Source organism: Sebastes umbrosus, chromosome 1 (genome assembly GCF_015220745.1).
Source record: "Sebastes umbrosus isolate fSebUmb1 chromosome 1, fSebUmb1.pri, whole genome shotgun sequence".
NCBI lineage: Eukaryota > Metazoa > Chordata > Actinopteri > Perciformes > Sebastidae > Sebastes > Sebastes umbrosus.
In genome coordinates this window covers 22,688,795-22,748,574 of record NC_051269.1, presented here as the reverse complement: position 1 = coordinate 22,748,574, position 59,780 = coordinate 22,688,795, and the positions used below count along the sequence as shown (strand labels likewise).

The 59,780-nt window shown below is 38.3% G+C and overlaps 7 protein-coding genes across 9 annotated transcripts in view; 1 reads left to right on the top strand and 6 right to left on the bottom strand.

Annotated features, from left to right (window-relative positions):
- Positions 1-4,576: 4,576 nt before the first annotated feature.
- On the bottom strand, positions 4,577-33,833 carry LOC119491326 (nuclear factor 7, brain-like). 2 transcript variants are annotated; one of them, XM_037775230.1, is made up of 2 exons: positions 33,760-33,833; positions 4,577-8,514 (listed from the first exon to the last, which is right to left on the bottom strand). In XM_037775230.1, the coding sequence occupies exon 2, from the start codon at positions 8,495-8,497 to the stop codon at positions 7,109-7,111; it is 1,389 nt and encodes a 462-aa protein (XP_037631158.1). In that variant the 5' UTR covers positions 8,498-8,514; positions 33,760-33,833; the 3' UTR covers positions 4,577-7,108. The 2 variants fall into 2 exon arrangements, with proteins under 2 accessions (XP_037631158.1, XP_037631149.1); XM_037775221.1 differs by lacking the exon at positions 33,760-33,833 and adding an exon at positions 8,624-8,800.
- LOC119491346 (nuclear factor 7, ovary-like) lies at positions 15,212-17,036 on the bottom strand. The gene is made up of 2 exons (XM_037775257.1): positions 16,838-17,036; positions 15,212-16,728 (listed from the first exon to the last, which is right to left on the bottom strand). The coding sequence occupies exon 2, from the start codon at positions 16,709-16,711 to the stop codon at positions 15,323-15,325; it is 1,389 nt and encodes a 462-aa protein (XP_037631185.1). The 5' UTR covers positions 16,712-16,728; positions 16,838-17,036; the 3' UTR covers positions 15,212-15,322.
- Positions 23,868-25,903, bottom strand: LOC119491351 (nuclear factor 7, brain-like). Its single transcript, XM_037775270.1, has 2 exons — positions 25,653-25,903; positions 23,868-25,543 (listed from the first exon to the last, which is right to left on the bottom strand). Exon 2 carries the CDS (start codon positions 25,524-25,526, stop codon positions 24,138-24,140), a length of 1,389 nt encoding a protein of 462 aa, XP_037631198.1. The 5' UTR covers positions 25,527-25,543; positions 25,653-25,903; the 3' UTR covers positions 23,868-24,137.
- Positions 29,712-33,894, bottom strand: LOC119491339 (zinc-binding protein A33-like). Its single transcript, XM_037775244.1, has 2 exons — positions 33,760-33,894; positions 29,712-33,650 (listed from the first exon to the last, which is right to left on the bottom strand). Exon 2 carries the CDS (start codon positions 33,631-33,633, stop codon positions 32,245-32,247), a length of 1,389 nt encoding a protein of 462 aa, XP_037631172.1. The 5' UTR covers positions 33,634-33,650; positions 33,760-33,894; the 3' UTR covers positions 29,712-32,244.
- Positions 33,895-38,372: 4,478 nt separating this feature from the next.
- LOC119497754 (nuclear factor 7, brain-like) lies at positions 38,373-42,259 on the bottom strand. 2 transcript variants are annotated; one of them, XR_005208979.1, is made up of 3 exons: positions 41,950-42,259; positions 40,046-41,840; positions 38,373-39,934 (listed from the first exon to the last, which is right to left on the bottom strand). XR_005208979.1 is itself a non-coding variant. In XM_037786130.1 (2 exons), the coding sequence occupies exon 2, from the start codon at positions 41,821-41,823 to the stop codon at positions 40,435-40,437; it is 1,389 nt and encodes a 462-aa protein (XP_037642058.1). In that variant the 5' UTR covers positions 41,824-41,840; positions 41,950-42,259; the 3' UTR covers positions 38,373-40,434. The 2 variants fall into 2 exon arrangements, 1 of the variants encoding a protein (XP_037642058.1); XM_037786130.1 differs by having other exon boundaries at positions 38,373-41,840.
- A 3,806-nt stretch (positions 42,260-46,065) lies between these two features.
- Positions 46,066-50,266, bottom strand: LOC119497758 (nuclear factor 7, brain-like). Its single transcript, XM_037786149.1, has 2 exons — positions 50,125-50,266; positions 46,066-50,015 (listed from the first exon to the last, which is right to left on the bottom strand). Exon 2 carries the CDS (start codon positions 49,996-49,998, stop codon positions 48,613-48,615), a length of 1,386 nt encoding a protein of 461 aa, XP_037642077.1. The 5' UTR covers positions 49,999-50,015; positions 50,125-50,266; the 3' UTR covers positions 46,066-48,612.
- Positions 50,267-54,189: 3,923 nt separating this feature from the next.
- Positions 54,190-59,780, top strand: part of si:dkey-49n23.1 (semaphorin-3D) — a 103,336-nt gene continuing 97,745 nt past the window's right edge. The window contains exon 1 of the mRNA XM_037780462.1: positions 54,190-54,365. The gene's annotated coding sequence lies outside the window, so the exon portion shown is untranslated. The remainder of the gene's footprint in view (positions 54,366-59,780) is intronic.

Genomic DNA, 59,780 nt, shown 5'->3' with positions numbered 1-59,780 from the left:
CTCTGTTATAATTTTATATGACATATTGAAACCTGTTAAATGTATTCAGTAAACATGTAACAAAATAAAGTTCATAATAAAGTTGTGTCATATTATCGTCCTGTAGTGTCTGAGTCTCTGCACTAAGAACATTTGAAAAGATTTCTTGTTAAAAAGCGTGGAAACATTCTGGAAACAAATCAAGAGTTGAGAAGCTTTAACGAATCATTTTACAGTCAAGCATGTTGATACGACTCCTGACGGGTACCTCAGTTATGGACATCCTTTTTCAGGATTATTGTTGTTGTTCTTTGTCAATCCTTCCCTCCTTAAATCAATGCTTGGTGACATTCATCAGTTTGGATGCAGGAGTATAAATTATGAGAGACGTTCAAGGACTAAATAGCCTTAGAGCCGTAATCAAGCTTCTGAGGGAGCAACTTTAACTTCCTCATGTTGATACTTGTGTCTTAAAAAAAACATAAGATATCTTTGCTTTGTTTAATCTCATTCCACATTGACAGAAACTGCACAGGATGTTCTACAAACAGGACAAGTTTATATGCGTTTGAGGAAATGTTTTCCTGTTTTTCAAAGTAGCTGCGTGCATGGTAAACATTTTTAGAAAGGTTTCATTTAAATAACTGTTTGAGGCCCAAAGAGGTCAAATTATCTGATGTTTTTTTTTTCTTCTAATTTTCCTCTCCCATACTGTGGAAGACGGAACCTGCCAAATCACAAATAAATGAATAAATAAATAAATTACTCAGTGAATCAATAAATGTCATTAAATGCAGCAAAAATAATGTTAAAAATAAACAGCCATTAATTAATTGATCAAATGTAATATAAATTGATATTTATGTTTCAATATGCTTATTTATTTATTTATTTATCTTTTTATTAATTTCCTTTATTAATTCCATAAATACATGCATAAATAAATAAACTCATACATTTAAAATAAATATAAAACAAATACAAATAAATACATAAATAAATTAAAGGTAAAATTATACAGAAGAGTAAATAAAAATAAGGAATTAATACAAAGACAAATAAATAAAGAAGCAAATTAAATCATATATAAACTGGAAAAAACAAAGTTCGGAAACTTGTGTTTGGTCAATTATTTCTCTGTTATTACAATGCTAATGGTCATTGTATTTTACATCGTTGGAAAGCCTGTTTATTTACCTTCGCAATGATGTCTAACTTGTAAGGATCATGCATTTGTGGGATGAGCAGCACAGCTGATTATGTGGGTAGCGCCCAAGAAAAATGTTCCAAAATGCTCCGTCAATGGTAAACAGTGTATTCTCCTGTTGGTGTTGACTCTTGTTTTGAGTTGTTTGGTGGATTGGATGATTGAACTCTCTATCAGTAACAAGGAACAAACAAGACATATTGGCTATTTAACACTTTATTCATTTAATACACCGTCAGGAGCCTCAGTAGCGGTTGAAGATCCATACGCAGCCACAACAGCCTGGCACCTCCTCCTCATGCTGGTCACCAACCTGGTCACACGTTGCTGTGGGATGGCGTTCCATTCCTCAACAGGATTCGTTGCAGGTCAGCCAGCGTGGTTGTGTTGGTCACTCTAACACAGCACGCCCAAGCTGATCCCACAAGTGTTGAATTGGGTTGAGGTCTGGACTCTTGGCAGGCCGTTCCATTCTCTCTACCCCCACATTGTGGAGGTAGTCTGTGATAACCCTGGCTCTGTGGGGGCGAGCGTTGTCATCTTGGAGGATGAAGTTAGGTCCCAGATTGTGGAGATATGGGATCGCCACTGGCTGCAGAATCTCATCCCGATATCTCACTGCATTGAGATGGCCTTCAATGATGACAAGCCTTGTTTTGCCAGGGAGGGAGATGCCCCCCCCCCCACACCATGACACTGCCCCCACCAAAAGCTGTTACTCCATCGATTCAACAATCAGCATAGCGTTCTCCGCGTCGTCTCCATACTTTGACCCTGCCATCCAACTTTGGCAGACAGAACCTGGACTCATCACTGAACATGACATTCCCCCACATGTTCAGGTTCCATTGTCTGTGTTGTCGACACCAGCGCAAACGGGCCTGATAGTGAAGGGCAGTCATTGCAGGCTTCCTGGTAGCCTTATGAGAATACACTGTTTACCATTGGCAGAGCATTTTGGCAAATTTTTCTTGGGCGCCACCCACATAATCAGCTGTGCTGCTCATCCCACAAATGCTTGATCCTTACAAGTTGGACATCATTGCGAAGGTAAATAAACAGGCTTTCCAACGATGTAAAATACAATGACCATTAGCATTGAAACAACAGAGAAATAATCCACCAAACACAAGTTTCCGAACTTTGTTTTTCCAGTATATATACATTTATGTCATATTTGATCAATTGATTAATGGCTACATTTCTTTTAATGTTATTTTTGTTACATTTAATGAGTATTTATTTATTCATTTATTTTTTTATTTTGGCAGGTTCCATCCTCCATACTCATTTATCATACCACGGCCATCAGATTTATGTCATGACATTTGGAGCGACAACCCTAATAATCTAATAATATACTGGGAAAAAAAAGTTCTTTAAAACAGGGAAAAGCTCTGTGAACAGATTATTGAAAAGCTCACATCAGAGGAGAAAATGTCGATGAACTTCATTGGGAGTTAAATCCATCATTAATTAACATAATATTCAAACTAAACTCATTGTTATTTCATCATTCCAAGTTTTATTGGAGCTCATTTTATTTTTATTACAGAATTATTTATTTTAATAATCTTTTTCAAAAGTCTGTTTTTGTTTCATGAAGGTATTTTTCTCCTTTATTGTTATTGTCTGAGGATGGAGGGGGGCGCTGACTAGTGACAACGCAGCTGTTGTTAAAAGAGACATTATGAATAAAAGAGTCATTCGGAAAAAATATGAAATAAAAACAGATTTATGAAAAAGGGATGTTTTCAGAAGAATCTTTAATGAACTACAAATCCGCTTTAATCTGATATGCATGTTAAATAATATTAATACTAAGTAAAGACAATAAACAATATTGATCCCAGGAGGGAAATTTAGCTTTACAGCAGCACGAGAATATCAAAGGAAGACAAGAACAGTTATGAGTAGAAAAATATAGACCCATATGCAGATAATAAAACATCACATTTAGAAAGCTATTAAACCAGTGTGCATAAATGTAATGTAATGCAAAACCAATAGTGCTGTTTTCTGATTATCCAAATCACAGTTTCATAGTAGTTACAGTATATTTGGAATATGTTTAAAAATAAAACCTTATTAATAATATTAATATTGAGAATAATAATATGATTGAAGTCAAACAATTGTGGTGAAATGTTCATCAAATTATATAAATATGAATTGAACATGTAACAATTATTATACAGATATTTTAATCCTGTTCAGTTGAACACACTTTGATCAGCAGATGGCGATAAAACATCATCAAAAGAAGTCCTGCTGCAGGTTCTTCTCCTCATTACACAACATTTAAAAAGACCTCCAGACTGCAGTTTACCTGCTGAAATTAAAGATGTTAAACTAAAGTCGGTAACACGTCATTTTACAGGTCTGCAAATTTCATGGTAATTAGGTGATAATTAGCAAGTAACCTATTTGAAATTTCTTTGGGATTACTGCCAAATTACCCCAAAATGTACCTCAAAATCTATCGAAAATGACTTTATTATAAACATTATTTAATAATTATATGCTACAATAGCATATAATGGTTAAAATAGGATCCTCAGGCTTGAGAAGCGGCTGTGTGCTGCTCTTCATCGGAGGTTGAAAACCAAAACTAATAGAAGACACTTCTGATCAGAAACAAATCTCACCATCGTGTGACTTATTGATTACACAAATGTAACCTGGTAGCTAATGTCATGATTCAGGGATTTTTTAAAGACATTTCAAAGACATTATTTGCTAATTATCATATATTTACCAGCAGACATGGAAATAAAGCACATCAATCAACTTTGTATTCTTTTCCTGGAAATATATTAAATAAATTACCAGCTATTGGGAAATAGCGGAATATAATTATTAAATAATGTTTATAATAAAGACATTTTCGATGAATTTTGAGGTAAATATTGGGGTAATTTGGCAGTTATTCCAAAGGTTATTTGCTAATTATCAACTAATTACCATGAAATTTGGAGATCTGTAAAATGAAGTGTTACCCTAAAGTCATGCCATCGCTTCTCATCATTTGTGGATTATACATTATGAAGTAAAGACAATATGTTCCAATTCAGTTCCAGTCAGTCGTTTGATATGACTCATTCAGGGAAATAAAGGAATATTAATAAAGGAGATGCTTTCATCTGATAGTCTTCAGCCTCCCTGTCTCAGCCTGTGTCTCGAGCTATTGCGTCACTTTTACACTGTGGTGTCAGTTATCTTTTAGTTCCATTTTGTAGCTTTGTAAGATTTTGGTTGTGTCTAGAAGGTAACCCCCAAGTTGCAAAACTCTTACGAGATAGTTAATGTTAGGCCAAGGCTTATTTAAAGAGGCTGGGACACGGTCTTGAGCTATGTGGTATGACACATGTGCAGTGTATGAATGAATGAATGAATGAATGAATGAATAATTTATTTTCATGTCTGGTCATTTACATAACCCATCCCTCATGGGATTATTCAGACACATTAACAAACAACAAAACAAACAAACATCCCAGCATGTTAGACCACCATCATCTAACAGCACAATACACCAGCATCATCCAAACAGAAACTTAAACATCATCCAGACATAATCGCACACGTGAACCTCCCACAAATAATGCTCCAGGATACATCCCACAATGAAAACACAACAAATGAACAGTCACAGATATACAATCACAGCCCCCTAAGCACAAGACACATACACACATCCAATCATGACAAAAAAAGGCATCAGAGTCTGATGAATTTATCTATTGCATGTTGCTTTTCTTCTCCTGTCCCATGCTTTAGAAATAAATTCAGCAAATGCAAAAAACATTATCAAAAAGATATTCAATTAAGGCTCCAGTCTCCATACCTACCAAATCTAAACCAGGAACATGAACTTTTTTAAATAATATTTGTCGTAAATCATGATACAAAGGACAAAATATGATAAAATGAATTTGAACCTCATTTAGTTCACAATATTGGCAAAGTCAGGACAGACAGGACAAACACATGTTTGATACAGTTTGGAATATGTAGAATAACCCATATCGCTCTTCATTTTAGTTTTACCTAAACCCCCCAATGCTCTACTTGCTGAGTCTGCTAGAACTGATGCACCATGTAAACAAGACATACTATCATCTAAAGAAAGCCAAGATATTTCTATTTATCTGTAAACTCAAGTTGTTTCTCACCAACGCAAAACTGAAAACTACTCCTTTCTCTACCTGGTTTTCCAAAATGCATAATTTGTGTTTTTCTTTTATTGATATAAAGTCTCTACTTTTTACACCATCCATCAACACATGTCAGCATTGCTTTTAAATCTTCCTCATTCTCTTAACAGTAAAATAATATCATGAGCATAAAGAAGAATGTTTACAAGTATACGGCCACATAAAACCCCTTTCCCCAGCTGCTTTATCTCTCTCGCCAGATCATTAATAAAAACAGCAAATAATGTTGGTGATAAAATATCACCTTGCTTAACACCAGAGGGCGTCGGAAACCATTCTGTATGATATTCATTCACTTTCACACAAGCAACAGGTGCCCTATATAAAGAGTTAACGGCTTGATAGAATTTTCCATTAACCCCTATTTGGTAAAGCTTAAATTTTAGGAGATCATGATCAACAAAATCAAACAGTGTAACTGGAGCTGTAGTAATTCGTTGCTATTGGCTCAATTTTGGCGAGTGCAGACCAGATTTTACTGCATGTGTTGAACCCCAATGATATGACAAGATGACGACGCGTGACATCTCCTTTTTTCACCCTCCTTGGGTTAAGCATTGTCCTTGAACGGTTAAAGTCAGGAAAGGTCATCTGGCAGCGAGTCTCGTGAGAGTTTTCGTGACTCGGGGGCTTCTAGACACGACCGTCTTGTAAAAGCTGTTCTCTTAACTTTGTTAACATTTCACCACTAAAGCAGCCTTCACAGTTCATTATGATTGATCAGTTCTGTCGGTCCACCACTTTGGTCCAGACTAAAATATCTCAACAACTATTAAATGGATGGACATGAAATGTTCTAGAAACATTCATGTTCCCCTCAGGATGAATTATAATAACTATAATAACTGACTTTTCATCTAGCTCCATCATCAGGTCAACATTTCAATTTGTCCCAAGACGTTGGTTTAAATACCTGCAGAACTAATTACATTCCCATCAGCCGTTGTAAATGGAGATGTTACTTTCACTTACTGGTGATTTGGAACCTTTTAAATTGTTTTTATTTTATTTTTGTTGGGATTTATTTGTGATAAATTAGTTTTTGTTTTCATTGTAAGTTTATTTTCTATCTCTTCGTATGTAGTCATTTCACTTATTCTCTGATCTTTATATTTGTTTTCCCGTTCTTAAATCACCAACATTACATAGAGTCTGAAGCTAAACTGATAAATCCACCTTAAAACTGACGTGTCCACCTTAAATAGAACGACTAATACTCTGACTAAACTGTGTTTTCATTCAGTCATCTTGTCTTCATGACATCAAATAGAAACTTGTTAATATATTTTGTATAATTTCATATGTCTATATTGTACATATTGTAAACATTTCATGTAATTAAACATTGATTTTAATGTACTGCAAGCAGCATATCTGGGGGCCAAGCAACGGGCACACGCTCCGAACAGGCACTGCAGCAGGAATCAAGATGAACAATCTAAAATGAAACAGTATCGATAAAAAAGAAAATGCTAAACAAACCAAACATGAAGATCAGAAACTAAATGAAATAATTTTACATATGAAAAGGTCGACAATCGAAACAAAACAACTAAACAACAACAAAAAAAAAACATTAAGTGAAACAAAAATGAACATCTCTTTGGAATAATGAGTCAGCAGGAGGACAGGTGCAGGTTAAGAGGTTAAATTCAGTGACTTTCCCATTAAGAAACAAACAACATGATGAATATAATCATCCTCTTTAACTGCTCTGTTCCACTGTCACACAGACCTTCAGTGGTAATATATTCAGTTTACCACCAGTGTCAATGATTGGAAACAGCTTCTCAGTGAAAGTGTGTGTGAAGGTGTGTATGTGTGTGTTAGTATCAGGATCAGAGAACGACAGCTTTCCTCTGTTCCAGTCCAGATTCACTCTGATCCTCTGGAGCTTCTTCTGGACTCTGAGATCAGTGGCTGGATCTGGTAGTGACCGTGCTGAGTATTTACCTTTATAGAACCCTATTACCCATAATCCATACCGTTTGAATCCCTTCCTCTGGACAGACTCTGCTAACACACCCAGTAACCAGATTGTACTGTCTCCAACCTCGACATCCCAGCTGTGAGTCCCAGAGTTAAAGCCCTCAGAGCCCAGGACAGACCAGCGTTCATCAAACCTCTCTGGATTATCAGGAAGCTGCTGTTCCTCTCCTTCTCTCACACTGGTCAGATCTTCAGACAGGATGAGTAATGGATGAGCAGTGTTTGGATCCAGAATCAGAGGAGTGTAGGAGACCATCTCCTTCATCTTGTTCCAGATGTTGAAGGTCAGGTTGCCCAGGTGTTTGGCCTCGTCTATCAGAGCTCCTGAGAGCAGCTGTGGATCCTCCAGCAGGGGGCGCTGCTGGACTCTTTCCACTGCAGCCTTGTAGTTGTGCAGGAATGAGACGTCTTCAGCTCTCAGCTCCTCCTCTGTGGCTCTGATTGTGTCTGAAAGAGCTGCTATCTCTCTGCTCAGAGCCTCCATCTTCTCCTTCATCATCTGGCTCTTCTGCTCCTCTTCCTCCCTCAGTGCAGATATCCTGGCCTCCTCTTCCTCTTCTAGAAACTGGTGAAGCTTCTTAAACTGCTCCTTAATCTTCCTCTCTGTGCGTCGGGCCTGGACCTTCATGTGTTCTGCTGTTTGATCAGACTTCACTTTAACTTGTTCAAAAACCTTTAACTTCTCCTTTAAGGTCTCCAGAGTTTCCTGAAGTTTCTTCTTGTGTTGTCGTGCAGCTTCATCGATGGGTCTGAATCTGTGGTTGGTGTGTTTTTCTGAAACACTGCAGACGACACACACTGGCTGCTGATGGTCCAGACAGAAGAGTTTGAGTTTCTCAGCGTGCAGACTGCAGAGAGCCTCTGAAGCTCTCTGATCTCTCTCCTGTAAGAAGGCCTCACACAGGTTCTTTAAGGCCAGGTTACGAGGTGGTTCTGACTTTGAAGATCTTCTCTTACAAATTGGACATTCGTGTGTTAGTTTCTCTCTCCACCAGTTCTTCAGACAGTCTTTACAGAAGCTGTGGCTACATGACAGAACAACAGGATCTCTAAAGACGTCATGACAGACCGGACAGCAGAGATCCTCCTCTGATCTGGAAGCCATTTTGTCTCTGAGTGAAGCTGAAAACACAGCAGACAGAAAGTACAGTCAGTCATGGCTCCCCTCCCTCCTCTACTAGCTTCACTGACATTTACTTTCACTTTGAGTCGTGTTTTTAGTCAAACTCACCTTCAGTGTGTGGAGCGTCAGCAGGTTGAAGCAGCAGTGTTGTAGTTTTCCACTTTTCTCTCCTGTAGATGAACTCACTCAGATGAAGTTGTTAGTTTGTTCTGAAGGTGAATCTGATCGTCTGGTTTTCAGTCTGTGTGACTCTCTTTAATGAGGATGAATAACAAACTGTTTCCTGGTTTGTCTGGTTTATCAAGTGAGTCTGGTGAGGGTGGAGCTTTAGTCACACCTCCTCTGCTAACTATTGTTGCTTCACATGTAATACAGGAGTGTGTTTCATTCCAAAGTTCAGATTTATTGCTGGATGTGTAAACTGATAGTGAGCAGCAGGCTGATGCAACATGTTAATGTTCAATAGATGTTTGAATGTAGTGGAGGAGATAAAATATAATTTAGTAAAATCCTGTAAATATTCTGGGAATGGGGGACCATGGAACATCGAGGGAAAGGGGCAGCATGTATAGCAAAGAATAATGTATGTAAGGGATAACATGGAAAATTACTTGGTTTTGATGGATCAGAAAGTGATGTGATGGATATAAATGATTGTGATTAATAATGAGAACCTGATTCACCTTAACCATTACAAGTCAGCTGCATGAGACACACACAGACAGTCGATACAACGACCCACCTTCAAATATCAAAACTCCAGAGACTCAAAGGAACCCTTCACCAAGGTCTCGAGCACCAATGGCAGTTCCCACTGCGGGGAGGAGGCACGCATCACCAGGCGTTGTCTCCTGACCCCCTGCAGAAACCACTCCATGAGAGGGTGGCCAAAGACCGGTCTATCGCCAAAACCCTCGTAGAAGGAAGAAATGGTTGCTGCGATGGTATGACAGGGATGACCGAAGGCAGCGGCAGAATGTAGGCGGCTGGAGCAAGGACTTCAACGGCGTTGAATCTTGGGCAGCGCTCAGAAGGCTGGTGGCTGCTGAACTCTGCTCTCTGCATGGTCTGCGCTGAGGCACTAGAAGCAGACGTTGTAAACATCCGTCCCGGCGATCAGGCCGGGACATGACGGGCACTGACGAGGTTCTTGAAGCGGCGACTCTATCCGTGGAGATGAGCAGTCAGTGGGCAAATCACCATTCGCTGAAAAGAAAAAGGAAAGTAGACATGTGTGCTACCTTTATATACTGTGGGTTCATAACGTATTCGGGTTGGTATGTTCTGATTGGCTGGCTACGCTTATGCAAATTTTCAGTGGGTAAATTCATGCTGGTGATTGGAGGATTACCCATAGAGTCCAGTAGAGGCCGGCCTGTGTGAGTTAGAACCATGGTTTTATATCAGCATCTTTAGGAAGTGGCAACCTAAGCCTATGGAGAAAAATAACACTCCCAACGTTTTATTAGGCCGAAACATCTTCTTGTTTTTAACTCTGTTTATGAGCTGCTTGGTTTTTATATAGAACACTTTACAATCAAATGAACACGTCTATCATTTTCTAGACTGGACGAGTATATTTGATATTGACTATATTGTAGAATAAAGTAATTCAAATGAGCTTCACCTTTACCAGCTGCACCAATAACTTTAATCCAGTGCTATAATATGTATTATTCTGAAATGGGTCATTCTGCATAATGAGTACTTTTGGTACTTTAAGTATATTTTGATGCTAATACTTTTGTACTTTTACTTAAGTCAAATTTTGAATGAAGGCTTTTACTTGTAACAGAGTATTTCTACAGTGTGGTATTACTACTTTTACTTAAGTAAAAGATCAGAGTACTTCTTCCACCTCTGTGAAACATAAATCCTGAATCATCACTGGTGCAGCCGAGTGGTTTTAGAAATCACATCATTAGTTAAATGGAGATCACCTGTGGTTGGTGAAGGGTGATTGTGGTATAAATGCACCTGTAACTTTATCGGGACAAAACCTCCAACATGAAGACAAAGAAACTTTCTGATCAGCTCTGTGAAAAGATCATTGAAAAGTCAAGTCAAGTAAATTTTATTTGTAAAACTCAATATCACAAATAAAGAGGCTTTACAATCTGTACAGGATATGACACCCTCTGTCCTTTACAGTACGACCCTCTCATCGGATGAGGAAAAACTTAACCAAAAAAACATTTTAACAGGGAAAAGTTCTGTGAACAGATTATTGAACAGCTCACATCAGAGGAGAAAATGTCACTGAACTTCCTTTGGAGTTAAATTCATCATTAATGAACATAATATTCAAACTAAACTCATTGTTATTTCATCATTCCAAGTTTTATTGGAGCTCATTTTATTTTAATAACAGAATTCTTTATTTTAATAATCTTTTTCAAAAGTCTGTTTTTGTTTCATGAAGGTATTTTTCTCCTTTATTGTTATTGTCTGAGGATGGAGGGGGGCGCTGACTAGTGACAACGCAGCTGTTGTGAAAAGAGACATTATGAATAAAAGAGTCATTCAGAAAAAATATGAAATAAAAACAGACTCATGAAAAAGGGATGTTTTCAGAAGAATCTTTAATGAACTAAAAAGCTGCTGTAATTTGATACGCATGTTAAATAATATTAATACTAAGTAAAGACAATAAACTATATTGATCCCAGGAGGGAAATTTAGCTTTACAGCAGCATGAGAATATCAAAGGAAGACAAGAACAGTTATGAGTAGAAAAATATAGGCCCATATGCAAATAATAAAACATCACATTTAGAAAGCTATTAAACCAGTGTGCATAAATATAATGTAATGCAAAACCAATAGTGCTGTTTTCTGATTATCCGAATCAAAGTTTCATAGTAGTTACAGTATATTTGGAATGTGTGTTTATATATGGATTCGTATATATGAAAATAAATTAAATTAAGCACAAGATGAAAAAATAAAACCTTATTAATAATATTAATATTGAGAATAATAATATGATTAAAGTTAAACACTTGTGGTGAAATGTTCATCAAATTATATGAATATGAATTTAACATGTAACAATTATTATACAGATATTTTAATCCTGTTCAGTTGAACACACTTTGATCAGCAGATGGTGATAAAACATCATCAAAAGAAGTCCTGCTGCAGGTTCTTCTCCTCATTACACAACATTTAAAAAGACCTCCAGACTGCAGTTTACCTGCTGAAATTAAAGATGTTAAACTAAAGTCGGTAACACGTCATTTTACAGGTCTGCAAATTTCATGGTAATTAGGTGATAATTAGCAAATAACCTATTTGAAATTTCTTTGGAATTACTGCCAAATTACCCCAAAATGTACCTCAAAATCTATCAAAAATTATTTTATCATAAACATTATTTAATAATTATATGCTAAAATAGCATATAATGGTTAAAATAGGGCCCTTAGGCTTGAGAAGCGGCTGTGTGCTGCTCTTCATCGGAGGTGTGAAACCAAAACTAATAGAAGACATTTCTGATCAGACACTAATCTCACCATTGTGTGACTTATTGATTACACAAATGTAACCTGGTAGCTAATGTAATGATTCAGGGAGTTTTTAAAGACATTTTAAAGAAGTTATGTGCTAATTATCATCTATTTACCAGCAGACATGGAAATAAAGCACATCAATTAACTTTGTATTCTTTTCCTGGAAATATATTAAATAAATTACCAGCTATTGGGAAATAGTGGAATATAATTATTAAATAATGTTTATAATAAAGTAATTTTTGATGAATTTTGAGGTAAATATTGGGATAATTTGGCAGTAATTCCAAAGGTTATTTGCTAATTATCACCTAATTACCATGAAATGTGCGGACCTGTAGAATAAAGTGTTACCCTAAAGTCATGCCATCGCTTCTCATCATTTGTGGATTATACAGTATGAAGTAAAGACAATATGTTCCAATTCAGTTCCAGTCAGTCGTTTGATATGATTCATTCAGGGAAATTAAGGAATATTAATAAAGGAGATGCTTTCATCTGATAGTCTTCAGCCTCCCTGTCTCAGCCTGTGTCTCGAGCTAATGTTTCACTTTTATACTGTGGTGTCAGTTATCTTTTAGTTCCAGTTTGTAGCTTTGTAAAATTTTGGTTGTGTCTAGAAGGTAACCCCCAAGTTGAGAAACTCTTGCGAGATAGTTAAGGTTAGGCCAAGGCTTATTTAAAGAGGCTGGGACACGGTCTTGAGCTATGGGGTATGACACATGTGTAGAATGAATGAATGAATGAATGAATGAATGAATCATTTATTTTCATTTCTGGTCATTTACATTACCCATCCCTCATGGGATTATTCAGACACATTAACAAACAACAAAACAAACCAACATCCCAGCATGTTAGACCACCATCATCAAACAGCACAATACACCAGCATCATCCAAACAGAAAATTAAACATCATCCAGACATAATCGCACACGTGAACCTCCCACAAATAATGCTCCAGGATATATCCCACAATGAAAACACAACACATAAACAGTCACAGATATACAATCACAGCCCCCTAAGCACAAGACACATACACACATCCAATCATGACAAAAAAAGGCATCAGAGTCGGAGGAATTTATCTATTGTATGTTGCTTTTTTTCTCCTATTCCATGCTTTAGAAAGACATTCAGTAAATACAAAAACATTATCAAAAAGATATTCAATTGAGGCTCCAGTCTCCATACCTATCAAATCTGAACCAGGAACATGAACTTTTTTAAATAATATTTGTCATAAAAAATGATACAAAGGACAAAATATAATAAAATTAATTTCGTTCTCAACCTCATTTAGTTCACAATATTGGCAAAGTCAGGACAGACAGGACAAACACATGTTTGATACAGTTTTGAATATGTAGAATAACCCATATCGCCCATCATTTTAGTTTTACCTATAAACCCCCCAATGCTCTACTTGCTGAGTCTGCTAGAACTGATGCATCATGTAAACAAGACATACTATCATCTAAAGAAAGCCAAGATACTTCTATTTATCTGTAAACTCAAATTGTTTCTCACCAATGCAAAACTGAAAACTACTCCTTTCTCTACCTGGTTTTCCAAAATGCATAATTTGTGTTTTTCTTTTATTGATATAAAGTCTCTACTTTTTACACCATCCATAAACACATGTCAGCATTGCTTGTAAATCTTCCTCATTCTCTGACAGTAAAATAATATCATCAGCATAAAGAAGAATGTTTACAAGAACACGGCCACATAAAACCCCTTTCCCCAGCTGCTTTATCTCTCTCGCCAGATCATTAATAAAAACAACAAATAATGTTGGTGATAAAATATCACCTTGCTTAACACCAGAGGGCGTCGGAAACCATTCTGTATGATATTCATTCACTTTCACACAAGCAACAGGTGCCCTATATAAAGAGTTAACGGCTTGATATCATTTTCCATTAACCCCTATTTGGTAAAGCTTAAATTTTAGGAGGTCATGATCAACAAAATGAAACAGTGTAACTGGAGCTGTAGTAATTCGTTGCTATTGGCTCAATTTCGGCGAGTGCAGACCAGATTTTACTGCATGTGTTGTACCCCAATGATATGACGCGATGACGACGCGTGACATCTCCTTTTTTCTCCCTCCTTGGGTTAGGCATTGTCCTTGAACGGTTAAGGTCAGGAAATGTCATCTGGCAGTGAGTCTCGTGAGAGTTTTCGCGACTCGGGGGCTTCTAGACACGACCGTCTTGTAAAAGCTGTTCTCTTAACTTTGTTAACATTTCACCACTAAAGCAGCCTTCACAGTTCATTATGATTGATCAGTTCTGTCGGTCCACCACTTTGGTCCAGACTAAAATATCTCAACAACTATTAAATGGATGGACATGAAATGTTCTAGAAACATTCGTGTTCCCCTCAGGATGAATTATAATAACTATAATAACTGACTTTTCATCTAGCTCCATCATCAGGTCAACATTTCAATTTGTCCCAAGACATTGGTTTAAATACCTGCAGAACTAATTACATTCCCATCAGCCGTTGTAAATGGAGATGTTACTTTCACTTACTGGTGATTTGGAACCTTTTAAATTGTTTTTATTTTATTTTTGTTGGGATTTATTTGCGACAAATTAGTTTTTGTTTTCAGTGTAAGTTTCTATTCTCTATCTTTTTACATGTAGTCATTTCACTTATTCTCTGATCTTTATATTTGTTTTCCCGTTCTTAAATCACCAACATTACATAGAGTCTGAACCTAAACTGATAAGTCCACCTTAAAACTGACATGTCCACCTTAAATAGAACGACTACTCCTCTGACTAAACTGTGTTTTCATTCAGTCATCTTGTCTTCATGACATCAAATAGAAACTTGTTAATATATTTTGGATAATTTTATATGTCTATATTGTACATATTGTAAACATTTCATGTAATTAAACATTGATTTTAATGTACTGCAAGCAGCACATCTGGGGGCCAAGCAACGGGCACGCGCTCCGAACAGGCACTGCAGCAGGAATCAAGATGAACAATCTAAAATGAAACAGTATCGATAAAAAAGAAAATGCTAAACAAACCAAACATGAAGATCAGAAACTAAATGAAATAATTTTAGATATGAAAACGTTGACAATCGAAACATAACAACTAAACAACAACAAAAAGAAAACTATGAAGAAAATATTAAGTGAAACGAAAATGAACATCTCTTTGGAATAATGAGTCAGCAGGAGGACAGGTGCAGGTTAAGAGGTTAAATTCAGTGACTTTCCCATTAAGAAACAAACAACATGATGAATATAATCATCCTCTTTAACTGCTCTGTTCCACTGTCACACAGACCTTCAGTGGTAATATATTCAGTTTACCAGCAGTGCAAATGAATGGAAACAGTCTCTCAGTGAAAGTGTGTGTGAAGGTGTGTATGTGTGTGTTAGTGTCAGGATCAGAGAACGACAGCTTTCCTCCGTTCCAGTCCAGATTCACTCTGATCCTCTGGAGCTTCTTCTGGACTCTGAGACCAGTGGCTGGAGCTGGTGGTGACCGTGCTGAGTATTTACCTTTATAGAACCATATTCCCCATAATCCAGACTGTATGGGTCCCTTCCTCTGGACAGACTCTGCTGACACACCCAGAAACCAGACTGTACTGTCTCCAACCTCGACATCCCAGCTGTGAGTCCCAGAGTTAAAGCTCTCAGAGCCCAGGACAGACCAGTCTTTATCAAACCTCTCTGGATTATCAGGAAGCTGCTGTTCCTCTCCTCCTCTCACACTGGTCAGATCTTCAGACAGGATGAGTAATGGATAAGCAGTGTTTGGATCCAGAATCAGAGGAGTGTAGGAGACCATCCCCTTCATCTTGTTCCAGATGTTGAAGGTCAGGTTGCCCAGGTGTTTGGCCTCGTCTATCAGAGCTCCTGAGAGCAGCTGTGGATCCTCCAGCAGGGGGCGCTGCTGGACTCTTTCCACTGCAGCCTTGTAGTTGTGCAGGAATGAGACGTCTTCAGCTCTCAGCTCCTCCTCTGTGGCTCTGAATGTGTCTGAAAGAGCTGCTATCTCTCTGCTCAGAGCCTCCATCTTCTCCTTCATCATCTGACTCTTCTGCTCCTCTTCCTCCCTCAGAGCAGAGATCCTGGCCTCCTCTTCCTCTTCTAGAAACTGGTGAAGCTTCTTAAACTGCTCCTTAATCTTCCTCTCTGTGCGTCGGGCCTGGACCTTCATGTGTTCTGCTGTTTGATTAGACTTCACTTTAACTTGTTCAAAAACCTTTAACTTCTCCTTTAAGGGCTCCAGAGTTTCCTGAAGTTCCTTCTTGTGTTGTCGTGCAGCTTCATCGATGGGTCTGAATCTGTGGTTGGTGTGTTTTTCTGAATTTCTGCAGACGACACACACTGGCTGCTGATGGTCCAGACAGAAGAGTCTGAGTTTCTCAGAGTGCAGACTGCAGAGAGTCTCTGAAGCTCTCTGATCTCTATCCTGTAAGAAGACCTCACACAGGTTCTTTAAGGCCCGGTTACAAGGTGGTTCTGGCTTTGAAGATCTCCTCTTACAAATTGGACACTCGTGTGTTGGTTTCTCTCTCCACCAGTTCTTCAGACAGTCTTTACAGAAGCTGTAGCTACATGACAGGAGAACAGGATCTCTAAAGACGTCATGACAGACCGGACAGCAGAGATCCTCCTCTGATCTGGAAGCCATTTCGTCTCTGAGTGAAGCTGAAAATACAGCAGACAGAAAGTACAGTCAGTCATGGCTCCCCTCCCTCCTCTACTAGCTTCACTGATATTTACTTTCACTTTGAGTCGTGTTTTTAGTCAAACTCACCTTCAGTGTGTGGAGCGTCAGCAGGTTGAAGCAGCAGTGTTGTAGTTTTCCACTTTTCTCTCCTGTAGATGAACTCACTCAGATGAAGTTGTTAGTTTGTTCTGAAGGTGAATCTGATCGTCTGGTTTTCAGTCTGTGTGACTCTCTTTAGTGAGGAAGAATAACAAACTGTTTCCTGGTTTTGTTCAGGGTGAGTCTGGTGAGTCTGGTGAGTCTGGTGAGGGGTGGAGCTTTAGTCACATCTCCTCTGCTGAATGTTGTTGCTTCTAACAATAGGCTCGTTCGAGATGAGCCAGGAAATTGTAATATTTAACGCTAGATTGTATTAGTCTCATGTTGTGCAATGAAGGTTTCATCAACAAACATATCTTGTGTGGTTGATAATAAGAATTGTTATAATAATGAAGGTTATCTATATATAACACTTATCAAAATGAGTACTCACTACAAAGTGCTTTACAAGTTGGACATTAAAATAATAAAAGATAGAATCCAATGCCAGACACACAAACATTTCCACATATATTTACAAAGAAATATAAATAAATCCCAACGTGGTCTGAAAAATACAAGTAGCCTACAGATCTGATCTAACAGGAAGTCACTTTTTCTGTGACTTCCTGTAAATTCCGTGCTGGCTGCTCGAATCAGCTGGAAACTGTCCAACTTGACCGCACCTTTTAGTCACCACCCCCTGCTGCTGCCGCCTGATCTCGTCTACTTTCCAGGCGAGGCGCAGTTCATCTCCAACGAGCCTGTTATCATCCCCCTGCAGAGCCGCAGAGCAACTCGCAGACACACAGTTGTAGACGTACGCATGCGAGACTTCAACAACCACAAATTTAGATGTATGCCGTCCCTAAACTCTTATCAAGGCTTCTGACATTAAAATAATAATCCACGTTTCTACGCTTTTATAACATTAAAGTTGTGAATATTGTAATAAATTAAAGATTTTTAAATCAATATAAACATGAATCTAAAACACCTGTATGCCTACATACCATAGACTTATATATATATGTATATATATATACATATATATATACTGTATGAGATCAGTGTTTGGTGTTTGTGTGTGTGTATATATACTGGAAAAACAAAGTTCGGAAACTTGTGTTTGGTGGATTATTTCTCTGTTGTTACAATGCTAATGGTCATTGTATTTTACATCGTTGGAAAGCCTGTTTATTTACCTTCGCAATGATGTCCAACTTGTAAGGATCATGCATTTGTGGGATGAGCAGCACAGCTGATTATGTGGGTAGCGCCCAAGACAAATTTGCCAAAATGCTCTGCCAATGGTAAACAGTGTATTCTCATAAGGCTACCAGGAAGCCTGCAATGACTGCCCTTCACCGTCAGGCCCGTTTGCGCTGGTGTCGACAACACAGACAATGGAACCTGAACATGTGGGGGAATGTCATGTTCAGTGATGAGTCCAGGTTCTGTCTGCCAAAGTCGGATGGCAGGGTCAAAGTATGGAGACGACGCGGAGAACGCTATGCTGATTGTTGAATCGATGGAGTAACAGCTTTTGGTGGGGGCAGTGTCATGGTGTGGGGCAGCATCTCCCTCACTGGCAAAACAAGGCTTGTCATCATTGAAGGCCATCTCAATGCAGTGAGATGTCGGGATGAGATTCTGCAGCCAGTGGCGATCCCATATCTCCACAATCTGGGACCTAACTTCATCCTCCAAGATGACAATGCTCGCCCCCACAGAGCCAGGGTTATCACAGACTACCTCCACAATGTGGGAGTAGAGAGAATGGAACGGCCTGCCAAGAGTCCAGACCTCAACCCAATTCAACACTTGTAGGATCAGCTTGGGTGTGCTGTACGTGTTAGAGTGACCAACACAACCTTGTTGGCTGACCTGCAACGAATCCTGGTTGAGGAATGGAACGCCATCCCACAGCAACGTGTGACCAGGTTGGTGACCAGCATGAAGAGGAGGTGCCAGGCTGTTGTGGCTGCGTATGGATCTTCCACCACTACTGAGGCTCCTGACGGTGTATTAAATGAATAAAGTGTAAAATTGCCAATATATCTTGTTTGGTCCTTGTTACTGATAGAGAGTTCAGTCATCCAATCCACCAAACACCTCTAAACAAGAGTCAACACCAACAGGAGAATACACTGTTTACCATTGACGGAGCATTTTGGCAAATTTTTCTTGGGCGCTACCCACATAATCAGCTGTGCCGCTCATCCCACAAATGCATGATCCTTACAAGTTGGACATCATTGCGAAGGTAAATAAACAGGCTTTCCAACGATGTAAAATACAATGCCAATTAGCATTGTAACAACAGAGAAATAATCCACCAAACACAAGTTTCCAAACTTTTATTTCCCAGTTTATAAATCCTGAATCATCACTGGTGCAGCCGAGTGGTTTTAGAAATCACATCATCAGTTAAATGGAGATCACCTGTGGTTGGTGAAGGGTGATTGTGGTATAAATGCACCTGTAACTTTATCAGGACAAAACCTCCAACATGAAGACAAAGAAACTCTCCGATGAGCTCTATGAAAAGATGATTGAAATATACTATATACTATATTTGTATAGTTCAATATCACAAATCACAAATTTGACTCAGGGGGCTTTAAAATCTGTACAGGATACGACACCCTCTGTCCTTTACAGTACGACCCTCTCATCGGATGAGGAAAAACTTAACCAAAAAAACCTTTTAACAGGGAAAAGCTCTGTGAACAGACTATTGAACAGCTCACATCAGAGGAGAAAATGTCACTGAACTTCCTTTGGAGTTAAATCCATCATTAATTAACATAATATTCAAACTAAACTCATTGTTATTTCATCATTCCAAGTTTTATTGGAGCTCATTTTATTTTAATTACAGAATTCTTTATTTTAATAATCTTTTTCAAAAGTCTGTTTCTGTTTCATGAAGGTATTTTTCTCCTTTATTGTTATTGTCTGAGGATGGAGGGGGGCGCTGACTAGTGACAACGCAGCTGTTGTGAAAAGAGACATTATGAATAAAAGAGTCATTCAGAAAAAATATGAAATAAAAACAGACTTCTGAAAAAGGGATGTTTTCAGAAGAATCTTTAATGAACTAAAAATCAGCTGTAATCTGATATGCATGTTCAATAATATTAATACTAAGTAAAGACAATAAACTATATTGATCCCAGGAGGAAAATTTAGCTTTACAGCAGCACGAGAATATCAAAGAAAGACAAGAACAGTTATGAGTAGAAAAATATAGACCCATATGCAGATAATAAAACATCACATTTAGAAAGCTATTAAACCAGTGTGCATTAATGTAATGTAATGCAAAACAAATAGTGCTGTTTTCTGATTATCCAAATCAAAGTTTCATAGTAGTTACAGTATATTTTGAATGTGTGTTTATATATGGATTAGTATATATGCAAAATAAATTAAATTAAGCACCAGATAAAAAAAATAAAACCTTATTAATAATATTAATATTGAGAATAATAATATGATTGAAGTTAAACACTTGTGGTGAAATGTTCATCAAATTATATAAATATGAATTTAACATGTAACAATTATTATACAGATATTTTAATCCTGTTCAGTTTAACACACTTTGAGCAGCAGATGGCGGTAAAACATCATCAAAAGAAGTCCTGCTGCAGGTTCTTCTCCTCATTACACAACATTTAAAAAGACCTCCAGACTGCAGTTTACCTGCTGAAATTAAAGATGTTAAACTAAAGTCGGTAACACGTCATTTTACAGGTCTGCAAATTTCATGGTAATTAGGTGATAATTAGCAATTAACCTATTTGAAATTTCTTTGGAATTACTGCAAAATTACCCCAAAATGTACCTCAAAATCTATCAAAAATTACTTTATTATAAACATTATTTAATAATTATATGCTACAACAGCATATAATGGTTAAAATAGGGCCCTTAGGCTTGAGAAGCGGCTGTGTGCTGCTCTTCATCGGAGGTGGAAAACCAAAACTAATAGAAGACACTTCTGATCAGACACAAATCTCACCATTGTGTGACTTATTGATTACACAAATGTAACCTGGTAGCTAATGTAATGATTCAGGGAGTTTTTAAAAAAAAAAATTATCATCTATTTACCAGCAGACATGGAAATAAAGCACATCAATTAACTTTGTATTCTTTTCCTGGAAATATATTAAATAAATAACCAGCTATTGGGAAATAGCGGACAATAATTATTAAATAATGTTTATAATAAATTAATTTTTGATGAATTTAAGGTAAATATTGGGGTAATTTGGCAGTAATTCCAAAGGTTATTTGCTAATTATCACCTAATTACCATGAAATTTGCGGACCTGTAAAATGAGGTGTTTCCTAAAGTCATGCCATCGCTTCTCATCATTTGTGGATTATACAGTATGAAGTAAAGACAATATGTTCAAATTCAGTTCCAGCCAGTCGTTTGATATGATTCATTCAGGGAAATTAAGGAATATTAATAAAGGAGATGCTTTCATCTGATAGTCTTCAGCCTCCCTGTCTCAGCCTGTGTCTCGAGCTTTTGCGTCACTTTTACACTGTGCTGTCAGTTATCTTTTAGTTCCAGTTTGTAGCTTTGTAAAATTTTGGTTGTGTCTAGAAGGTAACCCCCAAGTTGTGAAACTCTTGCGAGATAGTTAAGGTTAGGCCAAGTCTTATTTAAAGAGGCTCGGACACGGTCGTGAGCTACGGGGTATGACACATGTGCAGTGTATGAATGAATGAATGAATGAATGAATGAGTCATTTATTTTCATTTCTGGTCATTTACATTACCCATCCCTCATGGGATTATTCATACATATTAACAAACAACAAAACAAACAAACATTCCAGCATGTTAGACCACCATCATCTAACAGCACAATACACCAGCGTCATCCAAACAGAAAATTAAACATCATCCAGACATAATCGCACACGTGAACCTCCCACAAATAATGCTCCAGGATACATCCCACAATGAAAACACAACAAATAAACAGTCACAGATATACAATCACAGCCCCCTAAGCACAAGACACATACACACATCCAATCATGACAAAAAAAAAGGCATCAGAGTCGGAGTAATGTTTCTATTGTATGTTGCTTTTCTTCTCCTGTCCCATGCTTTAGAAAGAAATTCAGCAAATGCAAAAACATTATCAAAAAGATATTCAATTAAGGCTCCAGTCTCCATACCTATCAAATCTAAACCAGGAACATGAACTTTTTTAAATAATATTTGTCGTAAAATCATGATACAAAGGACAAAATATAATGAAATGAATTTCGTTCTCAACCTCATTTAGTTCACAATATTGGCAAAGTCAGGACAGACAGGACAAACACATGTTTGATACAGTTTGGAATATGTAGAATAACCCATATCGCTCATCATTTTAGTTTTACCTATAAACCCCCCAATGCTCTACTTGCTGAGTCTGCTAGAACTGATGCATCATGTAAACAAGACATACTATCATCTAAAGAAAGCCAAGATACTTCTATTTATCTGTAAACTCAAGTTGTTTCTCACCAACGCTGAACTGAAAACTACTCCTTTCTCTACCTGGTTTTCCAAAATGCCTCGTTTTTTTTTTTTTTTTTATTGATATAAAGTCTCCACTTTTTACACCATCCATCAACACATGTCAGCATTGCTTTTAAATCTTCCTCATTCTCTTAACAGTAAAATAATATCATGAGCATAAAGAAGAATGTTCACAAGTACACGGCCACATAAAACCCCTTTCCCCAGCTGCTTTATCTCTCTTGCCAGATCATTAATAAAAACAGCAAATAATGTTGGTGATAAAATATCACCTTGCTTAACACCAGAGGGCGTCGGAAACCATTCTGTATGATAGTCATTCACTTTCACACAAGCAACAGGTGCCCTATATAAAGAGTTAACGGCTTGATAGAATTTTCCATTAACTCTTATTTGGTAAAGCTTAAATTTTAGGAGATCATGATCAACAAAATCAAACAGTGTAACTGGAGCTGTAGTAATTCGTTGCTATTGGCTCAATTTCGGCGAGTGCAGACCAGATTTTACTGCATGTGTTGAACCCCAATGATATGACACGATGATGACGCGTGACATCTCCTTTTTTCACCCTCTTTGGGTTAGGCATTGACCTTGAACGGTTAAGGTCAGGAAAGGTCATCTGGCAGCGAGTCTCATGAGAGTTTTCGTGACTCGAGGGCTTCTAGACACGACCGTCTTGTAAAAGCTGTTCTCTTAACTTTGTTAACATTTCACCACTAAAGCAGCCTTCACAGTTCATTATGATTGATCAGTTCTGTCGGTCCACCACTTTGGTCCAGACTAAAATATCTCAACAACTATTAAATGGATGGACATGAAATGTTCTAGAAACATTCATGTTCCCCTCAGGATGAATTATAATAACTATAATAACTGACTTTTCATCTAGCTCCATCATCAGGTCAACATTTCAATTTGTCCCGAGACATTGGTTTAAATACCTGCAGAACTAATTACATTCCCATCAGCCGTTGTAAATGGAGATGTTACTTTCACTTACTGGTGATTTGGAAACTTTCAAATTGTTTTTATTTTATTTTTGTTGGGATTTATTTGCGACAAATTAGTTTTTGTTTTCAGTGTAAATTTATTGTCTATGTCTTCGTATGTAGTCATTTCACTTATTCTCTGATCTTTATATTTGTTTTCCCGTTCTTAAATCACCAACATCACATAGAGTCTGAACCTAAACTGATAAGTCCACCTTAAAACTGACATGTCCACCTTAAATAAAACGACTACTCCTCTGACTAAACTGTGTTTTCATTCAGTCATCTTGTCTTCATGACATCAAATAGAAACTTGTACATATATTTTGGATAATTTCATATGTCTATATTGTACATATTGTAAACATTTCATGTAATTAAATATTGATTTTAATGTACTGCAAGCAGCACATCTGGGGGCCAAGCAACGGGTACACGCTCCGAACAGGCACTGCAGCAGGAATCAAGATGAACAAAATCTAAAATGAAACAGTATCGATAAGAAAGAAAATGCTAAATAAACCAAACATGAAGATCAGAAACTAAATTAAATCATTTTACATATGAAAACGTCGACAATCGAAACAAAACAACTAAACAACAACAAAAAGAAAACTATAAAAAAAACATTAAATAAAACAGAAATGAACATCTCTTTGGAATAATGAGTCAGCAGGAGGACAGGTGCAGGTTAAGAGGTCAAATTTAGTGACTTTCCCATTAAGAAACAAACAACATGATGAATATAATCATCCTCTTTAACTGCTCTGTTCCACTGTCACACAGACCTTCAGTGGTAATATATTCACTTTACCAGCAGAGCTAATGTATGGAAACAGCTTCTCAGTGAAAGTGTGTGTGAAGGTGTGTATGTGTGTGTTAGTATCAGGATCAGAGAACGACAGCTTTCCTCTGTTCCAGTCCAGATTCACTCTGATCCTCTGGAGCTTCTTCTGGACTCTGAGATCAGTGGATGGATCTGGTGCTGACCATGCTGAGTATTTACCTTCATAGAACCCTATTCTCCATAATCCATACCGTTTGAATCCCTTCCTCTGGACAGACTCTGCTAACACACCCAGAAACCAGTCTGTACTGTCTCCAACCTCGACATCCCAGCTGTGAGTCCCAGAGTTAAAGCCCTCAGAGCCCAGGACAGAGCAGAGTTTACCAAACCTCTCTGGATTATCAGGAAGCTGTTGTTCCTCTCCTCGTCTCACACTGGTCAGATCTTCAGACAGGATGAGTTTTGGATGAGCAGTGTTTGGATCCAGAATCAGAGGAGTATAGGAGACCATCTCCTTCATCTTGTTCCAGATGTTGAAGGTCAGGTTGCCCAGGTGTTTGGCCTCGTCTATCAGAGCTCCTAAGAGCAGCTGTGGATCCTCCAGCAGGGGGCGCTGCTGGACTCTTTCCACTGCAGCCTTGTAGTTGTGCAGGAATGAGACGTCTTCAGCTCTCAGCTCCTCCTCTGTGGTTCTGAATGTGTCTGAAAGAGCTGCTATCTCTCTGCTCAGAGCCTCCATCTTCTCCTTCATCATCTGACTCTTCTGCACCTCTTCCTCCCTCAGAGCAGAGATCCTGGCCTCCTCTTCCTCTTCTAGAAACTGGTGAAGCTTCTTAAACTGCTCCTTAATCTTCCTCTCTGTGCGTCGGGCCTGGACCTTCATGTGTTCTGCTGTTTGATCAGACTTCACTTTAACTTGTTCAAAAACCTTTAACTTCTCCTTTAAGGGCTCCAGAGTTTCCTGAAGTTCCTTCTTGTGTTGTCGTGCAGCTTCATCGATGGGTCTGAATCTGTGGTTGGTGTGTTTTTCTGAATCTCTGCAGACGACACACACTGGCTGCTGATGGTCCAGACAGAAGAGTCTGAGTTTCTCAGAGTGCAGACTGCAGAGAGCCTCTGAAGCTCTCTGATCTCTCTCCTGTAAGAAGGTCTCACACGCTTTCTTTAAGTCACGGTTTAAAGGTGGTTTTGACGTTGAAGATATTGTTTTACAAACTGGACACTCACGTGTTGGTTTCTCTCTCCACCAGTTCTTCAGACAGTCTTTACAGAAGCTGTGGGTACATGACAGAAGAACAGGATCTCTAAAGACGTCATGACAGACCGGACAGCAGAGATCCTCCTCTAATCTTGAAGCCATTTTGTCTCTGAGTGAAGCTGAAAACACAGCAGACAGAAAGTACAGTCAGTCATGGCTCCCCTCCCTCCTCTACTAGCTTCACTGACATTGACCTTCACTTTGAGTCGTGTTTTTAGTCAAACTCACCTTCAGTGTGTGGAGCGTCAGCAGGTTGAAGCAGCAGTGTTGTAGTTTTCCACTCTTCTCTCTTGTAGATGAACTCACTCAGATGAAGTTGTTAGTTTGTTCTGAAGGTGAATCTGATCGTCTGGTTTTCAGTCTGTGTGACTCTCTTTAATGAGGAAGAATAACAAACTGTTTCCTGGTTTGTCTGGTTTATCAGGTGAGTCTGGTGAGGGGTGAAGCTTTGTCACACCTCCTCTGCTGAATGTTGTTGCTTCACATGTAACACATGATTCATTTTTGGATGTGTAAACTGATAGTGAGCAGCAGGCTGATGCAACAAGTTAATGTTCAATAGATGTTTGAATGTAGTGGAGGAGATAAAATATAATTTAGTAAAATCTTGGGAATATTCTGGGAATGGGGGACCATGGAACATCGAGGGAAAGGGGCAGCATGTACAGTAAAGAATAATGTATGTAAGGGGTAACATGGAAAATTGCTTGGTTTTGATGGATCATAAAGTGATGTGATGGATATAAATGATTGTGATTAATAATGAGAACCTGATTCACCTTACCCATTACAAGTCAGCTGCATGAGACACACACAGACAGTCGATACAACGACCCACCTTCAAATATCAAAACTCCAGAGACTCAAAGGAACCCTTCACCAAGGTCTCGAGTACCAATGGCAGTTCCCACTGCGGGGAGGAGGCACGCATCACCAGGCGTTGTCTCCTGACCCCCTGCAGAAACCGCTTCATGAGAGGGTGGCCAAAGACCGGTCTATCGCCAAAACCCTCGTAGCAGGAAGAAATGGCTGCTGCGATGGTGGATCCGGCTCTGTCTCAGGGATGACCGAAGGCAGCGGCAGAATGTAGGCGGCTGGAGCGAGGACTTCAACGGCATCGAATCTTGGGCAGCGCTCAGAAGGCTGGTGGCTGCTGAACTCTGCTCTCTGCATGGTCTGCACTGAGGCACTAGAAGCAGGTGTTGTAAACATCCGTCCCGGCGATCAGGCCGGGACATGGCGGGCACTGACGAGGTTCTTGAAGCGGCGCCTCTATCCGTTGAGATGAGCAGTCAGTGGGCAAATCGCCATTCGCTGAAAAGAAAAAGGAAAGTAGACATGTGTGCTACCTTTATATACTGTGGGGTCCTAACGTATTCGGGTTGGTACGTTCTGATTGGCTGGCTACGCTTATGCAAATTTTCAGTGGGTGAATTCATGCTGGTGATTGGAGGATTACCCATAGAGTCCAGTAGAGGCCGGCCTGTGTGAGTTAGAACCATGGTTTTATATCAACATCTTTAGGAAGTGGCAACCTAAGCCTATGGAGAAAAATAACACTCCCAACGTTTTATTAGGCCTAAACATCTTCTTGTTTTTAACTCTGTTTATGAGCTGCTTGGTTTTTATATAGAACACTTTATAATCAAATGAACACGTCTATCATTTTCTAGACTAGACGAGTATATTTGATATTGACTATATTGTAGAATAAAGTAATTCAAATGAGCTTCATCTTTACCAGCTGCACCAATAATTTTAATCCAGTGCTATAATATGTATTATCCTGAAATGGTACATTCTGCATAATGAGTACTTTTGGTACTTTAAGTATATTTTGATGCTAATACTTTTGTACTTTTACTTAAGTCAAATTTTGAATGAAGGCTTTTACTTGTAACAGAGTATTTCTACAGTGTGGTATTACTACTTTTACTTAAGTAAAAGATCAGAGTACTTCTTCCACCTCTGTGAAACATAAATCCTGAATCATCACTGGTGCAGCCGAGTGGTTTTAGAAATCACATCATTAGTTAAATGGAGATCACCTGTGGTTGGTGAAGGGTGATTGTGGTATAAATGCACCTGTACCTTTTTTACAAAACCTCCAACATGAAGACAAAGAAACTCTCTGATCAGCTCTGTGAAAAGATGATTGAAATGTCAAGTCAAGTCAATTTTATTTGTAAAACTCAATATCACAAATAAAGAGGCTTTACAATCTGTACAGGATACGACACCCTCTGTCCTTTACAGTACGACCCTCTCATCGGATGAGGAAAAACTTAACCAAAAAAAACTTTAAACAGGGAAAAGCTGTGTGAACAGATTATTGAACAGCTCACATCAGAGGAGAAAATGTCACTGAACTTCCTTTGGAGTTAAATCCATCATTAATTAACATAATATTCAAACTAAACTCATTGTTATTTCATCATTCCAAGTTTTATTGGAGCTCATTTTATTTTAATAACAGAATTCTTTATTTAATAATCTTTTTCAAAAGTCTGTTTTTGTTTCATGAAGGTATTTTTCTCCTTTATTGTTATTGTCTGAGGATGGAGGGGGGCGCTGACTAGTGACAACGCAGCTGTTGTGAAAAGAGACATTATGAATAAAAGTGTCAGTCGGAAAAAATATGAAATTAAAAACAGATTTATGAAAAAGGGATGTTTTCAGAAGAATCTTTAATAAACTAAAAATCATTTGTAATTTGATATGTTAAATAATATTAATACTAATTAAAGACAATAAACTATATTGATCCCAGGAGGGAAATTTAGCTTTACAGCAGCACAAGAATATCAAAGGAAGACAAGAACAGTTATGAGTAGAAAAATATAGACCCATATGCAGATAATAAAACATCACATTTAGAAAGCTATTAAACCAGTGTGCATAAATGTAATGTAATGCAAAACCAATAGTGCTGTTTTCTGATTATCCAAATCACAGTTTCATAGTAGTTACAGTATATTTGGAATATGTTTAAAAATAAAACCTTATTAATAATATTAATATTGAGAATAATAATATGATTGAAGTTAAACACTTGTGGTGAAATGTTCATCAAATTATATAAATATGAATTGAACATGTAACAATTATTATACAGATATTTTAATCCTGTTCAGTTGAACACACTTTGATCAGCAGATGGTGATAAAACATCATCAAAAGAAGTCCTGCTGCAGGTTCTTCTCCTCATTACACAACATTTAAAAAGACCTCCAGACTGCAGTTTACCTGCTGAAATTAAAGATGTTAAACTAAAGTCGGTAACACGTCATTTTACAGGTCTGAAAATTTCATGGTAATTAGGTGATCATTAGCAAGTAATCTATGTGAAATTTTTTTAGAATTACTGCTAAATTACCCCAAAATCTATCAAAAATTACTTTATTATATTCATTATTTAATAATTATATGCTACAACAGCATATAATGGTTAAAATAAGGCCCTTAGGCTTGAGAAGCGGCTGTGTGCTGCTCTTCATCGGAGGTGGAAAACCAAAACTAATAGAAGACACTTCTGATCAGACACAAATCTCACCATTGTGTGACTTATTGATTACACAAATGTAACCTGGTAGCTAATGTCATGATTCAGGGAGTTTTTAAAGACATTTCAAAGACGTTATTTGCTAATTATTATCTATTTACCAGCAGACATGGAAATAAAGCATATCAATTAACTTTATATTCTTTTCCTGGAAATATATTAAATAAATTACAAGCTATTGGGAAATAGCGAAATATAATTATGAGATAATTTTTATAATAAAGTAATTTTTGATGAATTTTAGGTAAATGTTGGGATAATTTAGCAGTAATTCCAAAGGTTATTTGCTAATTATCACCTAATTACCATGAAATTTGCGGACCTGTAGAATGAAGTGTTACCCTAAAGTCATGCCATCGCTTCTCATCATTTGTGGATTATACAGTATGAAGTAAAGACAATATGTTCCAATTCAGTTCCAGTCAGTCGTTTGATATGATTCATTCAGGGAAATTAAGGAATATTAATAAAGGAGATGCTTTCATCTGATAGTCTTCAGCCTCCCTGTCTCAGCCTGTGTCTCGAGCTTTTGCGTCACTTTCACACTGTGGTGTCAGTTATCTTTTAGTTCCAGTTTGTAGCTTTGTAAAATGTTGGTTGTGTCTAGAAGGTAACCCCCAAGTTGTGAAACTCTTGCGAGATAGTTAAGGTTAGGCCAAGGCTTATTTAAAGAGGCTGGGACACGGTCTTGCGCTATGGGGCATGACGCATGTGCAGTGAATGAATGAATGAATGGATAATTTATTTTCATGTCTCATCATTTACATAACCCATCCCTCATGGGATTATTCAGACACATTAACAAACAACAAAACAAACAAACATCCCAGCATGTTAGACCACCATCATCTAACAGCACAATACACCAGCATCATCCAAACAGAAAATTAAACATCATCCAGACATAATCGCACAGGTGAACCTCCCACAAATAATGCTCCAGGATACATCCCACAATGAAAACACAACAAATAAACAGTCACAGATATACAATCACAGCCCCCTAAGCACAAGACACATACACACATCCAATCATGACAAAAAAAGGCATCAGAGTCGGAGGAATTTATCTATTGTATGTTGCTTTTCTTCTCTTTTCCCATGCTTTAGAAAGAAATTCAGCAAATGCAAAAACATTATAAAAAAGATATTCAATTCAGGCTCCAGTCTCCATTCCTATCAAATCTAAAACAGGAACATGAACTTTTCTAAAATAATATTTGTTGTAAATCATGATACAAAGGACAAAATAAAATGAAATTAATTTCATTCTCAACCTCATTTAGTTCACAGTATTGGCAAAGTCAGGACAGACAGGACAAACACATGTTTGATACAGTTTGGAATATGTAGAATAACCCATATCGCTCATCATTTTAGTTTTATCTATAAACCCCCCAATGCTCTACTTGCTGAGTCTGCTAGAACTGATGCACCATGTAAACAAGACATACTATCATCTAAAGAAAGCCAAGATAATTCTATTTATCTGTAAACTCAAGTTGTTTCTCACCAACGCAAAACTGAAAACTACTCCTTTCTCTACCTGGTTTTCCAAAATGCATAATGTTTTTTTATTATTGACATAAAATCTCCACTTTTTACACCATCCATCAACACATGTCAGCATTGCTTGTAAATCTTCCTCATTCTCTGACAGTAAAATAATATCATGAGCATAAAGAAGAATGTTCACAAGTACACGGCCACATAAAACCCCTTTCCCCAGCTGCTTTATCTCTCTTGCCAGATCATTAATAAAAACAGCAAATAATGTTGGTGATAAAATATCACCTTGCTTAACACCAGAGGGCGTCGGAAACCATTCTGTATGATATTCATTCACTTTCACACAAGCAACAGGTGCCCTATATAAAGGGTTAACGGCTTGATAGAATTTTCCATTAACCCCTATTTGGTAAAGCTTAAATTTTAGGAGATCATGATCAACAAAATCAAACAGTGTAACTGGAGCTGTAGTAATTCGTTGCTATTGGCTCAATTTCGGCGAGTGCAGACCAGATTTGACTGCATGTGTTGAACCCCAATGATATGACGCGATGATGACGCGTGACATCTCCTTTTTTCTCCCCCTTGGGTTAGGCATTGACCTTGAACGGTTAAGGTCAGGAAAGGTCATCTGGCAGCGAGTCTCGTGAGAGTTTTCGCGACTCGGGGGCTTCTAGACACGACCGTCTTGTAAAAGCTGTTCTCTTAACTTTGTTAACATTTCACCACTAAAGCAGCCTTCACAGTTCATTATGATTGATCAGTTCTGTCGGTCCACCACTTTGGTTCAGACTAAAATATCTCAACAACTATTAAATGGATGGACATGAAATGTTCTAGAAACATTCATGTTCCCCTCAGGATGAATTATAATAACTATAATAACTGACTTTTCATCTAGCTCCATCATCAGGTCAACATTTCAATTTGTCCCGAGACATTGGTTTAAATACATGCAGAACTAATTACATTCCCATCAGCCGTTGTAAATGGAGATGTTACTTTCACTTACTGGTGATTTGGAACCTTTTAAACTGTTTTTATTTTATTTTTGTGGGATTTATTTATTGGCAAATTAGTGTTTGTTTTCAGTGTAAGTTTATTTTCTGTCTTCGTATGTAGTCATTTCACTTATTCTCTGATCTTTATATTTGTTTTCCCGTTCTTAAATCACCAACATTACATAGAGTCTGAACCTAAACTGATAAGTCCACCTTAAAACTGACATGTCCACCTTAAATAGAACGACTACTCCTCTGACTAAACTGTGTTTTCATTCAGTCATCTTGTCTTCATGACATCAAATAGAAACGTGTACATATATTTTGGATAATTTTATATGCCTAAATGTACATATTGTAAACATTTCATGTAATTAAATATTGGTTTTAATGTACTGCAAGCAGCACATCTGGGGGCCAAGCAACGGGCACGTGCTCCGAACAGGCACTGCAGCAGGAATCAAGATGAACAATCTAAAATGAAACATTATCGATAAAATAGAAAATGCTGAAAACAAACCAAACATGAAGATCAGAAACTAAATGAAATAATTTTACTTATGAAAACGTCGACAATCGAAACAAAACAACTAAACAACAACCAAAAGAAAACTATGAAGAAAATAAAACAAAAATAAACATCTCTTTGGAATAATGAGTCAGCAGGAGGACAGGTGCAGGTTAAGAGGTTCAATTCAGTGACTTTCCCATTAAGAAACAAACAACATGATGAATATAATCATCCTCTTTAACTGCTCTGTTCCACTGTCACACAGACCTTCAGTGGTAATATATTCAGTTTATCATCAGTGTTAATGAATGGAAACAGCTTCTCAGTGAAAGTGTGTGTGAAGGTGTGTATGTGTGTGTTAGTATCAGGATCAGAGAACGACAGCTTTCCTCTGTTCCAGTCCAGATTCACTCTGATCCTCTGGAGCTTCTTCTGGACTCTGAGATCAGTGGATGGATCTGGTGGTGACTCTGCTGAGTATTTACCTTCATAGAACCCTATTGCCCAAAATCCAGACTGTATGGGTCCCTTCCTCTGGACAGACTCTGCTGACACACCCAGTAACCAGTCTGTATTGTCTCCAACCTCGGCATCCCAGCTGTGAGTCCCAGAGTTAAAGCCCTCAGAGCCCAGGACAGAGATGTATTTATCAAACCTCTCTGGATTATCAGGAAGCTGCTGTTCCTCTCCTTCTCTCACACTGGTCAGATCTTCAGACAGGATGAATACTGGATGAGCAGTGTTTGGATCCAGAATCAGAGGAGTGTAGGAGACCATCTCCTTCATCTTCTTCCAGATGTTGAAGGTCAGGTTGCCCAGGTGTTTGGCCTCGTCTATCAGAGCTCCTGAGAGCAGCTGTGGATCCTCCAGCAGGGGGCGCTGCTGGACTCTTTCCACTGCAGCCTTGTAGTTGTGCAGGAATGAGACGTCTTCAGCTCTCAGCTCCTCCTCTGTGGTTCTGATTGTGTCTGAAAGAGCTGCTATCTCTTTGCTTAGAGCCTCCACCTTCTCCTTCATCATCTGACTCTTCTGCTCCTCTTCCTCCCTCAGTGCAGAGATCCTGGCCTCCTCTTCCTCTTCTAGAAACTGGTGAAGCTTCTTAAACTGCTCCTTAATCTTCCTCTCTGTGCTCCTGGCCTGGACCTTCATGTGTTCTGCTGTTTGATCAGACTTCACTTTAACTTGTTCAAAAACCTTTAACTTCTCCTTTAAGGGCTCCAGAGTTTCCTGAAGTTTCTTCTTGTGTTGTCGTGCAGCTTCATCGATGGGTCTGAATCTGTGGTTGGTGTGTTTTTCTGAATCTCTGCAGACGACACACACTGGCTGCTGATGGTCCAGACAGAAGAGTTTGAGTTTCTCAGAGTGCAGACTGCAGAGAGCCTCTGAAGCTCTCTGATCTCTCTCCTGTAAGAAGACCTCACACAGGTTCTTTAACACCCGGTTTAAAGGTGGTTCTGACGTTGAAGATATTGTTTTACAAATTGGACACTCGCATGTTGGTTTCTCTCTCCACCAGTTCTTCAGACAGTCTTTACAGAAGCTGTGGCTACATGACAGAACAACAGGATCTCTAAAGACGTCATGACAGACCGAACAGCAGAAATCCTCCTCTGATCTGGAAGCCATTTAGTCTCTGAGTGAAGCTGAAAACACAGCAGACAGAAAGTACAGTCAGTCATGGCTCCCCTCCCTCCTCTACTAGCTTCACTGACATTGACCTTCACTTTGAGTCGTGTTTTTAGTCAAACTCACCTTCAGTGTGTGGAGCGTCAGCAGGTTGAAGCAGCAGTGTTGTAGTTTTCCACTTTTCTCTCCTGTAGATGAACTCACTCAGATGAAGTTGTTAGTTTGTTCTGAAGGTGAATCTGATCGTCTGGTTTTCAGTCTCTGTGACTCTCTTTAGTGAGGAAGAATAACAAACTGTTTCCTGGTTTGTCTGGTTTATCAGGTGAGTCTGGTGAGGGTGGAGCTTTAGTCAGACTTCCTCTGCTAAATGTTGTTGCTTCACATGTAACACATGATTTATTTCTGGATGTGTAAACTGATAGTGAGCAGCAGGCTGATGCAACATGTTAATGATCAAAAGAAGATGGAATAAAAGTTGAATGTAGTGGAGGAGATAAAATATAATTTAGTAAAATCCTGGGAGTATTCTGGGAATGGGGGACCATGGAACATCGAGGGAAAGGGGCAGCATGTACAGTAAAGAATAATGTATGTAAGGGATAACATGGAAAATCGCTTGGTCTTGATGGATCATAAAGTGATGTGATGGATATAAATGACTGTGATTAATAATGAGAACCTGATTCACCTTACCCATTACAACTCAGCTGCATGAGACACAAAAAACAGTCGATACAACGACCCACCTTCAAATATCAAAACTCCAGAGACTCAAAGGAACCCTTCACCAAGGCCTCGAGCACCAATGGCAGTTCCCTCTGCGGGGAGGAGGCACGCATCACCAGGCGTTGTCTCCTGACCCCCTGCAGAAACCACTTCATAAGAGGGTGGCCAAAGACCGGTCTGTTGACAAAACCCTCGTAGCAGGAAGAAATGGCTGCTGCGATGGTGGATCCGGTTCTGTCTCAGGGATGACCGAAGGCAGCGACAGAATGTAGGCGGCTGGAGCGAGGACTTCAACGGCGTCGAATCTTGGGCAGCGCTCAGAAGGCTGGTGGCTGCTGAACTCTGCTCTCTGCATGGTCTGCGCTGAGGCACTAGAAGCAGGCGTCGTAAACATCCGTCCAGGCGATCAGGCCGGGACATGACGGGCACTGACGAGGTTCTTGAAGCGGCGCCTCTATCCGTTGAGATGAGCAGTCAGTGGGCAAATCGCCATTCGCTGAAAAGAAAAAGGAAAGTAGACATGTGTGCTACCTTTATATACTGTGGGGTCCTAACGTATTCGGGTTGGTACGTTCTGATTGGCTGGCTGCGCTTATGCAAATTTTCAGTGGGTGAATTCATGCTGGTGATTGGAGGATTACCCATAGAGTCCAGTAGAGGCCGGCCTGTGTGAGTTAGAACCATGGTTTTATATCAACATCTTTAGGAAGTGGCAACCTAAGCCTATGGAGAAAAATAACACTCCCAACGTTTTATTAGGCCTAAACATCTTCTTGTTTTTAACTCTGTTTGTGAGCTGCTTGGTTTTTATATAGAACACTTTACAATCAAATGAACACGTCTATCATTTTCTAGACTGGACGAGAATATTTGATATTGACTATATTGTAGAATAAAGTAATTCAAATGAGCTTCATCTTTACCAGCTGCACCAATAATTTTAATCCAGTGCTATAATATGTATTATTCTGAAATGGGCCATTCTGCATAATGAGTACTTTTGGTACTTTAAGTATATTTTGATGCTAATACTTTTGTACTTTTACTTAAGTAAAATTTTGAATGAAGGCTTTTACTTGTAACAGAGTATTTCTACACTGTGGTATTACTACTTTTACCTAAGTAAAATATCAGAGTACTTCTTCCACCTCTGTGACACATAAATCCTGAATCATCACTGGTGCAGCCGAGTGGTTTTAGAAATCACATCATTAGTTAAATTGAGATCACCTGTGGTTGGTGAAGGGTGATTGTGGTATGAATGCACCTGTAACTTTATCAGGACAAAACCTCCAACATGAAGACAAAGAAACTCTCTGATCAGCTCTGTGAAAAGATGATTGAAATGTCAAGTCAAGTCAATTTTATTTGTAAAACTCAATATCACAACTAAAGAGGCTTTACAATCTGTACAGGATAGGACACCCTCTGTCCTTTACAGTACGACCCTCTCATCGAATGAGGAAAAACTTAACCAAAAAAACACTTTTAACAGGAAAAAGCTCTGTGAACAGATTATTGAAAAGCTCACATCAGAGGAGAAAATGTCCCTGAACTTCCTTTGGAGTTAAATCCATCACTAATTAACATAATATTCAAACTAAACTCATTGTTATTTCATCATTCCAAGTTTTATTGGAGCTCATTTTATTTTAATATCAGAATTCTTTGTTTTAATAATCTTTTTCAAAAGTCTGTTTTTGTTTCATGAAGGTATTTTTCTCCTTTATTGTTATTGTCTGAGGATGGAGGGGGGCGCTGACTAGTGACAACGCAGCTGTTGTGAAAAGAGACATTATGAATAAAAGAGTCATTCAGAAAAAATATGAAATAAAAACAGACTTATGAAAAAGGGATGTTTTCAGAAGAATATTAATGAACTAAAAATCAGCTGTAATCTGATATGCATGTTAAATAATATTAATACTAGGTAAAGACAATAAACTATATTGATCCCAGGAGGGAAATTTAGCTTTACAGCAGCACGAGAATATCAAAGAAAGACAAGAACAGTTATCAGTAGAAACATATAGACCCATATGCAAATAATAAAACATCACATTTAGAAAGCTATTAAACCAGTGTGCATAAATGTAATGTAATGCGAAACCAATAGTGCTGTTTACTGATTATCCAAATCAAAGTTTCATAGTAGTTACAGTATATTTGGAATGTGTTTAAAAATAAAACCTTATTAATAATATTAATATTGAGAATAATAATATGATTAAAGTTAAACAATTGTGGTGAAATGTTCATCAAATTATATGAATATGAATTGAACATGTAACAATTATTATACAGATATTTTAATCCTGTTCAGTTGAACACACTTTGATCAGCAGATGGTGATAAAACATCATCAAAAGAAGTCCTGCTGCAGGTTCTTCTCCTCATTACACAACATTTAAAAAGACCTCCAGACTGCAGTTTACCTGCTGAAATTAAAGATGTTAAACTAAAGTCGGTAACACGTCATTTTACAGGTCTGCAAATTTCATGGTAATTAGGTGATAATTAGCAATTAACCTATTTGAAATTTCTTTGGGATTACTGCCAAATTACCCCAAAATGTACCTCAAAATCTATCAAAAATTACTTTATTATAAACATTATTTAATAATTATATGCTACAATAGCACATAAAGGTTAAAATAGGGCCCTTAGGCTTGAGAAGCGGCTGTGTGCTGCTCTTCATCGGAGGTGGAAAACCAAAACTAATAGAAGACACTTCTGATCAGACACAAATCTCACCATTGTGTGACTTATTGATTACACAAATGTGACCTGGTAGCTAATGTAATGATTCAGGGAGTTTTTAAAGACATTTCAAAGAAGTTATTTGCAAATTATTATCTATTTATCAGCAAACATGGAAATAAAGCATATCATTTAACTTTGTATTCTTTTCCTGGAAATATATTAAATAAATTACCAGCTATTGGGAAATAGTGGAATATAATTATTAAATAATGTTTATAATAAAGTAATTTTCGATACATTTTGAGGTAAATATTGGGGTAATTTGGCAGTAATTCCAAAGGTTATTTGCTAATTATCACCTAATTACCATGATATTTGCGGACCTGTAAAATGAAGTGTTAACCTAAAGTCATGCCATCGCTTCTCATCATTTGTGGATTATACAGTATGAAGTAAAGACAATATGTTCCAATTCAGTTCCAGTCAGTCGTTTGATATGATTCATTCAGGGAAATTAAGGAATATTAATAAAGGAGATGCTTTCATCTGATAGTCTTCAGCCTCCCTGTCTGAGCCTGTGTCTCGAGCTATTGCGTCTCTTTTACACTGTGGTGTCAGTTATCTTTTAGTTCCAGTTTGTAGCTTTGTAAAATGTTGGTTGTGTCTAGAAGGTAACCCCCAAGTTGTGAAACTCTTGCGAGATAGTTAAGGTTAGGCCAAGGCTTATTTAAAGAGGCTGGGACACGGTCTTGAGCTATGGGGCATGACACATGTGCAGTGTATGAATGTATGAATGAATGAATGAATGAATGAATGAATGAATGAATGAATGATTGAATAATTTATTTTCATGTCTCATCATTTACATTACCCATCCCTCATGGGATTATTCAGACACATTAACAAACAACAAAACAAACAAACATCCCAGCATGTTAGACCACCATCATCTAACAGCACAATACACCAGCATCATCCAAACAGAAAATTAAACATTATCCAGACATAATCGCACACGTGAACCTCCCACAAATAATGCTCCAGGATACATCCCACAATGAAAACACAACAAATAAACAGTCACAGATATACAATCACAGCCCCCTAAACACAAGACACATATACACATCCAATCATGACAAAAAAAAGTCATCAGAGTCGGAGGAATTTATCTATTGTATATTGCTTTTCTTCTCCTGTCCCATGCTTTAGAAAGAAATTCAGCAAATGCAAAAACATTATCAAAAAGATATTCAATTAAGGCTCCAGTCTCCATACCTATCAAATCTAAACCAGGAACATGACCTTTCTAAATAATATTTGTTGTAAATCATGATACAAAGGACAAAATAAAATAAAATGAATTTCGTTCTCAACCTCATTTAGTTCACAGTATTGGCAAAGTCAGGACAGACAGGACAAACACATGTTTGATACAGTTTGGAATATGTAGAATAACCCATATCTCTCATCATTTTAGTTTTACCTATAAACCCCCCAATGCTCTACTTGCTGAGTCTGCTAGAACTGATGCACCATGTAAACAAGACATACTATCATCTAAAGAAAGCCAAGATACTTCTATTTATCTGTAAACTCAAGTTGTTTCTCACCAACGCAAAACTGAAAACTACTCCTTTCTCTACCTGGTTTTCCAAAATTCATAATTTGTCTTTTTTTTTAAATTGATATAAAGTCTCCACTTTTTACACCATCCATCAACACATGTCAGCATTGCTTGTAAATCTTCCTCATTCTCTGACAGTAAAATAATATCATGAGCATAAAGAAGAATGTTCACAAGTACACGGTCACATAAAACCCCTTTCCCCAGCTGCTTTATCTCTCTCGCCAGATCATTAATAAAAACAGCAAATAATGTTGGTGATAAAATATCACCTTGCTTAACACCAGAGGGCGTCGGAAACCATTCTGTATGATATTCATTCACTTTCACACAAGCAACAGGTGCCCTATATAAAGAGTTAACGGCTTGATAGAATTTTCCATTAACCCCTATTTGGTAAAGCTTAAATTTTAGGAGATCATGATCAACAAAATCAAACAGTGTAACTGGAGCTGTAGTAATTCGTTGCTTTTGGCTCAATTTCGGTGAGTGCAGACCAGATTTTTACTGCATGTGTTGAACCCCAATGATATGACACGATGACGACGCGTGACATCTCCTTTTTTCACCCTCCTTGGGTTAGGCATTGACCTTGAATGGTTAAGGTCAGGAAATGTCATCTGGCAGCGAGTCTCGTGAGAGTTTTCGTGACTCGGGGGCTTCTAGACACGACCGTCTTGTAAAAGCTGTTCTCTTAACTTTGTTAACATTTCACCACTAAAGCAGCCTTCACAGTTCATTATGATTGATCAGTTCTGTCGGTCCACCACTTTGGTCCAGACTAAAATATCTCAACAACTATTAAATGGATGGACATGAAATGTTCTAGAAACGTTCATGTTCCCCTCAGGATGAATTATAATAACTATAATAACTGACTTTTCATCTAGCTCCATCATCAGGTCAACATTTCAATTTGTCCCGAGACATTGGTTTAAATACCTGCAGAACTAATTACATTCCCATCAGCCGTTGTAAATGGAGATGTTACTTTCACTTACTGGTGATTTGGAAACTTTCAAATTGTTTTTATTTTATTTTTGTTGGGATTTATTTGCGACAAATTAGTTTTTGTTTTCAGTGTAAATTTATTTTCTATGTCTTCTTATGTAGTCATTTCACTTATTCTCTGATCTTTATATTTGTTTTCCCGTTCTTAAATCACCAACATTACATAAAGTCTGAACCTAAACTGATAAGTCCACCTTAAAACTGACATGTCCACCTTAAATAAAACGACTACTCCTCTGACTAAACTGTGTTTTCATTCAGTCATCTTGTCTTCATGACATCAAATAGAAACTTGTACATATATTTTGGATAATATCATATGTCTATATTGTACATATTGTAAACATTTCATGTAATTAAACATTGATTTTAATGTACTGCAAGCAGCACATCTGGGGGCCAAGCAACGGGCACTCGCTCCGAACAGGCACTGCAGCAGGAATCAAGATGAACAATCTAAAATGAAACAGTATCGATAAGAAAGAAAATGCTAAACAAACAAACATGAAGATCAGAAACTAAATGAAATAATTTTACATATGAAAACATTGACAATCGAAACAAAACAACTAAACAACAACAAAAAGAAAACTATGAAAAAAACATTAAATAAAACAGAAATGAACATCTCTTTGGAATAATGAGTCAGCAGGAGGACAGGTGCAGGTTAAGAGGTTAAATTTAGTGACTTTGCCATTAAGAAACAAACAACATGATGAATATAATCATCCTCTTTAACTGCTCTGTTCCACTGTCACACAGACCTTCAGTGGTAATATATTCAGTTTACCATCAGTGACAATGAATGGAAACAGCTTCTCAGTGAAAGTGTGTGTGAAGGTGTGTATGTGTGTGTTAGTATCAGGATCAGAGAACGAGAGCTTTCCTCTGTTCCAGTCCAGATTCACTCTGATCCTCTGGAGCTTCTTCTGGACTCTGAGATCAGTGGATGGATCTGGTGCTGACCGTGCTGAGTATTTACCTTCATAGAACCCTATTAACCATAATCCAGACTGTATGAGTCCCTTCCTCTGGACAGACTCTGCTAACACACCCAGATACCAGACTGTACTGTCTCCAACCTCGACATCCCAGCTGTGAGTCCCAGAGTTAAAGCCCTCAGAGCCCAGGACAGAGCAGAGTTTACCAAACCTCTCTGGATTATCAGGAAGCTGCTGTTCCTCTCCTCGTCTCACACTGGTCAGATCTTCAGACAGGATGAGTTTTGGATAAGCAGTGTTTGGATCCAGAATCAGAGGAGTATAGGAGACCATCTCCTTCATCTTGTTCCAGATGTTGAAGGTCAGGTTGCCCAGGTGTTTGGCCTCATCTATCAGAGCTCCTGAGAGCAGCTGTGGATCCTCCAGCAGGGGGCGCTGCTGGACTCTTTCCACTGCAGCCTTGTAGTTGTGCAGGAATGAGACGTCTTCAGCTCTCAGCTCCTCCTCTGTGGTTCTGAATGTGTCTGAAAGAGCTGCTATCTCTCTGCTCAGAGCCTCCATCTTCTCCTTCATCATCTGACTCTTCTGCTCCTCTTCCTCCCTCAGAGCAGAGATCCTGGCCTCCTCTTCCTCTTCTAGAAACTGGTGAAGCTTCTTAAACTGCTCCTTAATCTTCCTCTCTGTGCGTCGGGCCTGGACCTTCATGTGTTCTGCTGTTTGATCAGACTTCACTTTAACTTGTTCAAAAACCTTTAACTTCTCCTTTAAGGGCTCCAGAGTTTCCTGAAGTTCCTTCTTGTGTTGTCGTGCAGCTTCATCGATGGGTCTGAATCTGTGGTTGGTGTGTTTTTCTGAATCTCTGCAGACGACACACACTGGCTGCTGATGGTCCAGACAGAAGAGTTTGAGTTTCTCAGAGTGCAGACTGCAGAGAGCCTCTGAAGCTCTCTGATCTCTCTCCAGTAAGAAGGACTCACACAGGTTCTTTAAGGCCAGGTTTAAAGGTGGTTCTGACGTTGAAGATATTGTTTTACAAATTGGACACTCGCGTGTTGGTTTCTCTCTCCACCAGTTCTTCAGACAGTCTTTACAGAAGCTGTGGCTACATGACAGAACAACAGGATCTCTAAAGACGTCATGACAGACCGGACAGCAGAGATCCTCCTCTGATCTGGAAGCCATTTTGTCTCTGAGTGAAGCTGAAAACACAGCAGACAGAAAGTACAGTCAGTCATGGCTCCCCTCCCTCCTCTACTAGCTTCACTGACATTGACCTTCACTTTGAGTCGTGTTTTTAGTCAAACTCACCTTCAGTGTGTGGAGCGTCAGCAGGTTGAAGCAGCAGTGTTGTAGTTTTCCACTTTTCTCTCCTGTAGATGAACTCACTCAGATGAAGTTGTTAGTTTGTTCTGAAGGTGAATCTGATCGTCTGGTTTTCAGTCTGTGTGACTCTCTTTAGTGAGGAAGAATAACAAACTGTTTCCTGGTTTGTCTGGTTTATCAGGTGAGTCTGGTGAGGGTGGAGCTTTGTCACACCTCCTCTGCTGAATGTTGTTGCTTCACATGTAACACATGATTCATTTTTGGATGTGTAAACTGATAGTGAGCAGCAGGCTGATGCAACAAGTTAATGTTCAATAGATGTTTGAATGTAGTTGAGGTGATAAAATATAATTTAGTAAAATCCTGTAAATATTCTGGGAATGGGGGACCATGGAACATCGAGGGAAAGGGGCAGCATGTATAGTAAAGAATAATGTATGTAAGGGGTAACATGGAAAATTGCTTGGTTTTGATGGATCAGAAAGTGATGTGATGGATATAAATGATTGTGATTAATAATGAGAACCTGATTGACCTTACCCATTACAACTCAGCTGCATGAAACACACACAGACAGTCGATGCAACGACCCACCTTCAAATATCAAAACTCCAGAGACTCAAAGGAACCCTTCACCAAGGTCTCGAGCACCAATGGCAGTTCCCACTGCGGGGAGGAGGCACGCATCACCAGGCGTTGTCTCCTGACCCCCTGCAGAAACCGCTCCATGAGAGGGTGGCCAAAGACCGGTCTATCGCCAAAACCCTCGTAGCAGGAAGAAATGGCTGCTGCGGCTCTGTCTCAGGGATGACCGAAGGCAGCGGCAGAATGTAGGCGGCTGGAGCGAGGACTTCAATGGCGTCGAATCTTGGGCAGCGCTCAGAAGGCTGGTGGCTGCTGAACTCTGCTCTCTGCATGGTCTGCGCTGAGGCACTAGAAGCAGGCGTTGTAAACATCCGTCCCGGCGATCAGGCCGGGACATGACGGGCACTGATGAGGTTCTTGAAGCGGCGACTCTATCCGTGGAGATGGCCAGTCAGTGGGCAAATCGCCGTTCGCTAAAAAGAGAAAGGAAAGTAGACATGTGTGCTACCTTTATATGCTGTGGGGTCTTAACGTATTCGGGTTGGTACGTTCTGATTGGCTGGCTACACTTATGCAAATTTTCAGTAGACAAATGCATGGTGGTGATTGGGGGATTACCCATAGAGTCCAGTAGAGGCCGGCCTGTGTGAGTTAGAACCATGGTTTTATATCAGCATCTTTAGGAAGTGGCAACCTAAGCCTATGGAGAAAAATAACACTCCCAACGTTTTATTAGGCCGAAACATCTTCTTGTTTTTAACTCTGTTTATGAGCTGCTTGGTTTTTATATAGAACACTTTACAATCAAATGAACACGTCTATCATTTTCTAGATTAGACGAGTATATTTGATATTGACTATATTGGAAAATAAAGTAACTAAATGAGCTTCACCTTTACCAGCTGCACCAATAATTTTAATCCAGTGCTATAATATGTATTATTCTGAAATGGGCCATTCTGCATAATGAGTACTTTTGGTACATTAAGTATATTTTGATGCTAATACTTTTGTACTTTTACTTAAGTCAAATTTTGAATGAAGGCTTTTACTTGTAACAGAGTATTTCTACAGTGTGGTATTACTACTTTTATTTAAGTAAAAGATCAGAGTACTTCTTCCACCTCTGTGAAATATAAATCCTGAATCATCACTGGTGCAGCCGAGTGGTTTTAGAAATCACATCATTAGTTAAATGGAGATCACCTGTGGTTGGTGAAGGGTGATTGTGGTATAAATGCACCTGTAACTTTATCAGGACAAAACCTCCAACATGAAGACAAAGAAACTCTCTGATCAGCTCTGTGAAAAGATGATTGAAATATACTATATACTATATTTGTATAGTCCAATATCACAAATCACAAATTTGCCTCAGGAGGCTTTACAATCTGTACAGGATACGACACCCTCTGTCCTTTACAGTACGACCCTCTCATCGGATGAGGAAAAACTTAACCAAAAAAAACCTTTTAACAGGGAAAAGCTCTGTGAACAGATTATTGAACAGCTCACATCAGTGGAGAAAATGTCACTGAACTTCCTTTGGAGTTAAATCCATCATTAATTAACATAATATTCAAACTGAACTCATTGTTATTTCATCACTCCAAGTTTTATTGGAGCTCATTTTATTTTAATAACAGAATTCTTTATTTTAATAATCTTTTTCAAAAGTCTGTTTTTGTTTCATGAAGGTATTTTTCTCCTTTATTGTTATTGTCTGAGGATGGAGGGGGGCGCTGACTAGTGACAACGCAGCTGTTGTGAAAAGAGACATTATGAATAAAAGAGTCATTCGGAAAAAATATGAAATAAAAACAGACTTATGAGAAAGGGATGTTTTCAGAAGAATCTTTAATGAATTAAAAATCTGCTGTAATTTGATATGCATGTTAAATTATATTATTACTAAGTAAAGACAATAAACTATATTGATCCCAGGAGGGAAATTTAGCTTTACAGCAGCACGAGAATATCAAAGAAAGACAAGAACAGTTATGAGTAGAAACATATAGACCCATATGCAGATAATAAAACATCACATTTAGAAAGCTATTAAACCAGTGTGCATAAATGTAATGTAATGCAAAACCAATAGTGCTGTTTTCTGATTATCCAAATCACAGTTTCATAGTAGTTACAGTATATTTGGAATGTGTTTATATATGGATTAGTATATATGCAAAATAAATTAAATTAAGCACAAGATAAAAAAATTGAACCTTATTAATAATACTAATATTGATAATAATAATATGATTGAAGTTAAACAATTGTGGTGAAATGTTCATCAAATTATATAAATATGAATTGAACATGTAACAATTATTATACAGATATTTTAATCCTGTTCAGTTGAACACACTTTGATCAGCAGATGGCGATAAAACATCATCAAAAGAAGTCCTGCTGCAGGTTCTTCTCCTCATTACACAACATTTAAAAAGACCTCCAGACTGCAGTTTACCTGCTGAAATTAAAGATGTTAAACTAAAGTCGGTAACACGTCATTTTACAGGTCTGCAAATTTCATGGTAATTAGGTGATAATTAGCAATTAACCTATTTGAAATTTCTTTGGAATTACTGCAAAATTACCCCAAAATGTACCTCAAAATCTATCAAAAATTACTTTATTATAAACATTATTTAATAATTATATGCTACAACAGCATATAATGGTTAATATAGGGCCCTCAGGCTTGAGAAGCGGCTGTGTGCTGCTCTTCATCGGAGGTGGAAAACCAAAACTAATAGAAGACACTTCTGATCAGACACTAATCTCACCATTGTGTGACTTATTGATTACACAAATGTAACCTGGTAGCTAATGTAATGATTCAGGGAGTTTTTAAAAAAAAAAATTATCATCTATTTACCAGCAGACATGGAAATAAAGCACATCAATTAACTTTGTATTCTTTTCCTGGAAATATATTAAATAAATAACCAGCTATTGGGAAATAGCGGACAATAATTATTAAATAATGTTTATAATAAATTAATTTTTGATGAATTTAAGGTAAATATTGGGGTAATTTGGCAGTAATTCCAAAGGTTATTTGCTAATTATCACCTAATTACCATGAAATTTGCAGACCTGTAAAATGAGGTGTTTCCTAAAGTCATGCCATCGCTTCTCATCATTTGTGGATTATACAGTATGAAGTAAAGACAATATGTTCAAATTCAGTTCCAGCCAGTCGTTTGATATGACTCATTCAGGGAAATTAAGGAATATTAATAAAGGAGATGCTTTCATCTGATAGTCTTCAGCCTCCCTGTCTCAGCCTGTGTCTCGAGCTAATGTTTCACTTTTACACTGTGCTGTCAGTTATCTTTTAGTTCCAGTTTGTAGCTTTGTAAAATTTTGGTTGTGTCTAGAAGGTAACCCCCAAGTTGTGAAACTCTTGCGAGATAGTTAAGGTTAGGCCAAGTCTTATTTAAAGAGGCTCGGACACGGTCGTGAGCTACGGGGTATGACACATGTGCAGTGTATGAATGAATGAATGAATGAATGAATGAGTCATTTATTTTCATTTCTGGTCATTTACATTACCCATCCCTCATGGGATTATTCAGACACATTAACAAACAACAAAACAAACAATCTTCCCAGCATGTTAGACCACCATCATCTAACAGCACAATACACCAGCATCATCCAAACAGAAAATTAAACATCATCCAGACATAATCGCACACGTGAACCTCCCACAAATAATGCTCCAGGATACATCCCACAATGAAAACACTACAAATAAACAGTCACAGATATACAATCACAGCCCCCTAAGCACAAGACACATACACACATCCAATCATGACAAAAAAAGGCATCAGAGTCGGAGGAATTTATCTATTGCATGTTGCTTTTCTTCTCCTGTCCCATGCTTTAGAAAGAAATTCAGCAAATGCAAAGACATTATCAAAAAGATATTCAATTAAGGCTCCAGTCTCCATACCTATCAAATCTAAACCAGGAACATGAACCTTTTTAAATAATATTTGTCATAAAAAATGATACAAAGGACAAAATATAATAAAATTAATTTCGTTCTCAACCTCATTTAGTTCACAATATTGGCAAAGTCAGGACAGACAGGACAAACACATGTTTGATACAGTTTGGAATATGTAGAATAACCCATATCTCTCATCATTTTAGTTTTACCTATAAACCCCCCAATGCTCTACTTGCTGAGTCTGCTAGACCTGATGCACCATGTAAACAAGACATACTATCATCTAAAGAAAGCCAAGATACTTCTATTTATCTGTAAACTCAAGTTGTTTCTCACCAACGCAAAACTGAAAACTACTCCTTTCTCTACCTGGTTTTCCAAAATGCATAATTTGTGTTTTTTTTTTATTGATATAAAATCTCCACTTTTTACACCATCCATCAACACATGTCAGCATTGCTTGTAAATCTTCCTCATTCTCTGACAGTAAAATAATATCATCAGCATAAAGAAGAATGTTTACAAGTACACGGCCACATAAAACCCCTTTCCCCAGCTGCTTTATCTCTCTCGCCAGATCATTAATAAAAACAGCAAATAATGTTGGTGATAAAATATCACCTTGATTAACACCAGAGGGCGTCGGAAACCATTCTGTATGATATTCATTCACTTTCACACAAGCAACAGGTGCCCTATATAAAGAGTTAACGGCTTGATAGAATTTTCCATTAACCCCTATTTGGTAAAGCTTAAATATTAGGACATCATGATCAACAAAATGAAACAGTGTAACTGGAGCTGTAGTAATTCGTTGCTGTTGGCTCAATTTCGGCGAGTGCAGACCAGATTTTACTGCACATGTGTTGAACCCCAATGATATGACGCGATGATGACGCGTGACATCTCCTTTTTTCTCCCCCTTGGGTTAGGCATTGACCTTGAACGGTTAAGGTCAGGAAAGGTCATCTGGCAGCGAGTCTCGTGAGAGTGCTCGCGACTCGAGGGCTTCTAGACACGACCGTCTTGTAAAAGCTGTTCTCTTAACTTTGTTAACATTTCACCACTAAAGCAGCCTTCACAGTTCATTATGATTGATCAGTTCTGTCGGTCCACCACTTTGGTCCAGACTAAAATATCTCAACAACTATTAAATGGATGGACATGAAATGTTCTAGAAACGTTCATGTTCCCCTCAGGATGAATTATAATAACTATAATAACTGACTTTTCATCTAGCGCCATCATCAGGTCAACATTTCAATTTGTCCCAAGATTTTGGTTTAAATACCTGCAGAACTAATTACATTCCCATCAGCCGTTGTAAATGGAGATGTTACTTTCACTTACTGGTGATTTGGAACCTTTTAAATTGTTTTTATTTTATTTTTGTTGGGATTTATTTGCGACAAATTAGTTTTTGTTTTCAGTGTAAGTTTATTTTCTATGTCTTCATATGTAGTCATTTCACTTATTCTCTGATCTTTATATTTCTTTTCCCGTTCTTAAATCACCAACATTACATGGAGTCTGAACCTAAACTGATAAGTCCACCTTAAAACTGACATGTCCACCTTAAATAGAACGACTACTCTTGTGACTAAACTGTGTTTTCATTCAGTCATCTTGTCTTCATGACATCAAATAGAAACTTGTTAATATATTTTGGATGATTTCATATGTCTATATTGTACATATTGTAAACATTTCATGTAATTAAATATTGATTTTAATGTACTGCAAGCAGCACATCTGGGGGCCAAGCAACGGGAACACGCTCCGAACAGGCACTGCAGCAGGAATCAAGATGAACAATCTAAAATGAAACAGTATTGATAAAACAGAAAAATAAAAAAAAACAACAACATGAAGATCAGAAACTAAATGAAATAATTTTACATATTAAAACATTGACAATCGAAACACAACAACTAAACAACAACAAAAAGAAAACTATGAAAAAAACATTAAATAAAACAGAAATAAACATCTCTTTGGAATAATGAGTCAGCAGGAGGACAGGTGCAGGTTAAGAGGTTAAATTCAGTGACTTTCCCATTAAGAAACAAACAACATGATGAATATAATCATCCTCTTTAACTGCTCTGTTCCCCCATCACACAGACCTTCAGTGGTAATATATTCAGTTTATCACCAGTGTTAATGTATGGAAACAGCTTCTCAGTGAAAGTGTGTGTGAAGGTGTGTATGTGTGTGTTAGTATCAGGATCAGAGAACGACAACTTTCCTCTGTTCCAGTCCAGATTCACTCTGATCCTCTGGAGCTTCTTCTGGACTCTGAGATCAGTGGATGGAGCTGGTAGTAACCATGCTGAGTATTTACCTTTAGAGAACCCTATTCCCCATAATCCAGACTGTATGAATCCCTTCCTCTGGACAGACTCTGCTAACACACCCAGTAACCAGCCTGTACTGTCTCCAACCTCGACATCCCAGCTGTGAGTCCCAGAGTTAAAGCCCTCAGAGCCCAGGACAGACCAGTATTCATCAAACCTCTCTGGATTATCAGGAAGCTGCTGTTTCTCTCCTGGTCTCACACTGGTCAGATCTTCAGACAGGATGAGTTTTGGATGAGCAGTGTTTGGATCCAGAATCAGAGGAGTGAAGGAGACCATCCCCTTCATCTTGTTCCAGATGTTGAAGGTCAGGTTGCCCAGGTGTTTGGCCTCGTCTATCAGAGCTCCTGAGAGCAGCTGTGGATCCTCCAGCAGGGGGCGCTGCTGGACTCTTTCCACTGCAGCCTTGTAGTTGTGCAGGAATGAGACGTCTTCAGCTCTCAGCTCCTCCTCTGTGGCTCTGAGTGTGTCTGAAAGAGCTGCTATCTCTCTGCTCAGAGCCTCCATCTTCTCCTTCATCATCTGACTCTTCTGCTCCTCTTCCTCCCTCAGAGCAGAGATCCTGGCCTCCTCTTCCTCTTCTAGAAACTGGTGAAGCTTCTTAAAGTGCTCTTTAATCTTCCTCTCTGTGCGTCGGGCCTGGACCTTCATGTGTTCTGCTGTTTGATCAGACTTCACTTTAACTTGTTCAAAAACCTTTAACTTCTCCTTTAAGGGCTCCAGAGTTTCCTGAAGTTCCTTCTTGTGTTGTCGTGCAGCTTCATCGATGGGTCTGAATCTGTGGTTGGTGTGTTTTTCTGAATCTCTGCAGATGAGACACACTGGCTGCTGATGGTCCAGACAGAAGAGTTTGAGTTTCTCAGAGTGCAGACTGCAGAGAGCCTCTGAAGCTCTCTGATCTCTCTCCTGTAAGAAGGACTCACACAGGTTCTTTAAGGCCAGGTTTAAAGGTGGGTCCATTGAAGATTTTCTCTTACAAATTGGACATTCGCGTGTCTGCTTCTCTCTCCACCATCTCTTCAGACAGTCTTTACAGAAGCTGTGGCTACATGACAGAACAACAGGATCTCTAAAGACGTCATGACAGACCGGACAGCAGAGATCCTCCTCTGATCTGGAAGCCATTTAGTCTCTGAGTGAAGCTGAAAACACAGCAGACAGAAAGTACAGTCAGTCATGGCTCCCCTCCCTCCTCTACTAGCTTCACTGACATTTACTTTCACGTTGAGTCGTGTTTTTAGTCAAACTCACCTTCAGTGTGTGGAGCGTCAGCAGGTTGAAGCAGCAGTGTTGTAGTTTTCCACTTTTCTCTCCTGTAGATGAACTCACTCAGATGAAGTTGTTAGTTTGTTCTGAAGGTGAATCTGATCATCTGGTTTTCAGTCTATGTGACTCTCTTTAATGAGGAAGAATAACAAACTGTTTCCATGGTTTGTCTCAGGTGAGTCTGGTGAGGGGTGGAGCTTTAGTCACATCTCCTCTGCTGAATGTTGTTGCTTCTAACAATAGAGCCTATTATCATCCCCCTGCAGAGCCGCAGAGCCACTCGCAGACACACAGTTGTAGACGTACGCATGCGAGACTTCAACAACCACAATTTTAGATGTATGCCGTCCCTAAACTCTTATCAAAGCTTCTAACATTAAAATAATAATCCACGTTTCTATGCTTTTATAACATTAAAGTTGTAAATATTGTAATAAATTAAAGATTTTTAAATCAATATAAACATTAATCTAAAACAGCTGTATGCCTACATACCATAGACTTATATGTATATATATGTATATATATATATACATATATATAAATGAGATCAGTGTTTGTGTGTGTGTATATATATATATATAAAAATGTGTGTATGTGTTTGCCCTGCTATAATGCATCTGTGAATAGGTCTACATTAGAACAAGTGAAATTGGCCATTAGTGCAAACACTTCCTGTGGAGAAAAACTGGCTTAATTCGATAGCGTAAGTCTGACACTGTGAACTCTGCAATTCATCCTCCAGCACAGTGGTTTTCAAACTCTGAGTTGCGACACACTAGCGGCTTGCAGCATCCGGACAGGTGTGTTGTGGGAAGACTGTAATGGTTGTAATGTAGGGTTTAAGATGGGATCACACACAGCAGCTAATCCAAGAGTGATTTTAAACAGTTCATTAATCTTAAATGACGTAAGAGACACAATTCTGTTGAAATATGATAAAACAGAGCGTTTCAGGCAGAGGGTAAATGCAGGCATATTCAGACAGACGGTTTGAGGAAAATTATGTTTTTTTATTTTTAACATTACAGCATGTAAACATGTTGTAGTAGACAAAATACAAGTATGAACCTGAAAATGAGCATGCTATTGGACCAAAGAAGTAGGGTAAAATTCTCAGCCTATGAACATTTCATCAATCCCTCGGTTCATCACAAACATTCAAAATCAAAATGGATTATCTTAAAGGTGCCATATTGTAAAAATCTAGATTTTCATGTCTTAAGCAGGTTTATGTGCTCTATAAATACTGTGAAAGTATTCTAACGCTCAATCAACGGAGAAATACACACAGTTCGTATTGAGGTCTGGACTCTTGGCAGGCCGTTCCATTCTCTCTACTCCCACATTGTGGAGGTAGTCTGTGATAACCCTGGCTCTGTGGGGGCGAGCGTTGTCATCTTGGAGGATGAAGTTAGGTGCCAGATTGTGGAGATATGGGATCGCCACTGGCTGCAGAATCTCATCCCGATATCTCCCTGCATTGAGATGGCCTTCCCTCCCCCACCCCCCCCACCATGACACTGCCCCCACCAAAAGCTGTTACTCCATCAGCATAGTGTTTTCCACGTCGTCTCCATACTTTGACCCTGCCATCCAACTTTGGCAGACAGAACCTGGACTCATCACTGAACATGACATTCCCCGACATGTTCAGGTTCCATTGTCTGTGTTGTCGACACCAGCGCAAACGGGCCTGACGGTGAAGGGGAGTCATTGCAGGCTTCCTGGTAGCCTTATGAGAATACACTGTTTACCATTGGCAGAGCATTTTGGCAAATTTTTCTTGGGCGCTACCCACATAATCAGCTGTGCTGCTCATCCCACAAATGCATGATCCTTACAAGTTGGACATCATTGTGAAGGTAAATAAACAGGCTTTCCAACCATGTAAAATACAATGCCAATTAGCATTGGAACAACAGAGAAATAATCCACCAAACACAAGTTTCCAAACTTTTTTTTCCCAGTTTATATCAGTCACAGAGGTCATTTTTGACGTGTGTGAAGGCCTCTTTAACCAGTTACAGTAGCACAGCCATACTGCCAAAGGAGTAGAGGTGCATTTTTAGGGGATCGTAAAAACTTGGCAACCCCTGCTTCTGTGTTAACAAACTGTGTCCACAAGAGAGAGCTGTGGTTTATAAGATTAGTGGTTGCAGGATGTCTGAAGGCATGTTTGCTGACATCATGTGCTGTGGGAAATATAGCAATTCAAACTCAACAGCCAAAGATTTAGTTAAAGAAGAAAAACTCCCTCAACCTCTTGAACAGTGATTTTATTTTTTCCTGAAGGTATTTTGAAAAGTGTCTTTTTTAGATTTGGTGAACTGACATTCAATATGCAGGAAATCCATCACAGAACAGGTGCAGATACCAGCGTTATCTGGGGAAATGTAGAAAAATGACACACAATTCATGCAGGTGGAGGAAAAATAAGTAAAACAAGAAGAGAAAATGTTAACAAGCAACATTCCCTCAACATAAAACAAACCAACAACAACAAAAAATTCAGGTAATTCAATAAACTCAGACTGCAACTAACCTCTAAAGAACAATTTAGAGGAGATGTGATCTCAGTCAGTTATGTATTTTAACTCTTTTAACTTTTCCTACGTTTTAGTCTTTCACTTTTACACTCAATGATTGGCTAAAGTATGGTGAAGATTACTACTTTATTCCAATACATGACTGACCTACTGCCTACTGCACTAACAGCTAATTTGACTTTTACATGCAAATATTTGATAAACTCCCATAATATGATGCTTTGCTATATAACATTAAACAGAATCAACAGTAGTCACGTAGCAACATCTAGACAGGCCTCATTAAAATGATTTTTCAGGTGAGCGTACCAACAAGCTATAGTCTGCATGATGAGTATTTCTACTTTTATTACATAAGCATATTTAAATGAAGATATTTCCATAGCCTAAACACTGTAACATTTGGAATGTAAGTAAGTATTTTAACTTTTGTTTAATTAAATGATCTGAATGCTTCTTCCAACACTGATGTTCACCGTCCTGACTAACTTTCTGTTTTTCCTCTATTTCACACTGACAAAAAAATCCCACATTTAGACATTTTTCATGGGAAATGGTTGAAATTGTCTTTTGTTTCTCTCTTATTTACGAAGCATAATATTGAAAAAATTATTATACAGAAACTGCTTTTATTGAATCGTACTGAAGGTTTATTCTAATTTCATTGAATTATTTTTTTTAATTATTTAAAGTTTTATTCCCTGTTTAATGTATTAATTTTAACGTTTTGTTTGCCACCTTTATTTTATTTGTTTAAAGGTTTTAATATAAATATATATGTATGTATATATGTAAACTAATAAAATAAAAGGCGGTACCTTTTATTTTATTTGTTGAAATAGAAATAAATGATAATATTGATAAATAAATAAAAATTCAAAATGAATATAAGGATATATAGACTTACAAATTAAGAATATATAAAATTAAGTATATATATATAAATATAAAAATCCACATACCTATAAGACTCCCTGTTTAATGTATTAATTTTAACGTTTTGTTTGCCACCTCTTAATTTATGTTTAAATGTTTAAATATAAATATATATGTATGTATATATGTATATATATATATATATATATACTGTATATATATATATATAAACTAATAAAATAAAAGGTGGCACCTTTTATTTAATTTGTTGAAATAAAAATAAATAATAATAATGATAAATAAATAAATAAATATATATATGCCTACAATTTTTGATGTGAAGCACTTTGAGCTGCATTATATGTCGGCTTACAGTATGTAGCATATATATAGATATATCTATAGATATATCTATATATCTATAGATATATCTATAGATATATATATCTATATAGATATATATGCTGCTATTATGCCCATAGTATGATCACCTATCCTATAGGACTATGATTTGCATTGTGGTCTGATTTAAAACCACCCTGGCCTGTAGAAGTGTAATGTTCCGAGCGGTCCATGAAGGCAGCAGCAGGCAGCAGGAGGAAGGTGTGTCTGCTGCTGGAGGAGCGACTCAGAGGCTCAACCCACATGTGCTCAGTTTGTTTACAGCGTGGAGCCTGCAGGTGACTTGACAGTGAACTGGCCGGTAGCTGCTGCACCATCACACCCAGGATCCATCCTGCTGTCAGCTGCAGTGGAATAACCAACAGAGAGTCCAGAGATCCACACACCAACTTCTGATCCGTGAGTTTAACACACTTTTATTCTGAAATGTTTGAAAGGATGCGCCTCTTGATGCTGCTGCTGCTGCTCAGGAGGAAATAACGAGGGAATGAATGTGACTTGATATTATAGTTTACAGACAGGAGTCTAATGTGTTATTAATGTTGTTATTTATTCTTTGCCCAGAGGCTGATGAGCCTGGTGTTCAGTAGTTTAAGGAAGGAAAAAGTTCTAAAATCAAGTTTCATTTCACTCAAACTGCAACACCTGCTGATTCTGAGTATTTCAGTCAGTGTGCAGCTACAATTGATCACATCTGTGATGATGAACTCACTCTGAGCATCATCACTTCTATTTCTGTCAGAACTTTCTGGATCAAAATTGGTGCTGTTTCATTTTTCATGTTTCTGATTCATGTTTTTTTTTTCACTGAATATAGTTAAAAAAAAACCTGTTTAAAGAAAAGTCATCCTGGTGTTTGTGTGTGTGTGTGTGTGTGTGTGTGTTCCCAATGAGGAGTTTTGGTGGTCATTGAGCAGTTTCCAGGGTCATTGAATGATTTTGTTGGTTATTATTGGGGTTCCAGGAGTTTTTGTAGGAGTTTTGGTGGTCATTGTGAAGTTTCCAGGGGTCCTTGTAGAATATTTGGAGGTTATTAATGAGGTTTTAGGAGTCCTTGTATTAGTTTTGGTCATTGAGGAGGTTCTTCTATGATATTTTGGGATTATTGATGAGTTTCCAGTAGTTTTTGTGTGTGTTTTGGGGGGTCATTGAGGATATTTCAAGGTTATGTGTAGAAGTTTTGTCCTTGGAAGAGTTTTTGTGGTCCGTGAAATGTTTCCATGTTTCTTGATTAATAATAACTACTGTCACCATGAGTCTCACTGATGTATATTTTCACCACTACTATCGACAGAGCTCCTTACATATGGGGGGGGCTGTTGGTCCAAAACTTAATCAGAAAGCATCACGTGTTTTCTGTTATTGTGAGCCGGTGAAATGAAACTGTCCCTCATGATGAGTCCAGGCAAAGAAAATGTCTCCTCAGGTCAGCTGTCCCTCACCTCCAGATATGTCTCACAAACCTTCAGCTGAGTTTACTAAAGACAGTGTCTCTGATGTGAGTAAACGTCCCCCAATTGTCCCTGCCTTTCCTGTTATGACTTCAACACCCGCTCTGCTGTACAATCTGTGAGTGGGACTGCTGTTTCCTGCCCTGTGTGTGTGTGTGTGTGTGCGTGTGCGTGTGCGTGTGTGTGTGTGTGTGTGTGTGTGTGTGCGTGCGTGCGTATGAGTGTGTGAGTGAGTGAGGTTTTTCCTGGCTGCATTGTGTCATTGTGTCTCCTCTCAAACAGTAGTGCTGCTGAGGTAGTGATGATAATGGAGTGCCGCTGATACGCAGCCACCTGTAGGATGTGCTTTTGTTTGTTGTTACGCCACTTTATACTTCTACTCCACTACACTTTGGAGGGAAAATAATGACTTAGTACTATGTTTAGTTATGTTTTCTGATAAGAAGTGAAAAAACATCTTTCATAGAAGTGTAAACCTGTTTTTCATTCTAGATCAACTTGCTTCAAGAAATAATTTAGAGCTACAGCAAACTGTTATTTTCATTGTCAATTAATCTGCTGATTATTTTCTTGATTATCTGCTCAATTGTTTTGACTGCAAAATGTCACAAAATAGTGAAAAATGCCCATTATCATTTTCATGAGTCCAAGCTGGTGTTTTTTTGTTTTGTCTTTCAGATTAAAACCCAAAGAGGTTTAGTTTACTATCGTAGAAGACCATACAAAAAAGTGTATATGATTTTGAATGCAGGACTTTTACTTGTAATTGAGTACTTTTCCTAAGTTCTGGATCTGAACATTCGCTCCACACCTGGACTAGAGTGTAGAATGGAAATTTCAAATTTAATTCAAAAGTAATGATGAACCTGTTTTATTTTGTCTTTGTCACCCTGAACACTCCGCCGGCCACTATTCTGTCTTTCAGAGGTTTAAACGGGCTGAGTTTTCAAGCTAGAGTGAAGATACTGGTATCTTATGAAACTAAGGAATCTATGGTACCAACCGTGTCATGATAGCTTGTCGGGAAGATTGATAAATAACACTACGAAGTTACGCAAAATTTTGGCAAGGAAAAACTGGCATGATGATTTTCAAAGGGGTCCCCTTGACCTCTGACCTCAAGATATGTGAATGAAAATGGGTTCTATGGGTACCCACGAGTCTCCCCTTTACAGACATGCCCACTTTATGATAATCACATGCAGTTTGTGGCAAAAACCATGCAGTTTTTGAATGCATGGTGTATTTGAATATTTCTGCTTACTGGGGTCCCTAAACATAATGTTCTAAGCCCTTATACACTTCTACTTTTACATTAATTAATCAATTCTTTTTTATTTCTTATTAATGACTAGAACAATTTGACACACAGTGCTGAGCTGAATCTCAAATTAATCTTCAGGTTCCCATCTTTCAGATGATGTACACCTCTTCTATGTGACATCTACTGTTGACTATTTATCTTCCCCTGAACATCTCCTGTCCTCCACCCCTACCGCTCTAAAAATGAGTGTGGAATGGTAAAGGGGTTAAAGCTACTGTGTGTGCGTGTGTGTGTGTGTGTGTGTGTGTGTACCTACTGAGAGCTGAGTAGAGCCTGTTTGATCTGCTTGACTCCCTCTCAGTCAGTCAGGGTCCTCCAGTGGAGAGGGGTATCACACCAGCTTTATCTGGCCGGCTGCTGACTGAAGTGTGTCTAAATGAGGGGTGAGTCCAGAGCCCAGTGGAAGTCCGCACTTGACTGTCTCAGAATTAACAAGAGGCTAAAATATCATCAGCGATACAGATGGAGATGGCTCAGCATGCAGCAGGTTTCTGCTCATGTGTTTAAAAGCTGAATGGAGTCGACCGGCACATCGCTCCACGACTAGAATCAACAAAGTCTTATCTGATGGCTGCCGGCCAAAGAGAAGTGAAGTTCAAAGCTGGCCACTTAACAACTGCATCGCTCTCTCCTCTGATTTGGCTTTTGTTTCGCTGACTTGGAAGTTTTACTGTTCTTTTTTTAAAATTTAATTTGGAGACAAAATTGAATGGAGGTTTTGGCCTCACCATGAATGGGAATGGGAATGTTGTGTGTCTGGCCTCTCCGGTCCAGCTTTCCCTGCGAGGCTGCAGGTTTCCAACTGGAGTCGCTGCTCTGCGAACACCGGCCGTGACCCCTCCGCACTCCGATTGCCTTATTAACGTTATGGTTCCCTTATAGCATTAGGTTTAAATCTGAAATATTGCCAAATAGGCGCTTTTGCTTTACGCTTTATCATCTCTCTCTCGTCCTGTGTGTGAAATATGACACCCGCTACTCTGAGCTGAGACTCCGTATGGAGCATTTACTGTCAGTTTCTAACGTCCGTCGTCCGACTATGTATTGATAACACCTAGAACGTGTTCATATTCGGTATCTATTTCTGTCTGTATGCATGTTAGATATTGTTGCTTCCTCAGTTTTCAGTCTGAACACAGCTGCAGACATTTACAGGTTGACTGTGTTATTCAGAGTGAGCAGATCCACATTCTGATACCACCACATGCTGGTTGATAGACACGTTGGCTGTTATGGGGATTGAACCTGTAACCTGTCAGTCACAGGAAGGTTTCTCTAACCTCTCGACACAAGCCTGTATTGTATATGTTTCCTCCTGTAGTCAGACCAGACTCTGTCTTTCTCTCTCTCTTTGATCGTGTCCTCCAGCTTCCCCAACGCATCTCTGAAATGTGCTTCTCATTCTCCACGGATGGAAGGCATATCTGTTCTCTGTCATACAGGTTGTACATCCGTTTGATACGCAGGTCTGTTTTCCATTCTGTTCATTCTGGGTTTGACGCACGCTCTCTCTTCATCATCTGACCTCTTCCTCTGCGTTACTGGCCCAGCAGTGGGACAGTGGGAGGCTGGTTCAGGCTCCCCGAGGCAAAGAGTGTTCAGATCAACATTTGTTTTCTTGTTGAACTGCGTAGCAATAAATCAGTTTCTACTCTGGCAGATTCTTGTCTCTGCATTTTGTGAATAGTATACGCATTCCTGGAGCAGTTCATGCACATTAGTAATGTACAGGCACTGCTTGTAGCACAAATTGCTTGTTTTGTCCTAAATACCAAATATTGAACTTTGCAAATCCGTGTACAGTACACATGTACTACATGATGAATCAGATGTCATTTATTTATGTTGAGGGTTCATTTTCTGTTCATAAATTATTTAGGGCTTCAAATAACAATTGTTTCATCCCACTCGCACAAAAAGGCGTATGAATGACACAATAACTCACAAGGCAAAAGCCTTATTTGTCAAGTATTTAATACTCTTGTCAACATGGTAGTGGGTAAATATGCTGTTTTATGCAAATGTATGTACATAGTTATTATTTGAAGTCAATTAACAACACAAAACAATGACAAACATCGTCCACAACCCTCAACTGCATGTGATTATCATAAAGTGTGCATGTCTGTAAAGGGGAGACTCGTGGGTACCCATAGGACCAATTTTCATTCACAGATCTTGAGGTCAGAGGTCAAGGGATCCCTTTGAAAATGGCCATGCCAGTTTTTTCTCACCGAAAGGTTTATTTAGCCTCCTTCGTGACAAGCTGACATGACATGATTGGTACCAATGGATTCCTTAGGTTTGCTAGTTTCATACCAGTATCTTCACTCCAAAACTCGTTAAAACTCATTTGCGTGAATGCGTTATTATCATGTTAACTTTGACGGCCCTAGTTTAAATTGCTTTTTTTTTTACAGTCATCAGTTAAAGACTCAAAATGTTCAGTTGACAGTTAAATTTGACAAAGAAACAGCAGCAAATCCTCACATTCGAGCAGCTGGAACCTGCAAGTTTTGGGTATTTTTGGTTGACAAATGACTGAAACAATAATCAAATATTAAATTAATTTCCAATGAATTTACTGTCAATCACCTAATCAATTAATCGACTAATTGTTTCATCTCCAAACTGATTAATCAGTTGTTTGATTATTAAAGTGTGTGTTTGTTCGTGTATGTGTGTGTTTGAGGGAATGATGAATTAAAAGGAAAGAGTAATGTGTGTGTGCTTTAATTGGCCCAGACAGGCTTACTAATTTGTAACCACAGTTGTGTGATAACTAAATACAAATCTCTGTGAAGCTTTTATTTGACTTTAACCCTCTCTATTCATAAACATCTCATCACGTCCATGTTGTCCCCGCTGCATGATAAAGACTAACTTGGGCCGTTAGAGTGACTTAAGACTTCTGAGCTCTCTGAGGCCGAAGTGGGACGGACGCAGAATGAGACTTTACATCACGTTTAATGGAGGAGCTGACAGCATGCAGCGAGTCAGTATCAGGGACGTGGCCCATTTCACAAAGTCACCTGTAAA

Excerpts from the sequence above, each read along its gene's own strand:
- LOC119491326 (XM_037775230.1), bottom strand. The coding sequence starts at position 8,497 with ATGGCTTCCAGATCAGAGGAGGATCTCTGCTGTCCGGTCTGTCATGAC.
- LOC119491346 (XM_037775257.1), bottom strand. The coding sequence starts at position 16,711 with ATGGCTTCCAGATCAGAGGAGGATCTCTGCTGTCCGGTCTGTCATGAC.
- LOC119491351 (XM_037775270.1), bottom strand. The coding sequence starts at position 25,526 with ATGGCTTCAAGATTAGAGGAGGATCTCTGCTGTCCGGTCTGTCATGAC.
- LOC119491339 (XM_037775244.1), bottom strand. The coding sequence starts at position 33,633 with ATGGCTTCCAGATCAGAGGAGGATTTCTGCTGTTCGGTCTGTCATGAC.
- LOC119497754 (XM_037786130.1), bottom strand. The coding sequence starts at position 41,823 with ATGGCTTCCAGATCAGAGGAGGATCTCTGCTGTCCGGTCTGTCATGAC.
- LOC119497758 (XM_037786149.1), bottom strand. The coding sequence starts at position 49,998 with ATGGCTTCCAGATCAGAGGAGGATCTCTGCTGTCCGGTCTGTCATGAC.